Source organism: Rhinoraja longicauda, chromosome 17, assembly GCF_053455715.1.
Source record: "Rhinoraja longicauda isolate Sanriku21f chromosome 17, sRhiLon1.1, whole genome shotgun sequence".
NCBI lineage: Eukaryota > Metazoa > Chordata > Chondrichthyes > Rajiformes > Arhynchobatidae > Rhinoraja > Rhinoraja longicauda.
Window position 1 is genome coordinate 687,298 of NC_135969.1, and position 65,445 is coordinate 752,742.

General features: G+C 47.4%; 1 protein-coding gene across 1 annotated transcript; it reads right to left on the reverse strand.

The window, feature by feature from the left end:
- Positions 1-28,884: 28,884 nt before the first annotated feature.
- On the reverse strand, positions 28,885-43,574 carry LOC144601994 (uncharacterized). The gene is made up of 6 exons (XM_078414679.1): positions 43,251-43,574; positions 39,505-39,587; positions 35,750-35,837; positions 33,929-34,109; positions 29,736-29,795; positions 28,885-28,967 (listed from the first exon to the last, which is right to left on the reverse strand). Exons 2-6 carry the CDS (start codon positions 39,561-39,563, stop codon positions 28,885-28,887), a joined length of 471 nt encoding a protein of 156 aa, XP_078270805.1. The 5' UTR covers positions 39,564-39,587; positions 43,251-43,574.
- Between the last annotated feature and the right edge of the window lie 21,871 nt (positions 43,575-65,445).

Genomic DNA, 65,445 nt, shown 5'->3' on the forward strand with positions numbered 1-65,445 from the left:
TATCTCTCCTTCCTTTTCCCGACTCTCACTCTGAACTAGGATCTCGACCCGAATCGCCACCTATTCCTTTTCTCCAGAGATGCTGCCTGATTTGCTGGGGGGTCTCTCTTCCTACATGGTTAATCATTCACGTTGCATAAATTGTACATGTAATGTACATAAAACACACACATTCATCAAGGGAGAACAAACTTGCTCTGAACACCTGACTTTAATGTAAATTGGTGTAAAAACAGTGAAAAGGCCGCACATGTATTGTGCAGACATTGGACATAAACTACGCAAACTGTACAAGAGCACGAGTAGAGAGAGACTGCAGGAGGACTGAGCTTGCTGTGAGTCAGTGACCGATATGGTCGGTGAGCGACACAGTTAGTGAGTGATGCCATCTGTGGTGGTGCAGGAGGGCGGCCACTCAGCCAGTGGGGCAGGAGCCTGATTCTTGCAGGATGGTCTGGTCCTGAACGGCACGGTGGCGCAGCGGTAGAGTTGCTGCCTCACAGCGAATGCAGCGCCGGAGACTCAGGTTCGATCCTGACTACGGGTGCTGTCTGTACGGAGTTTGTACGTTCTCCCCGTGACCTGCGTGGGTTTTCTCCGAGATCTTCGGTTTCCTCCCACACTCCAAAGACGTGCAGGTATGTAGGTTAATTGGCTGGGTAAATGTAAAAATTGTCCCTAGTGGGTGTAGGATAGTGTTAATGTGCAGGGATCGCTGGGCGGCACGGACTTGGAGGGCCGAAAAGGCCTGTTTCCGGCTGTATATATATGATATGATATGAACCTGGCGGTGTGGGCATTCAGGCCCGGCGGCAGCAGGACCCGGGCACGGCATGGATGCTGAAGACCCCTGACCCCGACCTCTCACCCCTGACCGCGACCTCTGACCTGACCTCTCACCCCTGACCCCGACCTCTCACCCCTGATCCCAACCTCTCACCCCTGCCCCGACTTCTCACCCCTGCCCTGACCTCTCACCCCTGACCCAACCTCTCACCCCAGACCTCGACCTCTCACCCCCGACCCCAACCTCTCACCCCTGCCCGACCTCACACCTGCCCTGACCTCTCACCCCTGATCCCTAGCTCTCACCCCTGACCCCTACCTCTCACCCTAGACCCCGACCTCTCACCCCTGACCCCAAACTCTCATCCCTGCCCTGATCTCTCACCCCTGACCCCTCACCCCTGCCCGACTTCACACCCCTGACCTATAATCCTAACCTGTGCCCATTGCCCATGTGACCCCAATCTCTGCTCAGCTCCAAACCTGACGTCCTGCCCAGGGGGCTCATCGTGGACTCTGCCCTCTCACCACTCATGATCCTTCACCATTGCCCTCGTGCCCGTGACATTTGTCTCTGTCACCCTCCTTAACCCTCTGACCCTCAGTGCCCATCACCACCTGCAACCTTCAACCCCGTGACATTCCAGCCCCAATCACCCCAGCCCTGGCCCACCCCTTGCCCACCCTCACCCACCCCACCCCACCCTCACCCACCCCACCCTCACCCACCACACCCCACCATCACCCACCCCACCCTCACCCACCACACCCCACCCTCACCCACCCCACCCTCACCCACCCCACCCTCACCCACCCCACACTCACCCACCCCACGCTCACCCACCACACCCCACCCTCACCCACCCTCACCCTCCACACCCCACCCCACCCTCACCCACCCCACCCTCACCCTCACCCACCACCCCACCCTCACCCACCCCACCCACCACACCTCACCCCACCCTCACCCACCCCACCCTCACCCACCACACCCCACCCTCACCCACCCCACACTCACCCACCCCACCCTCACCCACCCACCCTCACCCACCACACCCCACCCCACCCTCACCCACCACACCCCACCCCACCCTCACCCACCCCACCCTCACCCACCACACCCCACCCCACCCTCACCCACCACACCCCACCTTCACCCACCCCACCCTCACCCACCACACCCCACCTTCACCCACCCCACCCTCACCCACCACACCCCACCCGACCCTCACCCACCCTCACCCACCACACCCCACCTTCACCCACCCCACACTCACCCACCCCACCCTCACCCACCACACCCCACCCTCACCCACCCCACCCTCACCCACCACACCCCACCCTCACCCACCACACCCCACTGCCCTGGCCCACCCTGCCAGACACCACAGATCACCCTCCCCCCAGTGCTGGCAACTCCAGCTACGCCCTCCTCAACCCCTCACTCCCCACCCCCTGATTCCCCAGAGGGGGGAGAGGGATTGAGGGAGGTAGGGGAGTGAGGCGGGGGAGGGGGTAGAGAGGGGAGGGGGAGGCAGGGAGGCCATGCCGGTGATGTGTGTGTGGGGTGTGTGTGTGTGGGGGGTGTGTGTGTGTGTGTGTGGGGTGTGTGTGTGTGGGGGGTGTGTGCGTGTATGCATGCGTGTGCGTGTGTGTGCATGCGTGTGCGTGTGTGCATGCGTGTGCGTGTGTGTGTGCGTGCATGCATGGGCGTGTGTGTGTGTGCGTGTGTGTGTGGGGGGTGTGTGCGTGCATGCATGGGCGTGTGTGTGTGCGTGAATGCGTGGGCGTGTGTGTGCATGCATGCGTGGGCGTGTGTGTGTGCGTGCGTGCGTGTGTGTGTGGGGCGTGTGTGTGTGGGGCGTGTGGTGTGTGTGCGTGTGCGTGTGCGTGTGCGTGAATGCGTGGGCGTGTGTGTGTGTGGGGCGTGCGTGCGTGGGCGTGCGTGCGTGGGCGTGTGTGTGTGGGGTGTGTGTGCGTGTGCGTGTGGGACGGTGCGGAGTGACCTTCACTGACCTCTGGTCCAGGTGATGCAGGAACTGCTCTGTCAGCAGGTGGCCGAGGGTTGCCAGGACGACGCTGGTGGGACTGGACATCAGAGCGATGCACTGGGACGGGGCGGCCGTGAAAACGTGTGTGGCGATGGTGAGGAAGGCCAGGAGCCCTGTCCCAGTGAGAGAGGGGTGAGAACGAGAGTGTCGGGGGGGAGCGAGGGGTGGGGGTGAGGGGGTCAGTGGGGCAGGGTGGTGGGCGGTGGGGGGGGGTTGGTCAGTGGGGCAGGGTGGTGGGGTGGGGGGTCAGTGGGGCAGGGTGGTGGGGGTGGGGGTGAGGGGGTCAGTGGGGCAGGGTGGTGGGGGTGGGGTGGACAGTGGGGCAGGGTGGTGGGGGTGGGGGTGGGGGTGGGGGAAGGTGGTCAGTGGGGCAGGGTGGTGGTGTGGAGATGAGGAACGCAGAGCCAGATCTATCTGATTTGTTTGGTTGGGCCACTGGACTTTGCATGGGCTTTGCAACATTGTGTGCGAGGCTCATCTACCTCCATCCTAACTCTGGCCAATCCCTTTCATTGCGTGCTGTGCTTGCTGGGTGAATGGCATGGGCTCTCAGGTCAGCAATACCTCGCTGTTACCTTTTGTGCCTCTGGTTTGTGGAGACCCAACCTGTCCAACTTGTCTGATGTTTTCAGTTCTATCACATGAGAAACCTGAGATACAAAAGGATCTTTTTGAAAAAAGACTTCTTCAGACAGTCTGAGATACACAAAATCATGCAAAGTTCTGGAGCAAATCAGTGGGCCAGGCAGCATCTGTGGAGAACATGGATAGGCAATGTGTTTGGACAAGACTCTGGTGAACACTCTGAAGAAGGGTCTCGACTTGAAATGTCACCTGTCCATGTTCTCCAGAGATGCTACCTGACCTGCTGAGTTAGTCCAGCACTTTGTTTCCTCTTGGGTATTGGGCAGCACCTGCAGTTCATTGTTTCTACAATAGAAACATAGAAAATAGGTGCAGGAGGAGGCCATTCAGCCCTTCGAGCCAGCACCGCCATTCATTGTGATCATGGCTGATCGTCCCCAATCAATAACCCGTGCCTGCCTTCTCCCCATACGCCTTGATTCCACTAGCCCCGAGAGCTCTATCTAACTCTCTCTTAAATCCATCCAGTGATTTGGCTTCCACTGCCCTCTGTGACAGAGAATTCCACAAATTCACAACTCTCTGGGTGAAAAAGATTTTTCTCACATCAGTTTAAAATGGCCTCCCCTTTATTCTGAGATAGATTTGCTCTTCTAATTCTGACCTCGACCATTGGTGGTGATCCTAACCTCTGGAATCTCATCTCTACACTGTTATTAAACAAGGAAGGAGACATTATTGCACCATTTCAGAGCACAGGTATTAGTAACCAACTGCCGTTGTGGGCAGTCTAATGTGGCTTGTTACATGGCTCAGAGCCTTTCTGTAGTCTTGCAAAGTTTATGTGTTGTGGACATGACATAATAAAGTTTATGTCGTGGCAATGAAAGTTTTAGTAAACAGACGGATCAAAATTGTTATACACTGCTCATTATCAATCCCCCCGATGCAGGAGCTTGATCGCCCCGACGAGGAAGGCCCACCGCCGGCTACAGGAGTACGGTCGTCCCGTCAACAGAATGATCGAGGCCCTCGACCGCTGGACGACAAAGAAGGGAGAGATTGAACTTGTTTTTTCGCCCTCCATCACAGTGAGGAATGTGGAGGCGTCACTGTGGGGGATGTTCATGTTAAATGTATTTTGTGTTTCCTGTTGCTTTTTATTGGTTTGAATGTATGGCAAATGAAATTCCTCTTATGTTGCTAAACATACTTGGCCAATAAAGTATGATTATGATTGTGATAATTTAGAATAATTGAAAAGTTGCGTGGAATATTTACAGTAATAGCACCAAAGAGGGAGGTTTCAGGTATCTGGATTTCCGGACTCACGAACACAGCCCTGTGTGATTTCTCGGCACTTGCCTACGCCTCCATCTCGTGCCCCGTGCTTCCATCTCGGTTCCAGAACTTTCCGTGATGGGACCCAACCTGGATTACACGTACCGAACGTCAATCCACGGCCGCTCACGGTTCCATCCTGACCTTCCTGTCCTTATAGAGGGAGATAGAGGGAGATAGAGGGAGAGAGGAGATAGAGAGGGAGATAGACGGAGAGAGAGGGCCTTTTGAAAGCCCTCCCTCCGTCTCCCTCTTTCTCTGTCTCCCTCTTTCTCTCCCTCCCTCGCTCTCTCCCTCTCTCAGTCTCTTCCTCCTCTCTCTCCTCCCCACTCCCCCCTCCCTCCCTCCCTCCTTCCTCCCTCCCTCCCCTCTCTCCCTCCCTCCCCCTCTCTCCCTCCCTCCCCTTCCCCCCTCTCTCCCTCCCTCCCTCTCACTCCCTCCCCCTCCCTCCCTCCCCCTCCCTCCCTCGCCTCTCTCAATCCCTCCCCACTCTCCTTCCCCATTCCCTCCCCCCTCCCTCCCTCCCTCCCTCTCTCAATCCCTCCCTCCCCACTCCCTCCCCCCTCCCTCTCTCAATCCCTCCCCACTCACTCCCTCCCTCCCTCCCTCCCCCCCTCCCTCTCTCAATCCCTCCCCTCCCTCCCTCCCCCCTCTCTCCCTCCCCCCCCTCTCTCCCACTCTCCCTCCCTCCTTCCCTCCCTCCCTCCCTCTCTCCCTCTCTCCCTCCCTCCCTCCCTCTCTCCTTCCCTCCCTCCCCCATCACCACCCCTCTCCAGAATCAGCCACGTTTCTTCACCGTTGGTCTCTTCGGTTTGTTGACGTTTAACCTGGATTTCTAGAAGTAGACGTGCCTGATTATCTTTCTGAACCTTTAGTTTCAGGAAGGTCGTCTTCTTTCTTCTTTCGTACGTCAACTACAACAATCAAAAGTGGCAATTGGTGCTTCAGGATGGTAGTTGACGCTTTGCTGCGAATGTTTCCAGTTGTGGACGACGAGCACAGAAAGCAGCTCCCACCCCAGCAGAAAGGTGACGGCATTAAACAGAGAGAGGAGAGAGGGAGAGGGTGAGGGAGAGAGGGAATGAGGCAGGGAAAGGGGAGGGATGCAGGGAGAGAGAGGGAGAGGGTGAGGGAGGGAAGGAGGGAAGGAGGGAGAGGGATGAGTGTATCAGTGTTACAGTGAATAATGAAAGAGACTGGTGAGAGGGCAGAGAGAGGGGATTGAGAGAGAGGGAGGGAGCGAGAGAGAAGGAGGAAGAGAGGGGGAGGGAGTGGGAGAGTGAGAGAGGGAGGGAGAGAGGGGGAGAGAGGGAGGGAGTGGAGAGGGGAGAGAGGGTGGGAGAGAGAGGGGGTAGAGGAGAGAGGGAAGAGAGATAGTGGGAAGAGAGAGAGGGAGAGGAGAAGGGGAGAGAGAGGGGTGGAGATAGTGGGGAGAGAGAGTGGGGAGAGGAGGGGGTGAGAGGGAGGGAGAGAGGGGATAGAGATGGGGGGGGAGGGTGTGAGTGTGGGAGGGAGAGGGAGAGAAGAGGGGGGAGGGTGTGAGTGGGAAGGGAGAGGGGGGAGAGAGAGGGAGAGGAGAGGGGGGAGAGAGAGGGAGAGGAGAGGGGGGAGGGTGTGAGTGGGGAGGGAGAGGGGGGAGGGAGAGGGAGAGGAGAGGGGGGAGGGTGTGAGGGGGAGAGAGAGGGGGAGGGAGAGGGAGAGGAGAGGGGGGAGGGTGTGAGTGGGGAGGGAGAGGGGGAGGGAGAGGGAGAGGAGAGGGGGGAGGGTGTGAGTGGGGAGGGAGAGGGGGGCGGGAGAGGGAGAGGAGAAGGGGGAGGGTGTGAGGCGGGAGAGAGAGGGGGGAGGGAGAGGGAGAGGAGAGGGGGGAGGGTGTGAGGGGGGAGAGAGAGGGGGGAGGGTGTGAGGGGGGAGAGAGAGGGAGAGGAGAGGGGGGAGGGTGTGAGTGGGGAGGGAGAGGGAGAGGAGAGGGGGAGGGTGTGAGTGGGGAGGGAGAGGGAGAGGAGAGGGGGGAGGGTGTGAGTGGGGAGGGAGAGGAGAGGGGGGAGGGTGTGAGTGGGGAGGGAGAGGGGGAGGGAGAGGGAGAGGAGAGGGGGGAGGGTGTGAGTGGGGAGGGAGAGGGAGAGGAGAGGGGGGAGGGTGTGAGTGGGGAGGGAGAGGGAGAGGAGAGGGGGGAGGGTGTGAGTGGGGAGGGAGAGGGAGAGGAGAGGGGGGAGGGTGTGAGTGGGGAGGGAGAGGGAGAGGAGAGGGGGGAGGGTGTGAGTGGGGAGGGAGAGGGGGGAGGGTGTGAGTGGGGAGGGAGAGGGAGAGGGGGGAGGGTGTGAGGGGGGAGAGAGAGGGAGAGGAGAGGGGGGAGGGTGTGAGTGGGGAGGGAGAGGGAGAGGAGAGGGGGGAGGGTGTGAGTGGGGAGGGAGAGGGGGGAGGGTGTGAGTGGGGAGGGAGAGGAGAGGGGGGAGGGTGTGAGTGGGGAGGGAGAGGGGGAGGAGAGGGGGGAGGGTGTGAGTGGGGAGGGAGAGGGAGAGGAGAGGGGGGAGGGTGTGAGGGGGGAGGGAGAGGGAGAGGAGAGGGGGGAGGGTGTGAGTGGGGAGGGAGAGGGGGAGGAGAGGGGGGAGGGTGTGAGTGGGGAGGGAGAGGGAGAGGAGAGGGGGGAGGGTGTGAGGGGGGAGGGAGAGGGAGAGGAGAGGGGGGAGGGTGTGAGTGGGGAGGGAGAGGGAGAGGAGAGGGGGGAGGGTGTGAGTGGGGAGGGAGAGGGGGAGGAGAGGGGGGAGGGTGTGAGTGGGGAGGGAGAGGGAGAGGAGAGGGGGGAGGGTGTGAGTGGGGAGGGAGAGGGGGTGAGAGTGGGAAACAGATTAGACAATTGTGAAGCTTGTGACGGGCCGATCCACTTTGGTTGTGAACCATGGTTGGTCGAGCTGGAACACTCGTGTGGACCGGGCGTGATCTGTGCGACCAATTATCGCTGACCTGAGTGGGCCGCGCGCGGTGTTTGTGCGTGAACGATGGAGCTGTATTAGTTACATATTTAAACTGAGTGTTTATACAACAGGTGAACCTTTAGAGTGGTGACCCCCAACCATCCACAACGGCCTCTTTTGGATTTCATCATGTGTGGAGAAGACAACCCAGATCAGCAGAACGCAGCTTGACACAAACTGCCCCTCCTGCCGTCACCCCCCCAGATGTGGTTTGAACAAGCTGAAGCCCAGTTCCACATCCGCCACACAACTGGCGCCACCACCAAGTACTGTACGTGGTCAGTGCGCTGGGCCAGTACATCGCCGGGCACCTGATCCATTACCTTCACCAGCCACCAGCCCACAACAAGTACCAATGCATCAGTCGTCACCTGAGACCCCCGAGCAGAAACACAGCACTTTCGACCGGGACCTCCTTGCGTTCCACCTGGCTATCCGGCATTTCCGCTACTTCCTCCAGGGCAGGGATTTCACAGCTTTCACCGACCACAAGCCACTCACGTTTGCCTTTGCCAAAGTGTCTGATCCTTGGCCAGCCGGACAGCAGCATCACGTGACCTACATCTCCGAGTACACAACTTGTGTCCAGCACATCACAGGCAAGAGCAACCGGGTGGCAGATGCGTTGTCCCACACGGCCATCAATGCCATCCACGCTCTGGCCCCGGGTGCCGAGTACACGGCCATGGTGGCCGCTCAGCGAGAAGTTTAGGAGATGCTCGCCTCCCACACTGCCATCTCAGGCCTGCTGTTGGAGGATGTGTGATTCAGGTCCGCTGACACCACGCTCATTTGCAACGTGTCTGCCGGACAGCCAAGACCCACCATCCCCACGGCCTGGCGCCGCCGGATTGTCCACATGGTTCATGGTTTGGCTCACCCTTCCATCCAGGCAACAACGGCACTGGTAGTAGCCAGGTTCATGTGGCATGGGTTGTGCAAACAGGTTGGCAACTGGGCCAGGGCTGCATCCCCTGTCAAACCTCAGAGATTCAGCGACACATCAAGGCTCCGCTGCAGAATGTCGCCCTGCCACACCGGCGTTTGTACCACATCCACGTCGACATCATTGGACCGCTGCCTCCATCCAGAGGTGCCACCCACCTCCTCACCATCGTGGACCGTGACACGAGATGGCCGGAAGCCGCCGCGCTCTCGGGTACCTCCACAGCGCCGTGTGCATGTGCCCTCACTGCCCACTGGATCGGCCGCTTTGGTGTGTCAGTGGACAACTCCTCTGACAGAGGTGTACTGTTCACCTCCGAGTTGTGGCCAGCAATGGCCCGGCTGCTTGGCACTAAGCTGATCCACACTACGGCCGACCACCCGCAAGCAAACGGCCGCGTGGAGCGTTTTCACCGGCACCTGAAGGCATCCCTAAAGGCAAGGCTCACGGGCCCGGACTGGATGGACCAGTTGCCCTAGGGTCTGCTGGGCAAACGCACTGCCCCGAAGCAGGACCTGGCAACTTCCTCGGCCAACCTGGTGTACGGCGCCAGGCTTACGGTCCCAGGGGACTTCACCCGGCAGCACGTGGACATCAGGAACCGCCCACGACCATGCTGACACGCCTCTGTGAGAAGATGGGCACGCTCTCTGCAGTCCCAACGTCCCGCCATGGACACACCACCACGTACGTCCCACCTGCCCTCCAGGACTGCCAGTACGTTTCCTGCACCGCGATTCCCACCGTATGCCACTGCAAAGGCCTTACGAGGGACTCTTCCAGGTGCTGCAACACGGCACCACGGCTTTTGCCATCGACATGGGCCAGCAGACTGTCTCCGTGGACCGCCTTAAGCCGGCACACTTGGACTTTGACCGACCAGTGCAGGTGGCACAACCCCGCCACAGTGGTGTGCACCGTCACCACCGCGCCCGCCCTCAACTCTGCCAGCTGCGGCCCTGAACACAGGAGACGTGTACACCAGATCAGGCCGCCGCACTCGTAAGCCTCACCGCCTCCATTACTCCTGTTCTGTGGCGGTCATGTGGCGGGCTGAGCCATTCTGGTATCCAACCGTCGTTTGTCGGGCTGGAACTCTCGCCTGGACCGGGCGTGATCGGGGCCGACTAATCACGGGGTCAGGGGGCGCGGCAACAAAGGAATTGCGGTCGGCGTTGCACTCGGGTGTGAGCACGGGCAACGGCACGGTAGTGGTTAAATATTAACTTGATGCGCACGTGAGTGACGAGCTGTATCGGTAATCATTAACGGAGTGTTCACACAACGCCTGGACCTCTACAATGTGACGTTTGCACCCATAAACACAAAGGCAATGAACAGCAGAGATTACCAAGCCACACATGCTTTCAGCAGCATTAACATTGCTGAGACTCACATCATCATCGTTCTGGGCAAAACCATTATCCAGAAACAGCTGGGCCAAACACATGAATGTTATGGTCATAAGAACGGTTCAGAGGCTGGGAAAATCTGCAGTGAATAAATCACCTCCGTTCATACAAAACCCTTCCATCTTATAAAAAGCACTTGTCACCAGCATGATGTATTGCCTCAAAGAGAGTAGCCCCAACACAAACAACTAGATATCACCCAGGATAAAACACCCCACTTGCCTGCCTGCCTGCCGAGCCGCTCCATCCACCACACCAAACTCTCATTCTCTCTGCCTATTTCACATCATGGCTCAAGTGTGCACCATTTACAAAATGCACCACATCATTTGCTGTTTTCCTATTTATTAATTTCTTGGATTAATAGGAGCCAGCACTGCTCTCGCAGCTGCGGCTTGCCTGCAATCCGTTTGTCTTTGGTGTTTTTTGTTGTTTGTGTCTTAATTGTAGTTTAAATATGATGTAGTGTTTGCGGTTGTGTGTTATGTGGGGGGGGGGGGGGTGGGAACTGTAACATTGTCTCTCCCGAGTGGAGACCCGGCCTTTGTTTTGTGTGTCGTGTCTCCGTTCCCGCTGAGGCCTACCACCGGCCATGCACCTGGAGCTGGCGGGCTCCGGCTGGGACCACCTGGGCTCTGGTTTACAGAGCCCACGGCCCGGACTCACCACCTGCGGCGCTGGCTGCCTTCGGATGCTGCGGGAGCGGCTGCGACTCATCTCCGGAGGCTTCGGCACGGGCTGCTGGACGTCGGAAGCCCGCAGGCCCCTGGGTGGGGGCCGACATCGGGAGCTCCGGCATCGGCAGCGTCTTCGCCCGCCCCGAATCGTGGGGCTTGGGTCGGCCCACCACGGACCCTTCACCGTCTGGCGCGGCACTTCAATGTCGGGAGCCCCGACCGCCCCGATATGGCAACTCCAACAGCCTGACCGCGGGAGAAGACGGCAGGGGAAGAGAAAAGACATTGTGGCCTTCCATCACAGTGAGGAGGGGACTGGAGGAGACTCACTGTGTTTCTTTTGTTTGGTGTTGGTTTATGGTTGTATGTGTTATTGCATATTTTTATTGCTTATTTTTATTGGTCTTATTGTTGAACTGCAGGTAATTTTTCATTTCACTGCACATTTATGTGTATGTGACAAATAAATGGACTATTGACTATTGATGAAGGTGGTGCACATTTGCTACACATCCCTAATGCCCTCAGGAAGACAATGGCAACTCACCTGCTTGAACTGCAGCAGTCCCTCTGATGGAGCTCACGAGAACAAGTTCCAGGATCTGCAGACCCTGCAACGATGAAGGAACGGCAATATATTTCATCAGGAAGGTCGGCAACTTGCAGGGCAGCATGTAATCCCATGTCTGCTGCACTTGGCATTCTTAGTGTTTGTGATTGCAAGGTGCTGTTTGAATAAACTGGGTAACTGCAGAGTATTTTGGAGGTGGTACATATTGCAGCCTCTGTGAGCCAGTGAATAAAATGATGAATGTTTAGAATGGTGAATGGTTGAATAGTGCATTATATGTCACATGTGCAGCTGCACAGTGAAATTATCATTGCATATTGACACATGCAGCCACCACCATGTTTTAGCCCCATTTCCACAGTTTGGCCAGCCCGCACTCTCTGTCTACTGGAGCAGTTCCTGATCCAGGTCAGCCCCAGGCTCCTGCTGTGCCTTCCTCTGTCACCTTCAACCCGCTTGGCCCGTGAACTGATATACCTCTCCTTGCCTGCCCATCTTTTGAGTCACAGGGTGCTTCCCACAGCCGACCTTGAAGGCGTTGGAGGCATTACCCCGGATCCCCCTCCTATCTACCATTGTCAATATTTTCAGAGTCCTGCACCTATCCTGGGAATCATCACTGACCAGAAACTTAACTAGATCAGCAAAATATAGAGCACACTTACAAGTCCAGGCAGAAGGCTGGGCATGTGGCAGCAAGTGTGTCATTTGCCAAAGCGCTCTGTCTGCAGGGCACGGCCAGAGCATCACTCAATACTCTTCATTTGTGGAACTGAGTGCAGCACCAATAACTCTTTGCTCAATGCCATTCCAGGACAAAGCAGCGCACTTAAATGGTGTCCCATGGACCACAATAAATATTCATCCCCTCCACTGTATGCACACAGTGACAGCAGTGTGTCCCATCTACAAAATGCACCGCAGTTACTCACCCTGGTTACACTCAAAGCACCTCATGGAGGTATGGTGGCGCAGAGGTAGAGTTGCTACCTCACAGCGCCAGAGACCCGGCTTTGATCCTGTCTATGGGTGTTGTCTGTGCGAGTTTGTACTTTCTCCCAGTGACCGTGTGGGTTTTCCCTGGGTGCTCTGGTTTCCTCCCACACTCCAAAGATGTACAGGTTTGGGTTAATTGGCTTCGGTAAAAATTGTAAATTGTTCCTAGTGTGTAGGATTGTGCTAGTATATGGGGATCGCCGGTCAGCTAGGACTCGGTGGGCCAAAGGGCCTGTTTCCACACTATCTTTAAACTAAACTCATGACCTCTCTCATAGGAACACCATCACTTGCAGTTCCCCATCACGTAACACACCATACTGTGTTAGAAATATTTGCCAGTCCTTCACTATCACTGAGTCTAAGTCCTGGAGTTCCCTCGGCAAAAGCACAATGTTAGGACCTTGACAATACTGCAGCATTGCAAGATGACTGCCCAGCACCACCTTCTCCAGGACAGTTAGGGGTGGGTAAGAACTGCTGGCTTTACCAACCACATGCACAACATGAATTTATAGGAAACAACCAGCATGTGGTCTAAATTTTAGCATGTGAGCAGAGCCATAACACAGGTTTTAATAATCTGTCTGCAAATCTTCCTTCAACATCAAGGTAGTTCGTTTGTCGACCACAATCCTTTCAGTTAAATAATTATAAACCCAAGAACCGTTCTAGGTATTTCACCGTGTAACATATGCCAACATTTTAATGCAGTATTGTAGCGACCATAGAGAATGGTCCAGGTCGTCGAACCCTCGGATTGGCCAGCGAGGTCACGTGTGAACGCGACCATGGGGATTGGTCCAGGGAGCGACATCGCTGATTGGCCAGCGATGTCATGTGCGCGTTTGGCGCCCGAAATAGCAGTTCGGCGAAGTCTTCGAAGAAGACAGTAAGTTTTTGATGGTTGTCCTTTACCTTGTTGTTTAACTCTGTATTCGAATATTGCGGCTGCAATAAACTTCCTTTACAACCAACAAGTTTTCGGACTCGCCATATTGGTGACCCCGACGTGATCTGCACGATCACCGACTAAGCAGGAACCCGACGCCTCGTTGACGACGACCGCGCCGGGCACACCGGAGTTAAGCGCGGTAAGCGTTCACCTTCCGTTGTTTTGGACGCACGCACCGCAAGCTTGGTTTATCCACACCGAAGCTCAATTTCACATAAAGAAGATATCGGACGACTCCACGATGTACTACTACCTCGTCAGCGCTCTATCGCCGGACACAACCAAGCGCGTGATGCGGTTCATCGTGAATCCACCTGCGGAAAGCAAGTATGAGGCCATGAAGAAAGTATTACTGCGAATCTTCGGGTTTAATAAGCATGGTGGTGCGGCAAGACTTCTGCACCTACCGGATCTTGGAGACCAACTGCCTTCCGTCCTCATGTCCGAAATGATGATGCTAGCCGGTGAGCATACGGATTGCCCTATGTTCGAACAGGCATTCCGCGAGACTTCCTGAGGATGTCCGACTGCTGCTCACGGATTGTTCTTTTAAGGACCCCGAAGCATATGCAGCGAGAGCGGACGCGCTCATAGCGGCTAAAAACAAGGCAAGCGGTTCGATCAACAAGGTCTCGACATCAGTGACCACGCCACAGCGATGGCAAGATGGCGCAACGTCTCCCGCCAATTCTCCGAAAGCCCGCCAAAAAGATCCGCACAAACGCGGCTGGTGCTATTATCACCTACGATGGGGTAGCGAATCCCGCAACTGCCGCTTGCCTTGTACCTTCGCGGGAAATGCCTCGGCCGATCGTACATAGGGGCAGTTACGATTGGCCAGAACGGGCGCCTCTATGTCCATGATCGATTCACGGACACAGCATTTTTGGTGGACACGGGAGCCATCGTCAGCATAGTGCCGCCGACCGACCTCGAAACCAGATCGGGTAAGACAGGTCCCACCCTCATCGCGGTTAATGGCAGCCCAATTCGCACTTTCGGTATACGGAAGATGTCCCTTGTGTTAGGCCTCCGCACGTACGAATGGCCATTCATCATAGCCGACGTCAAACAAGCGATCCTGGGCGCAGATTTTCTCTGGGCTTTTTCACTGGTTCCTGATGTCCGCGATAACGACCTCCGACCCTCCGCCGAAGATGAGCACGTCGCTCCGACAATCGCCTCCTCGCCCAGCCCTACTGTCCAGGCCGTCGTCGCGGCCCCCGACTCGTATGCTGAGATTCTGGCAGAGTTTCCAGAGCTGCTCATTCAACGTTTTGACACGCCTTCGGCCAAGCACGGCGTGGTCCATCAAATCCGCACCGAAGGCCCTCCCGTTTTCGCTCGGGCCAGGAGACTACCGCCAGACAAACTGGTGGTGGCACGGGCGGAGTTCAGGAAGATGGAGGAAATGGGAATTGTCCGTCAGTCTGACAGCCCGTGGGCCTCGCCGTTACATATGGTCTCCAAGGCATCTGGGGGGTGGAGACCATGTGGCGATTATCGGCATCTCAATGCTGTCACCACGGCTGATCGCTACCCCATACCGCACCTACAGGACTTTTCATCTGGGCTGGAAGGAGCGGTGGTTTTCCAAAATCGATTTGGTGCGAGGATACCACCAGATCCCGGTGCGACCGGAGGACATACAGAAAACTGCCACGATTACTCCGTTCGGGTTGTTTGAATGGTTGCGTATGCCTTTCGGTTTAAAGAACGCGGCACAGGCTTTCCAACGACTGATGGACCGCGTGGGCCGGGGTTTACCCTTTTTGTTTATTTATTTAGACGACATCCTGGTCGCCAGCCCCTCAGTGCAGGAACACCAGGCCCATTTGCGGACCGTGTTCCAGCGGCTCCAAGACCACGGGCTCATTATCCAACCCTCCAAGTGTCAATTCGGCCTTCCTGCTCTTGATTTTCTAGGGCACAGAATTACCCCTGCCGGCGCCTCCCCTTTGCCCGAGAAGGTGGAGGCTATCCGGGCATTTCCCAGGCCCACCACAGTAAAAGGGCTACAGGAGTTCGTAGGCATGGTTAATTTCTACCATAGGTTCGTTCCGGCAGCTGCGCGAGTCATGCGCCCACTCTTCCAATGCCTGGCAGGGAATCCGGTAGAGTTGATATGGTCCCCGACCGCAGAGGCGGCTTTTACAGCAGCTAAGGCAGCCTTGGCAGACGCCACCATGTTGGTCCATCCGAGCCCCTCTGCCCCCACGGCCCTGACGGTTGACGCCTCTGACGTGGCGGTGGGCGGGGTTCTGGAGCAGCAGGTCGGTGGCAGCCTTTAGCGTTTTTCAGCCGGCAACTAAATTCGGCCGAGCTGAAGTATAGCGCATTTGACCGAGAGCTTCTGGCTCTCTATTTAGCTGTTCGTCATTTCAGGTACTTCCTCGAGGGCCGCCCATTTGTGGCCTTTACGGACCACAAACCATTAACATTTGCTTTTTTGAAATTGTCTGACCCATGGTCGGCCCGCCAGCAGCGGCACCTGACTGCTATCTCCGAATTTACCACCGATGTCCGTCATGTCGCGGGTAAGCTTAATGCCGTTGCTGACGCCCTGTCTAGACCCGCTTTTCCCCCTATTTCGGCGGTGAACTGCGAAGTGGATCCCCAGGAGCTTGCGAAGGCACAGCTTCTAGCGGATACCGTTTCGGCATACCGGTCCACCACTTCGGGATTGAAGTTGGCCCAGGTAGCTTGTGGGTCGGAAGGCACAAAAGTCTGGTGCGATGTTTCTCTTCCCCGTCCCAGGCCGGTAGTACCGCCCTCCCTTCAACGCCGGGTTTTCGATGCCATTCATGGGCTGGCGCACCCGTCCATCCGCTCCACCTCTGCCTTGGTAGCAGCTCGGTTTGTCTGGCATGGCCTACGGAAACAGGTAGCGGGTTGGGCACGTTCCTGCGTTCCCTGTCAGACCGCGAAAGTCCAGCGCCACGTCCAGCCCCCCGTACAGGATTTCGAGGTCCCGGCTGTTCGTTTTTTCCACATCCACGTGGATTTGGTCGGTCCTTTGCCTTCCTCCCGGGGCTACACCCACCTCCTCACGGTGGTGGATCGGTTCACCCGGTGGCCAGAGGCTTTCCCATTGTCTGATATTTCGTCAGCGTCTTGTGCTAGGACTTTGGCCCTTCATTGGGTAGCTTGTTTCGGGGTCCCGGCAGTTATTACCACTGACAGAGGCCCACAATTCACTTCATCCCTCTGGGCCGCACTCGCAGAACTGTACGGGTCCAAGTTACAACCAACTACTGCATATCACCCCCAGGCAAATGGACTCGTAGAAAGGTTCCACCGCCAACTTAAGGCGTCCCTCAGTGCAAGGCTTGAAGGCCCGGACTGGGTAGACCAGCTCCCTTGGGTTCTTTTGGGCATCCGGACTGCTCCTAAGCTAGATCTCGGTGCGTCGTCCGCAGAGCTAGTATATGGCTCGACACTTCGAGTACCCGGAGATCTGTTTCCGGACCCTTCAGACCAGCTGCCTACAGTCCCATCAGTGTTAGCATCTCTCCGGGAACGGGTGGGCTCCCTGGCTCCAGTTCCGACTTCACATCATGGGTGTCCCATGGTACATGAACCGCCTTCCCTGAAGGACTGTGAGTTCGTTTTTCTGCGAAAAGATTCCCATCGCGCCCCGTTGCAGAGGGTCTATCAAGGGCCGTTCCGGGTTTTGCGTAAGGGAACAGCTATCTTCACCTTAGACATGTGCGGCAAGAGTGAGCTCGTCTCGGTGTCCCGGCTCAAACCTGCACATTTGGATCCGGATCAACCAGTCCTGGTCGGTCAAACCCCTAGGAGAGGCCGACCTCCGTTAGTTCCGCTCAGTCCAGGACCCCCCGTTCCGACAGTTCCTCCAGGACCCCCCGTTCCGGCAGTTCCTCCAGGACCCCCCGTTCCGGTAGTTCCTCCAGGACCTCCCGTTCCGGCTGTTCCGCCAAGTCCGGAACCCCCGGCTCCTGTGGTTCAGGCTGTCCCTCTCCGTACTCGTTATGGTCGCGAAATCCGGCTCCCTGCTAGGTTCCGCACCTCGGGTTCTGGGGGGGGGTCATGTAGCGACCATAGAGAATGGTCCAGGTCGTCGAACCCTCGGATTGGCCAGCGAGGTCACGTGTGAACGCGACCATGGGGATTGGTCCAGGGAGCGACATCGCTGATTGGCCAGCGATGTCATTTGCGCGTTTGGCGCCCGAAATAGCAGTTCGGCGAAGTCTTCAAAGAAGACAGTAAGTTTTTGATGGTTGTCCTTTACCTTGTTGTTTAACTCTGTATTCGAATATTGCGGCTGCAATAAACTTCCTTTACAACCAACAAGTTTTCGGACTCGCCATAGTATCAAACTGATACTATTTTAAAGAATCGAGACCAGGATCACTGATTTTGCATGCAATCAGAACACTGATGGGCATTCTGATAGTTTTACCTTATTTCACTATTTACTGAGAAGGCCATAATCTCTATTATCACCTTACTTTCTCCCACAACTCTCCATGTTCTTGTCTATATTTTACGGAAAGACATTTGATAAATTCCAGCTCATCTCAGGCCTTGGTGCTTTGGTAGTGCCAGTCAATATTGGGAAATTAAAATGCCCTCCTATTATAGCTGCCTGCAATCTCCCAGCATTTTTATTCCAAAGGGGGACACCTACGACAACCTTTAACCACACAGGCAACCAATGTCCACCCACGTCCACCTGCGCGCGACAAGCTACGACCCTGAAAGACAACTGAAGACAATTCACATCATTGTGTCCTCCAAAGCAATAGAATCACTCAGTATCCCTATTAAAGGGGTGTACGGTCAGCTTTCCATTCATTCTGCATCTGGACTATTTGAAAGTGATGCCATGAGAAACTACTCTGAAATACAATAACATCATACATCAATCTTTCGTCAAAATGTCAAAAATTTCCTTTATTGAAACAAAGTTTTTTAAAAAGGTTGATAGGAACATACAACAGTAACATACAACATACAAACTATAAACCTCAATAAATTTGAATAAACTTCCAACTTCAAACTTTAAATAAAAAACTTCAAACAGGATTGAAGTACAAAAACATGCAAAACCTAACGTCATTTATGTGTACACATTACAGTGATGGGTGATCAGATTAAATATCCAAACTAAAGTCCACACTTGGGTCCTGGGTCTCTGTTCTGGGGGTAATCCCTGGTGTCACTGGTGCAAGTGTGGGTGTGTCAAGGCAGGGCTCGTCTGTTATTGCCGGCTGCAATACAGTGTATGCCTGCTGTGATGGTAATGTTGTTGCCTGCCAACAATATGGCATCACTGGTGGTGGCATCAGTGGTGGTCCCATCAGTGACTGTGGCTGCAACACAAAAACATATCAATATTAAGTGAAAGGCAAAGAAATCAAAGCTTTTCACAAGCTGTGTGTGACAAAGAATTCCACGTACAATTCACAAAAAGCATTATAAAATTAGATACCTGGTGAGCCTGCTGCTGTGGTGGTCCCATCAGTGGCATCTGCTGTGGTGGTCCCATCAGTGCCCGTCCCATCTGCTGTGGTGGTCCCATCAGAGCCTGTCCCATCTGCTGTGGTGGTCCCATCAGTGCCCGTCCCATCTGCTGTGGTGGTCCCATCAGAGCCCGTCCCATCTGCTGTGGTGGTCCCATCAGAGCCTGTCCCATCTGCTGTGGTGGTCCCATCTGTGGCATCTGCTGTGGTGGTCCCATCAGAGCCTGTCCCATCTGCTGTGGTGGTCCCATCATGGCATCTGCTGTGGTGGTCCCATCAGAGCCCGTCCCATCTGCTGTTGTGGTCCCATCAGAGCCTGTCCCATCTGCTGTGGTGGTCCCATCAGAGCCTGTCCCATCTGCTGTGGTGGTCCCATCATGGCATCTGCTGTGGTGGTCCCATCAGAGCCTGTCCCATCTGCTGTGGTGGTCCCATCAGAGCCTGTCCCATCTGCTGTGGTGGTCCCATCAGAGCCCGTCCCATCTGCTGTGGTGGTCCCACCAGTGCCCGTCCCATCAGAGCCCGTCCCATCTGCTGCTGTCCCATGTTTCCCATCTGCAGCAGATTCTGCAACACACATGAATTAATTGTGAACCTTTCATACATAACTATGAATTTTAAGGTCAAATATTTAAGTCAAATGTCCCCAAAATCCCACAGAAATCACTGAAAGTATTTACTGGCTGGGAGAAGTTATGGGCCATCGTCATGGCAGCGATGGTGTAGTTAAACCACACGTTATCTGGGATCTTGAGCAGCTCATTCTTCAAGAATCCCAGGAAGGTGTCACGTGGTGCTGGGGCTGTGCCACGGCCTCTCTGGTCTCTGGTGCCTGTTGCATGAGCTGCAACACCAATGAGTAAGATACAGGTCAATAATTTGGGGGGAAACGGAGAAGTGGATGGATGGATAAGACGAGTTCTCTGCCAAAAATTCCCCAAAAGTACTTAGGGCCTTGATCTGCTCCTGCGGACTGGCCTCTCTCTCCTGCACTTGCTTTTCCGTTGTGGTGGAGCATGCAGTGGGGCTGGCAGTGGTGCTGCTCTTTTTGCTGTGCTGCTGACTGCTGCAGGTGGTGGATCCAGAGGTTCCCTCAGGAGCATCAGACTCCTCCTCACTCGAGCTTCTGGGAAGTGGTCTCCTCTTGTCAAACTGGAAGGAAATAAATGTGTTTTTTTTTTTGTTTTTTTTTTAGATAAATTTTTTATTGGAGATAGGTACATCTTTACAGTCATACATTTTTAAATTGATAATATTGTCAATTATTATTATATTGTCTCCAATACCTTTTGCCCCCTTTTTTTTTTTAAACTAGATAGAACTAAAGAAATAGATGAAGTAAAGAAAGAAAAGAGAGAGAAGCAAAATAAAAACAAAAACAAAAACAAATTATAAAGATAAGGAAAAAGTTAGTTAAAGAAGAATGGAAAAATTTATTAAAATAACAAAAACTTCATTCGAGATATATACGTACATTTCAAAGTATATCATTTCATCCATTCTTTAGTCCGAGTGCTAGTCAGGTTCCTGTGCTGAACCATTCTGACCCTTTAAGTAATCAATAAAAGGAGACCATATTCCAATGAATAATTCCTGTTTGTCCAACAGGGAAAATCTGATTCTTTCCACGTTTAAGGTCTCCGTCATTTCTATAATCCACATTTTGATTGTGGGGACCGTAGGGCCTTTCCAAAATTTTAGAATTAATTTTTTTCCCGTTATTAAACTATAATCCATAAAGTTTCTTTGTATTGTTCTTAATGTTTGATTTAATTCTAATATTCCGAGTATAATTAATTTTGGATCTGGGTCCAATTGTGTGCTGGTTACTTTAGATATTATGCTAAAAATATTTACCCAGAATTTTTTAATTTTTATACAGTTTGCGAACATATGAAATAATGTAGCTTCTAAATGTTGACATTTATCACATTTAGGTGAGATAAGTTGGAAAATTTTATGTAGTTTTGTTTTTGAATAGTGTAACCTATGTATTACTTTAAATTGTATTAGAGAATGTCTGGCGTTTAGTGAACACTGATGTATATGTTGCAAACTTTCTTCCCAAGTATCTTTCGTAATTACTTGGTTTAATTCTTTTTCCCATTTTTGTCTGTATAAGTCCGTGGAGGGAATGTCACTGTCTAATAAGATATTATATATATAAGATATTAATTTTTCTGTATTAGGATGTTTGTTCCAACATTCATCAAGAATTTCTGAATTTCTAATTCGAAAATTTTGGGAGTTCGATTTTACATAATCTCTAAGTTGAAGATATCTGAAATAATCATTTCCACGAAGACCATAAGTCTGTTGCAACTCCTGAAATGTCAGAAAGGTGCCTTCCTTATAAAGTTGTCCCATATTTTTAATTCCATAATCCTTCCATTGTGTAAAACCCCTGTCTACCCATGAAGGCTTAAACAAAGGATTATTCACAATTGGAAGAAAAAGTGATAAATTATCTAATTTTAATGTCTTTTTTAATTGTTTCCAAATTCGTGTAGCACTAAATATTATAGGGTTTTCCCTATAAATTTTTTTGTTTAATTTAGACGTAGCAAATAATATCGAACCAATATCAAAAGGTAAACAATCTTCCTTTTCCATTTTTAACCAGTCTGGTTGATGATCTATTTCTTCCAACCAGAAATTCATATTTTTAATATTAACTGCCCAGAAATAAAACAAAAAATTGGGTAAAGCCAGGCCTCCATTTATTTTTGATTTACACAAGTGTCTTTTGTTTATCCTATGATTCTTATAATCCCAGATAAAATCATTAACAATAGAGTCCAATTTTTTAAAAAAGTTTTTTGTCAGATATATCGGAATTGTCTGAAAAAGGTATAATATTTGCGGTAAAAAAATCATTTTTATGGCATTAATTTTGCCAACCATTGAGATAGGGAGTGTTTTCCAATATTGAATATTCTTATGTAGTTTGTTCAATAATGGGGGGAAATTTGCTTTAAATAATGATGTATATATCTTAGTTACATAGATACCTAGATATTTAAATTTTTCATTTACTATTTTAAATGGAAATTGTTGTATTATCTGTTTATTATGTTCCCTTATTGGCATAATTTCGCTTTTATTCCAATTTATTCTGTATCCTGAAAATGAACCAAATTGGGTTATTAACTTTAATAGGTTTGGAATACTAATTTCTGGTTTTGTGATGTAAATTAATACGTCATCTGCGTATAGAGAAATTTTATTCACTGTATCCTTTGTGTTATATCCATGTATTTCCGGATGCCCCCTAACTCTTTCTGCCAGTGGCTCAATAGCAAGCGCAAATAATAATGGGGATAACGGGCATCCTTGTCTACAACCTCTAGATAGGCTAAATTTCGATGACAACCTTTGGTTTGTAAATATTCTGGCCGTGGGATTTGTATATAACAGTTTTATCCATGTACAGAATTTCTCCCCTAGCTGCATATTTTCCATCACCGAAAATAAATAAGACCATTCAACCTGATCAAATGCTTTTTCAGCATCAAGTGAGATTATTGCTAGATCTTCATTAATAATTCTCTTGGAATATATAATATTAAATAATCTTCTTAGATTATAGTATGAGTATCGTTTCTGAATGAAGCCTGTTTGGTCAGGGTGTATTAATTTATTCATCACTGTACTTAATCTATACGCTAGTATTTTAGTTAAAATTTTTTGATCTGTATTTAAAAGTGCAATTGCTCTGTATGATCCCGGATCTTCCGGATCTTTATCAGCTTTAGGAATGAGTGTTATTATAGATTCATTTAGAGTGTCTGGAAGTTTCTGTTGAGTATATATATACTCATACAGTCTATGTAAACGTGGGCTAAGCAAATCATAAAATTTTTTATAAAATTCGGAGCCTAAACCATCTGGTCCTACTGCTTTACCATTTTTTAAAGAACCAATAGACTCCTCAATATCCTTTGTCGTAATCTCCCTTTCTAATACTTCTCTATCGTTTGAATCTAAACCTTTTAAATTACATTTTTTTTTAAAGTCTGCTATTCCTTCTGATTGTGCTACGGTTTTAGTTGAATAAAGGCTCTGATAATATTGGAGAAATCTATCATTTATGTCCTTGGGCATTTTTAATAATTCTCCTGTCTCTGTTCTAATTTTATGAATTATTTTTTCCCCTTCCATTTTTCGTAACTGACGTGCTAATAGTTTTTGTGGTTTGTCTCCAAATTCAAAATGTAATTGTTTTGTTTTTTGATAGTTTTATTACTTGTTCTGAATACATTTTATTTAATTTATATTTCAATACCGCAATTTTATTATGTTTTAGAGTAGATGGCATTCTCGCATTTTCTATATCTAGTTGTTTGATTTCACTTTCCAATGTTTGTTGCTTAATCCTGTTCTCTTTATTGTAAAAAGCTTGAGCAGAAATTAATGTACCTCGAACATACGCTTTAAACGTTTCCCACATAAGAGAAATAGGTGTGTCAGGGTTGTCATTTGCCTCAAAAAATATTTGAATCTGTTTAATAATATATTCCTGGCATGACTTTTCGTTCACAATTTGTGGGTTAAATCTCCAATATGCTTGTTTCTCGGACATTCCATTTAATTTAATCATGAATGTTAAAGGTGCATGATCTGAGATTATAATATTATGGTATTTTGAATTATAAGTAAGTGAAATAAGTTTAGCGTCGACCAAAAAATAATCTATTCTTGAATAGGTTTTATGTACAGGTGAATAAAATGAGTATTCTCGTCCAGTTGGGTTTTCCACTCTCCAAACATCTTTAATATTACTAGTGTCCATATATGCATTTAATAAGTCACTGGAATGTGATTTGGTTTTCCTTTGTCTTGTTGATCTGTCTAAATAGGAATCTAAAGTACAATTTAAATCTCCTCCAATTACTAAATTATGTTGTGCCATTTCCGGAATGCAGTTAAATATTTTCTTAAAGAACAGTGGACTATCAAAGTTTGGTCCATATACATTAACAAAAATCATTTTTTGTGCATTTAATTCTCCTATTACAATAATGTATCTGCCATCCTTATCGGTTATAGTTGATGTATGTTTGAATAAAGTACCTTTCCGAAATAATATTGCTACGCCTCTTGATTTATGTGTAAAAGAAGAATGATATGTTTTATCTATCCATTTAGCTTTCAGCCTATGCTCAGCATCTTTTTTTAAATGTGTTTCTTGGATGAAAATCACGTCAGCTTTAATTGCTTTTAAATGTGCTAATACTTTACCTCTCTTAATTGGTTCATTAATACCTTTAACGTTCCAACTGCAAAACGTTATTCCTTCGTTCCCCGTATTCATTTTTAAATCTTGCATTTTTTTGTCTATGGGGGTCTATAATAGAGCCAATGGTTCAGTTCAACAGACCCGACCCCGCCCCCGAACACTGAATAGATGAATTTTAAGACTCTTAAATGCCTCTCACATATATATCTCCTTTGCTCCAATTTATAACTCCGTTCAAACTGAAAATAATAATGATAGTTTGTAATAGAAAAAAAAAGAGAATAGATTAAGAAATTAGTATTGTGCACAAAGAAGGAAAAAACTACATCTAATGTTAGTGCAGTTAGTGCTAGCCATACTAGCATGGCTACCCATCTACCGACTTCCGTAGTTGATGTTTCGAACTTATCCAGCCCCTTTGTTTCTTGGAACTTGTGTTCCATAGCAATATTTTACCGGGGGTATATCTAGTTCCAATAGTCGGAAGAGTTATGATACAAATAATAAAACCCAGAGTTAAAGGAACAATAAAAGTAAAAATGATAATGAAAATTACTAGCAGGAAAGGAAAGAGAGCAGATTTCCAAACATAACATATAAGATCCAGCTCTGTATTTACCTCTAATCATTCCATTATAAGTAACTTTATAAGTAAGTATTAGTCATTAGTAATAATTATTGATTCTAATTGTTAAAAATACCGCGGTATCATTTTAGTATTCATTAGTTAATTATATTAGTAGCGCAGTTATTAGTATCCATGGCAGAATTTCCGATCCACTTCTTTCTCAGCTTCTTTAGTCATCAATTCAATTCCATGCAGTCCTGCAAAGTCATTTATTCATGATGAGGGATCAGGCATCTTCTCATGACATAAACTTCTTGGCAAAGTCCAATGCTTTCACAGGGTCGGAGAAAAAGTATTCCTTCTTGTCATAAGTAACTCTTAAGGTAGCAGGATAACTCACACCATATTTCAAATCCTCCACTTCCCTCAGAATACTTTTGGTCTCGTTGAATGCTTTTCGTTTCCTTGCAACCTCTGCTGGATAATCTCGGTAAATGCTGATACTGTGACCCTTAAAATCAAGCTTTCTGTTTCTTGATGCTTTTTGCATTATCTCCTCCACAACATAGTCGTTTTGTAATTTTATTATCATTTGTCTTGGGGGTGTGTTTTTACAAACTTTCAAGACCATCAGGACATGGCAAGCAAGATGACAATCAAATGATCAATTTCACAATGTCTATGTTGTAATAATTACTTTCTTGGTGCTGCGTCGAGTCTCAACTCGTACTATGTGTGACATGTTGAAGGACCATTTGTCCAGGATCCACTCCTGCCTCTGGGTCAATATCTTGCCACCAGACCCCCCTGACTTGTTAACCTTCTGGGACAGCTTCCCATACCTTGTCCTCTGGCTTTTGAAAAACACACATAGTTGGTTATCTGTAAAAAAAGATCAGTGTGAATTGCCTGCATGCAAGAGAATGGAGACAACCACTGTCACCTGGCGATACCCTATGACAGCACCTACGTCAGGAGACGTCAAGCTACCATCATCGGTCAAACCCACTGTGGCCAAAAAGTTTGCAACATCTCAAAATCCAGCGGCGACCAGAAAAATGCTACGACTCTTTGGAGATGACTCACGACATTACAGGTGACACCCTGGTGACCGTGTGGCCACAGCCTTGTCTCCTAAACAATCGCCTAAGTGGGACAGGCCCTTAACTCCCATCTATGACCTATTCAGTCTCCTGGATGACCCAGAGGTCACTCAGGTCCTGCTGCAGTTCCATAACACGGTCTGGAAGTGGCTGCAGCTGGAAGCACCTCTTACACCTGTAGTCCTCAAGGACACTGGAAGTCTTGTTGACTTTCCACATCCTGCAGGAGAAACATACTGCTGCCCTAACTGCCCTCTTCACTGCACCAGACCAGGGAAGATTTATGAAAGAAAAACAGACTGTAGCTGATCCTGCTGCACCCCTTTATGCCAAAGCCTCGCACTTACCCTCCACGTGGCCTCACCCCACACGGCCGCTCCACTAGTGTCTGCCTTCCTTTTAATGCACCCATTAGGAGCTGTCACTCCAGGATGCTGCCGCTTTCAGCTGCACAACTGAATCTGCCATCATATACTTGCTGACATTGAGCCCTGCTTTTCTGTTCCCGTTTTCAGTTGCTCACTGAATAGGATACTGATTAAATAATCACAATTAATCACAATCACAATCATATTTATTAGCCAAATAACTAGATCATTATATTGCTATAAAAAGTATTCAAAATATTTGGAACAATTAATAAATAAAGTTTATTAATAAAGTTTACACATAGTAATGAATCATATTTAATTTGTAATAATTGAATAGGATACTGATTAAATAACTAGACAAATAAATATAAAAATCTCAACCAATGGCTGGGTGAAGATCCATCAAGCCCCCTGTGTTCAACACCAGCCACGCTTAAGCACATCCTCACTGGGTGTAAAGTGAGCCTCTCCCAAGGACGGTACACCTGGAGACATAATCAAGTGCTCACATGCCTGGCAGCGACTCTGGAAAGCAGGAGAACAACCAACAATGCCCTGCCACCCAGAACAACTGACCCAGTTATGGCAATTACCTTTGTTCGGGAGGGAGACCAAAGACAACGGAAAACTCCACCAAGGACCAGGTTTGGACAGCTGGAGGCAGCTCGGGACTGGCAGATGCTGGTGGACGTAGACCAACGGCTTACGGTTCCATCAGAGATAGCCATCATCAACTTGAGGCCTGATCTTGTCCTCTGGTCTAACTCTCAGCACATGGTGTATTTTGTGGAGCCTTCGAAAGAAAGAAACTGTGATATACAAAGCTTGCAGCGAAGGCAGAACAGCGGGGAGCAAAGATCTGCCCGGTAGAAGTTGGATGTCGGGGCTTCATGGCAACATCAACAGTCAGACTGATGAAGGACCTGGGGATCAGTGGACAAGCCCTACGCCAGGCCATCAAGGAAACATCAGGGGTGGTAGAGCGGAGTAGCCAGTGGCTCTGGCTGAAGAGGAAAGACCGCATCGGTCTCCCAAATAAGCCGGCTAGGCAGATGCAGAGGGGGATGGCTCTGGGACGCCAGAACACACTGCTGAGCCTACTGGAGACATCGTGGCCCCATCAGTGAAACGTTGATGACAGCAGGAGCCCACTTGATAACCCCAATGACGTGTCTGCCCAGCCTTTCTCAACATCGGAGAAGCGTAGGTGAGTATTTGAAAACACTGCTATTAAAAAAATATTCAAAATATTTGGTACAATTATCTTTAATAAAGTTTGCACAGATTAATAAATCATATTTTACTTGTAATAATTGAATAGGATACTGATTAAATAACTGAATATATTGCTATAAAAATATTCAAATATTGGAAACAATTACCTTTAATATAATTTACACAGTAATAAATCATATTTAATTTGTAATAATAATTTTTTTGAAAGATTGGACCATAAAGTTTTCATTTTATAAGAACTGATGGAAACAAATGAATGCACTTTTCTTTTTTAAAAAGTACAATTGTTAAAAATGAATAAATTAATTGCATTCTGTATCAGGAAGTCATAGATTTTGCCCGACATCAAGAGATTTGGCTCGTTCTAGGCTGTGACAAATATTTGGGTGTCTATAAATCTAAAGATTTGTAGACCCAGTGGTCTATGAATCTAAATCCCTGCACCAGCCCCACAGCCATACATTCATATCCACTATCTCCCTGTTCCTGCCCTCACTAGCACGAGATACAGAAAACAATCCAGAAATAACCACCCTAGAAGTCCTGCTTTTCAGTCTTCTTCCTAACTCTCTAAACTCACTTTGCAGAACCTCCTTCCTCTTCTTCCCGACGTCGTTCATGCCCACATGCACAACTACTTCTGGCTGTTCACCTTCCCTCTTGAGGATGTTCTGAAGTTGGTCCGAGTCATCTTGAACCCTGGTACCAGGGAGGCCACAGACCATCCTCAGCTAATTGCTCAGCTAATCCCCGCACTCACTCTTAACCTGCCTTCCCCTGATGAGATTGAAGGCATGTGCTTCTCCCGACCTTCACTGAAAGACTACAAACTTGCCTTTGGCGCTCTTTTTAACTCTGGGTACTTGGGGAATTCCTCATTCTTCACCGGCTCACCACAAAAGGACACAGAGCTTTGCATTGGCCAGCCGATTGCTGAGGTGAAAGGCAGTGACAGTTGTCTCAGATGGGTTGGGGCGAAGTCGCCAGAAGGTGAAGAACTTCAGAGCGCATTGAAGATGGGACATGTCGACGTTCTGTCTTTGACCACAGAAAAGGTCGGGTCTAAAGGTAGATCTTTGTAAGTGGAAACAAATGGAAAGGGAGAAATGTGTGCACATCCACATGGGCAGGTGTTAGCTGAAACATTCATGCTATTAGGATACAAGGTACCCAAGCGAAACACAAGGTGCTGTCCCACCTCAATGCGTGTGGCCCCACTTCAGTATAGAAGGCAGCTTCGGACTGGAGGACAAATGTAGGAAGGAGGGGCTGAATTGGCCAGCAACCGGAAGACCCAATGCCCCCGGCAAATCGAGCACAGGTGCTCAGCGAAACAGCCACCCAATCCACCCCTGCTCTCACCGATGTTGTACGCCACATCGGTAAACTGCGTGTAGCAGACAAGGAAGGAGGAAGAGCCTGCGAACCTCTGTCTCACCCAGAATGCCACCTCCATCAATATGAGCGAGAACACCTTATATTCCACTTGAGTATTTTACAATCCAAACAGCATGAACATTGAATCCTCCCACTTAGCTCAATGTGGATGCACACATATCGAAATGGCAGGAACAAAGTCGAAGTTGCGTTCAGATCATGTACCAGACGTCGGGGCTTAAACTCGATCCTGAATACCATGGCGGATATCGCAGCCATTGTTGTTTAAAGATTTCTGCAAAATAAGATAAATGAGAAATATACTCAGTTAAAAGTAGAAGAATAACATTTTCTGATCAGCACCAAAAGTACAAACTAATTGTACAAATCTAAATTCTTCTGTAAACAAGCCATTGAGTTTTTCCAAACAAGTTACATCCTCGTGCAGGATGTAAGTCAGTTTGCAAAATATCTTTTGTAAGGGAGCACAGTGACACAGATGGTAGAGTTGCTGCCCCACAATGCCAGAGACCCAGGTTCGATCCTTGACTCCATTCAGTCTACCTAAACCTACCTGATCTCCAAAATGCTGAACACTTTAATTCCCCCTCCCATTCCCATACTGACCTTTCTGTCCTGAGCCTCCTCCACTGTCAAATGGTGCAAATTGTTGGAACAGCACCACATATGTTCCTTGGGCAGCTTACTCCCCAGCGGTGTGAATATTGACTTCAAATAACCCTTGCTTTCCCTCTCTCCCCATCCCTCCCCCTCCAAATTCTCTGACCAGTCTGATTATCCTCCCTGATTACATTTTCTCTGTGTGCTTCGTTGTCACCTTCTCCTAGCTAACAATATCTGTTCTCTATTTTCCGTGATGTCGTATTCACACCTTACACTTCCTTTTCACTGTGTTCCCCTCTCCCCGACTCTCAGTCTGAAGAGTAATTGCTTTAAGATATTTATGCTGTAAGCTTTACAAGTGAAAGCTGAAGCTGTAAAAAATAAACAGTGTTCAAACTAAGTATATATAAACAACACCAAACATCGGGATTTTTTTTACCAAGATCGAATTCAGTCCAACGGCCTAGTATTCTGGCACCCTTGGACGCAACTTGTCTACCTAAACGAAGACAGGCAAAATAACCATTAAACACGTAAGTCTGGCTTAAGACATCATTGCTACAATTTTGATGGTAAACCTCGATAAAGTGAGAAATGAAATATCTGCGAGCAAAAATAATCCATGCACTCACCCCATGTATTTACATTGAGAAACTATGTTTAGTTTCAAATGGCTACAGGCAGTATTTCAAAGCAAAAGACAGCAAAGTTATCCAGAATATTTTATAGTTTCATTTAAGAAAAGACTGAAGTTGCAAGATCACTTTAACTGATAAATTGTCCATTTGGTAGTCAAATAAATCTGGATTCAGCAATGCGGTTTCAATCCATGACCAAAACTGGATTCAAGAAATCTTCAACAGAAGATCAGCCCTAATAGAAATACTGGTCCTTAATTTCTAACTGGAATTCTCAATGTAATGGTAATCTCTGCACCAACTATCAACAGACTGGATATCCCTTAATGTTATATTAAAAGACAACACTTATCATAAATCTATCATACATGTTGTATTAACAAATAATTTTACACCCTGCAGTTTCAACAAATCAACTGATGAAGACTTTTTTTTCAACAGTTTTACAGTTTTACATTTATCAATGGGCGGCACGGTGGCGCAACGGTAGAGTTGCTGCCTTACAGCGAATGCAGCGCCAGAGACTCAGGTTCGATCCTGACTACGGGTGCTGTACTGTAAGGAGTTTGTACGTTCTCCCCGTGACCTGCGTGGGTTTTCTCCGAGATCTTCGGTTTCCTCCCACATTCCAAAGACGTACAGGTATGTAGGTTAATTGACTGGGTAAATGTAAAAATTGTCCCTAGTGTGTGTCGGATAATGTTAATGTGCGGGGATCGCTGGGTGGCGCGGACTTGGTGGGCCGAAAAGGCCTGTTTCCGCGCTGTATCTGAAATATGAAATAAAATAAAATATGAAATGAAATGTACATTTATTCATGGTTCGAGCGTATAGGAATAGTTCATTGATTGTTTGTTATTACTGAGTTACAGAAACTAGACACCTCGAAGGTAACTTAGGAGAATAGAAGCTTGGGAAACATATTCCATAAATAAGTGGCCATTGGTAAGGCTGCTTCTTTGATTTTCCAGCTGACTTCATAGGCACAAATATTTTAATTAATTTAATTCAATTAATGTTCACACTGTCTCTTTGCTGTAGCTCATGGAAGACAATTCCCCGCATATCTATTTCAAAATATATTGAGCAACAATTATCCACCTTCAATAAATTTAGCATGCATTGATAATTCTATAAGAGGGTAATAGAGTAAAAAAGTGAATATGAAGAGATAATATAAATAGACTAGACCAAGTGGACCCGTTGGGCCCAAACCTCTCCTGCATTGGTGCAGCACCCTCTCCTCCCCCACTTCCCCCCTTCCTCTCTCCCTAACCCTCCCTTCCCCCTCCCCACCTACTTCCTCTGCACTCCCTCACGTCCCCTCCCACCCTCCTCCCCTCCCCCTCCCTCCAACCCCTCCCTCTTCCCACCCCCCCCTTCTCCTCCCCACTTCCCTTCCGCACCACTCTATCCCCCCCCCTATCCTCCCCCTATCCTCCCCTCCCTCTCCCTCCCTCCCTCTCCCCCCCCTCCCCCCTCCCTCCCTAGGAGATAGATTTAAACTTTAAAAATATAACACCGATTTCAATGAAACTTCTTCCATTAGCACCAAAGGGATGACGGTGAGTAAGGTGGGCCTAAAATTGTCGCGCTCTTGCGTACCGTTTTGGCTGTAGTTCAGGAACAAACAAACAAACAAACGAGAGTTTTAGTATGTAGATGATACTGACGTTTGATTCCCCTTTATTTACTCTGCAGTAGCAGTTCCTGGTACTCTTCCTAATCAAAATAATTGTCCCCATTTTACAAAAAGCAAGTGAAAATACAATGTAAACCAGTGCCAAAAGTGCGGGTGATGTGCTGGGGTCTTACCTTGGAGGGGCTCCGGGTGTTCCAAGGTCAGATGCCAAGGAGGTGCCGTGGTGTGTGAGGCGAGGGATGGCGTGTTCGCGGGTCGACGTGTTCCAGATCCACATGGCGGCAAGAGTGGGCCGCTGGAGGCCTTGCAACAGCCTGGGGCTCAATTAGATCAGGTGCCGCATGTGGATCAGATGCAGCCTGCAGCGGCATGGAGCGGCATGGAGCAGCGGAGCAACAGTGGAGGGCATCGACACATCGCCTGGTCAGGTTGACCCCTGCAACCCCAACCCACTGCCACCGTCTGGACAATGGGCCTTTATGGCCAAGTTAAGACTCTCACATTTTTAATATCTCTGAACTTGAAGGGCACAAGATGTCGCTGGAAAAATGGCAACTCTCGTGTAGTGCCTCACTGTTATCTACTAATCTCACACTCCTGTACTTAAGTATGATTGTGCCCCATTTACAACAAAACTGTATACAAAATATGAATTTCACTCCACCTAGGTACATGAGACAATACAGGATCATTGAAGTGGCTGTCAAAATGATGCTCTCAATATTAAAAGCTCTTGAGCTTCATTTCATAGGTTATAGGAGCAGAATTAGGCCATTCGGCCCAACAAGCCTACTCCGCCATTCAATCATGGTTGATCTATCTTTCTCCTCTCAGCTCCATTCTCCTGCCTTCTCCACATAACCCCTGACACATGTACTAATCAAAATTCTTAGTGTGTAGGAAAGAACTGCAGATGCTGGTTCAATTCGAAGACAGACACAAAATGCTGGAGTAAATCAGTAACACAGGCAGCATCTCTGGAGAGAAGGAATGGGTGATGTTTTGGGTCGAGGCCCTTCTTCAGACTGAATCAAAATTCTTACTTGTAGCAGCACAACAGATATGTAAGCATTGTACTTTTAGCTTGTAGTTTAGTTTAGTTGTACAGCACGGAAACAGGTCCTTCGGCCCACCAAGTCCGCACCGACCAGCGATCCCTTCACATTAACACTATCCAACACACACAATGGACAATTTATATTTTTACACCAAACCAATTAACCTACAAATCTGTACGCCTTTAGAGTGTGGCAGGGAACCAAAGATCTAGGAGAAAACCCATCACACGGCACTGGGAGAACAGATAAACTCCACACAGACAAGTCAGGATGGAACCCGGGCCACTGGCGCTGTAAAGCAGCCCCTCTACCGCTGCGCCACCGTGCTGCCCTCCTTTGTAAAACCCATTGAATTATTTTGTGATCATTCTCCATTACCAAATACAATCTTGCAGCATTCCCCGATGCAGCGCCACCTACTGGACACTAGGGTGCTACATTCCTTCTTTACCCCTACCCCAGCACAAATTCGCTTCTTAAAATACAAAGTTCTGCTAAGCTACAGATATTTAGGTCTTTGCAAACACATAAATCACCCGCATACTAATTCTTCCTATTGTATCGGTAGAGAATGTATTGATGACGCACACTTTCTGATATAGATCATTAAATAGGATTGAGAAATCGCACCCTGTCTGAATTTCCCCCTCCCTATCTAATCACCCTTATTATTTGGTCCAAAGACACAAAGCAACTGGAGTTCTTCATGCTCTGCATGAATTTCAACCACCCAACATTACTCAATAGACACAAACAGAAGCCAGGTTCATGTATTTTTTAAAGAGGGGGATGGGGAAAGGAAGAGGGAAAGATGGATTGACCAATCTTATTAATACATAAAACTATAACTTTAATCACCAATTGCAAGGTATTATCTCATTTACACTGAGCACACAATTCATATCCATTTGTTCTTTTTGGTGACTACTTCATTTCAAGTATTATGTTCAGTTCCTAATAAATTGCTGTTTCCTTATGGATATGTCAGAGCAAAAGGATTTTTGTTGACCATGCACAATGCGTGGAATTGGTTTGCCAGGTTCATCATTTCCTTCCACTGGTTCTACCCTATTCTTTCTCCTCGAGTGCTTGTTCTTCGATTTCTTTAAACAGTGCATGTCCCACATTTCAACAGTCATTGCAAAGGGATTCTAAACAGTATTCATACTTTGTAAGCAACACACTTTGCTTACTTACCACGGTGGTTTAGATTTGGTTGATTCATCTTGTGACCGAGCATCAGATTTCACCTGCTTAAGGTTTTGAATACCATCCCAAGTATGCAATTCCTTACCTGCTTTATTGTCTGATGATCCTTCAGCAGGCTTGACTTTGTTCCTCCATCTCTTTGTTTTCTCCCCTTCCATCTGAACCATTTCACGCGGTTCTTGTTGCGTGACAGGCCTCACGTAGATCAACCTTGGCCCCGGGATTACAGGGTCTATTTTATTCTGACCCTTTACCTTCCCTTTAATCTGACATCAAGAACAAGAAAGAAAATTATTTTAAATACACAAAAACCCAACAAAAAAAAGTGACAAAAAAAATTGCTGACATGAGGAATTAAAGGGAGTGTTAAAAAGCTCATAAGTCATATCATATCATATCATATATATACAGCCGGAAACAGGCCTTTTCGGCCCTCCAAGTCCGTGCCGCCCAGTGATCCCCGCACATTAACACTATCCTACACCCACTAGGGACAATTTTCACATTTACCCAGCCAATTAACCTACATACCTGTACGTCTTTGGAGTGTGGGAGGAAACCGAAGCTCTCGGAGAAAACCCACGCAGGTCACGGGGAGAACGTACAAACTCCTTACAGTGCAGCACCCGTAGTCAGGATCGAACCTGAGTCTCCGGCGCTGCATTCGCTGTAAAGCAGCAACTCTACCGCTGCGCTACCGTGCAGTCATCAGAAATAATTTTAGACCGGAAGAATGGGAGCATTTAGAACTCAGAGGAGCCAAAAAATGGATAAAGAAATGCCAGATGGAATAAAGTCAAGGTGTGCAAAATCATGAGGGGAATAGATCAGATGGATGCACAGCCTTTTACCCAGAGTCGGGGAAATTAAGAATCAGACGACATAGATTTCAGGCGAGAGGGGAAATATTCAAGAAAAACCAGAGGGTCAACTTTTTCCACACACAGGGTGGTACTTATATAGAAGGAGCTGCCAGAGGATATAGTTAAAACAGGTACTATAACAGCATTTAAAAAGCACTTGGACAGGTACATGTGGATAGGAAAGTTTTGAAGAGATATGGGCCAAATGTCAGCCAATGGGACTAGAATAAATCTCAGTTGGTATGGATAAGGTGGGCCGAAAGGCCTGTTTCCATACTGTGTGCCTCGAATGGTGTGAACATAAAATGGACTGCAGGAGGAAAATACTGAAAATGCGCAAGACATATAATGCTGAGACTGTATAAGGTTCTATAAGGAGAGATGCAATGTGCTGGCTCTGAAGACGGTCCAGAGGAGGTTTACAAGAATGATTCAGGAATGAGCGGGTTAGCACATGATGGGGGTTTGACAGCACTGGGGCTCTATTCGCTGGAGTTTAGAAGGTTGAGGCGGATCACATTGAAACTTACAGAATAATGAAAGGCATGGAGAGAGTGAATGTGGAAAGGATGTTTCCACTGGTGGGAGAGGCTTGGACCAGAGGTCATTGCCTCAAAATTAAAGAGTGCTCTTTTAGCAAGGAAGTAGAAGTGAGGAGAAACTTTGTTAGTCAAATGGTATTTAATCTGTGGAACTCATTGCCACAGAAGGCTGTAAAAGTCAGTGGATATTTTGAAGGCAGAAATAAACAAATTCTTGATTAGAACAGGTGTGAAGGGTTATGGAGAGAAGACAGGAAAATGGGATTAGGAGGCGGAGATCAGCCATGATTGAATGGCAGTGGACTCGATGGGCCGAATGGCCCGATTCTACTCCTATAACTTGTGAACATTACATGCGTTATATTATTGATACCATTAGTTTAGAATTAATAAATTACATTAACATTAACTGAAAACTTTAGTTTAGAAATTGATATGAATGTTACTCCAATGGCATGATGTTAAAACATTTTGTGCATATATATATATATCACTACCCACCGCATTAATAAGGTCAGACAATAGCTGACAGGGAAGACAGCTCTGGCTCTGATCACCTTCCTGGGATAAAGACCTTTCATCCTGTTCTCTGCGTTTACAAAGACAAAAATATGCACATTTTTAGTCATTTTAACATTTTACATCATTAATTCCCAGTCAATATTTCTGCTGGCAATGCCATCACTGATTGCCCATACTTCACTTCAGCAATTGATACAGCTGTACCTCTTGGAAGTTGGTGGGTCTCAGAAGAAAGGCACCTGAGAATGCACTTGTAGACCTTCCACCAACTACATCTTGTGCACACTTCCAAATTCTCAAAACACTATGGTGTTAAGATTCAAACAGCAAACTCATAACAACCCGAACTCTTGCTCTCAGGATTATTGGCGCAGTGGTTCCAGCCCTAGTGCTCACACACGGTCAAAATGGTGCCTTATATAATGACAAAGTCATGTAGGAGAAGCATTAAAATGAGGATTGACTAATATAAAAATCTGAAGTGGTGTGTGAATGTGACCCAGATTTGGTTTTAACCAATTCAATGCTTCCACTAATAAATGTTGTTACTATATCTTTAAATATTACTCAAGACATATCATTTATGCATACTACTGGAATTAGAAGTAACACTAGCAAGTTTGCAGGTGACAAAGCTGGGGGGCAGTATGAACTGTGAAGTGGACGTTAGGAGGTTGCAGGGTGACTTGGACAGGTTGAGTGAGTGGGCAGATGCATGCCAGATGCAATATAATACAGATAAATGTGAGCTTATCCACTTTGGCAGTAAAAATAAGTAGGCTGATTATTATCTCAATGGTGTCGGATTAGGTAAAGGGGAAGTGCAATGAGACCTTGGTGTCCTTGTACACCAGTCACTGAAAGTAAGCGTGCAGGTACAGCAGGCAGTGAAGAAAGTTAATGGCATGTTGGCCTTCATAATGAGAGGATTTGAGTATAGGAGCGATGAGGTCCTTCTGCAGTTGTATAGGGCCCTGGTGAGACCACATCTGGAGTATTGTGGGCAGTTTTGGTCTCCTAATTTGAGAAAGAACGTCCTTGCTATTGAGGTAGTGCAGCGTAGGTTCACAAGGTTAATCCCTGGGATGGAGGGACTGTCATATGAGGAAAGATTGGAAAGACTGGGCTTGTATTCACTGGAATTTAGAAGGATGAGAGGGGATCTTATAGAGACGTAAAAAGTTATAAAAGGACTGGACAAGCTAGATACAGGAACAATGTTCCCAATGTTGGGGGAGTCCGGAACCAGGGGCCATAGTCTAAGAATAAAGGGGAGGTCATTTAAAACTGAGGTGAGAAGAAACTTTTTCACCCATCCAGAGAGTTGTGAATTTGTGGAATTCTCTGCCACAGAGGGCAGTGGAAGCCAAATCACAAGATGGATTTAAGAGAGAGTTAGACAGAGTCTAAGGGCTAGTGGAATCAAGGGATATGGGGAGAAGGGAGGCACAGGGTTACTGATTGTGGACGATCAGCCATGATCACAATGAATGGTGGTGCTGGCTCGAAGGGCAAAATGGCCTCTTCCTGCACATACTTTCTATGTTTCTATGTTTCTATGTAACCTCTCGATTAAAAAAAAATGTAAAGGTTGAATTTTAACTTCTTAATGGTCTTGGAGTAAAGGAGGGTACTGTCAGTGAGCAGTACACCCAAAATATGCTGCAGGGTGATTGGTAGAGCAGCTTTTAAGGTACCCACAACAGACCCTTTTTGTCCCATTTTCCTGCCAAATCAGAATGAATGGGTGCAGTGGCAACACGCACGGCTCAGTTATTTTGGAAAATAGCTTTACAGGGAAAGTATTTACGATGTAGAAGCCCAGTTATTATTAATATATTTGGTGAACTTTTGTGATGGAACTTCAGCAATAAATTACAAATCCTGAATATCAGCTGAGCCAACAAAAAGATATTGGGTAGAAGTTTATATTTAATTATAAACAAATATTAGAGGCAGTGGCAAATTGGACTGAAATTCGCCAACACAGCTCGGGGGAACAAAATCAACCAGAACAGGTGTAAATAGGAAATCCCCAATAATTGAACACAGATTCCTATCCTGGAAATAAAATATAACATTTGTTTTCTTTACTTTGTTCATGCTGTTTTTTTTCTATTTTTAATAACTTCTTTGAATTAAAATAATTCAAATAGGCTGTAAAGAGTTTTGATAACCAGACAAATGTAAACATTCTTACTAACTTGACAGCAGGGGAAACCGATGGGAGTTTAGCTTCCTGAAAGGTTGTTAGAAACATGCCAAGGCTGGGTCTCAGCCAGCTCAACCCTGGACGAGGCCACATTGGCAAAAATGTATTGCTATACATTTCAGGGGCAAAGCAACACAGGACAATTGGAGCTTATATCTGTACCAGATTAGTACTTAAGATTGTTTGGAGGGAGGGAAGGAAAGAAGGAAAGGAGGAAGATAAACTTGGCATCTGATCCACAGAACATGTTTCTCACTGCACTGACAAATTTAATGCAAAAAAACCCCGTGATTTTAAGGGTTACAAATATAATGAAGACAATAGAACACATATATTATTCATTGTCACCATTCAAAATACTTTGTTAAAATATCTTGGCTGCCAGATGTTAATATCATTTGCCAAGACATAAATACTTTTCTTCATTGATATCCACTTGCCTTTAGCACAGACATTTAAGCAATGTTAACAGATCATGCTGAAACAAATGTACATGGATATTACATAAATTAAAGCAGTGAAAATATTGAAGTACACAAATGCATTATTAAACATTTAACGTTAGAAGTGGTTGAATTCTTTTGATTTGACTGTACAATTTATGTTGCTGGCTAACATATAGATAGGGATCATTGTTGTACAAAGTTTTGAAAAACTGTCCATGCCTTTGAGGGAAGTTAGTTTTGAAAACATCCTTTCCTTTATTACATTTAAATTGTCATACAAGGGGAATTTTCAAACCCAGTTGAAATTCATATATTTTCTTTTCATCCAGTCAAACCCCTGTCCCGTCTCCATTAATGGTGTGGATGTGCAGTTTACCGGGGAGTACAAATACCTTGGAGTGTACCTGGACAGTAAAATGGACTGGTCCAGGTACGCTGAGGCCCTGTACAAGGGACAGAGCCGGCTGTACATTTTGAGAAGGCTCGTCTCCTTCAAAGTCTGCAGTAAGATGCTGCAGATGTTCTACCAATCGGTGGTAGACAGTGCCATCTTCTTCGCGGTTGTGTTGGGGTAGCAGGGCGAAGGCCGCGGAAGCCAATAGGATTAAAAAACTCATCAGGAAGGCTGGCTCCGTTCTAGGGGTGGAGTTGGATTTATGGGAGGTGATCTTGGAGGGGAGGATGCTCCTCAAACTGCGGAGCATCTTGGACAATACAGCTCCACCCCCTCCATGACACACTAGTCAACCTGATGAATTAATTCAGCAACAGACTGGATCCACCAAGAGGCAGGACAGAACGCCACAGGACATCCTTCTTCCTTGTGGCTATCGAACTGTACAACTCCTCCCCCTTCTGTCATGGGATAGACTGAGACTGACTCGACCCCCCCCCCCCCCAAGCCTGCACATCCCCATTCCTTTCCACTCATCACTTTAATTTATTGTTTCATGTATTTTGTGTTTTTATGACTGTTGGCAGATCAATTTCCCTCCTGGGATAAATAAAGTTCTTTCATATCGTATTGTATAATGGAAAAATTAATTGCTAACAGGAATCATATGTTTAAATCATACCCGTCAGATTGCGGTTGACACTTGACCCATCTGTTGGCCTGCCTGATGACATCCAACATGCTTGCCCTCAATGAGATAATTCTCTGCAACAAAATGAAGAAAACTTATATCAACCAGCATTCATTAGAAAATAATTGCAAAGTTAGAAATAACAAACATATTGTTATTCCATGCAAACGAAAAAGGATTAATGGCTTGAAATGTAAAGGAGATATAAATCATAACAGTATTATTGATATTGAAAGCCAGGTGTGTTCTAACAAGGCTGACAGATGTTGAACATAGAAAATGTTGGATGGATACATTCAGAATGTCAGTGGAGAGTCCACTGATGCTAATTGATCTGCTGAGCATTTTGAAGCAGTCATCGTTTCTCATCAGGCAGTGAAGAAAGCCAATGGAATGTTGGCCTTCGTAACAAGAGGAGTTGAGTATAGGAGCAAAGAGGTCCTTCTACAGTTGTACCGGGCCCTGGTGAGACCGCACCTGGAGTACTGTGTGCAGTTTTGGTCTCCAAATTTGAGGAAGGATATTCTTGCTATGGAGGGCGTGCAGCGTAGGTTCACTAGGTTAATTCCCGGAATGGCGGGACTGTCGTATGTTGAAAGGCTGGAGCAATTAGGCTTGTATACACTGGAATTTAGAAGGATGAGGGGGGATCTTATTGAAACATATAAGATAATTAGGGGATTGGACACATTAGAGGCAGGAAACATGTTCCCAATGTTGGGGGAGTCCAGAACAAGGGGCCACAGTTTAAGAATAAGGGGTAGGCCATTTAGAATGGAGATGAGGAGGAACTTTTTCAGTCAGAGAGTGGTGAAGGTGTGGAATTCTCTGCCTCAGAGGGCAGTGGAGGCCAGTTCGTTGGATGCTTTCAAGAGAGAGCTGGATAGAGCTCTTAAGGATAGTGGAGTGAGGGGGTATGGGGAGAAGGCAGAAACGGGGTACTGATTGAGAGTGATCAGCCATGATCGCATTGAATGGCGGTGCTGGCTCGAAGGGCTGAATGGCCTCCTCCTGCACCTATTGTCTATTGTCTATTGTTTTGTTTCAGATTTATAGCACCTGTTTTTCTTTAACATTTCCATTTCTAGTTTTTCCAACTTAGACGTTTAATGATCATTTTGCATCTCAAGCATGTTTCTTCACCCTGACTTTCTAGAACAACTAATTCAGCATCAAAAAGAATTGTACAGAAGCCTGATGGCAAAGTAGAAAGAGGCTATTCCAGAGTCTGGTGATGTGCACATTCAAGCTTCTGAATCTTTTTGTCCGCTGAGAGCACATAGGAGGAATGTCCAGGGTGGGACAAGTCTTTGATTAAGGTGGCAGCTTTTCTGACACATCATGAAGTGTAAATGGTGGAGAGTTTGATCTGTGTGATGGACGAGACTACATTGTCACAAAATGGAGATGGGATCACAACACCAAGCGTGTTGGAAAATGTTATGAAAAATATTGCCTCTACGAACCTAAACTGTACAAACTTCCACAGACCAATGCTTCAGACCAAGAAAATGTTATTCATGGAAATTGTTTGAAAGAAGTTTACATTCATTTTGATCAGGGAATATTTTGGAATTCTATGAAGGAAAATGAGAATAGAAAAAATTCTAAGGTTAAATGATTCTTGTCATTAACGTTTTGAAATATAGAGTGTGATTACACAAGATCGTACTCCAGACTTGGAAATAGTATTACAAAGAAAACTATGGGCACATGATGTGGACAGTGGTGCTCCACAGTCATTGGTGCTGGGACGCTCGATGGTGATTATAAACAACAATGGAGATGGATTGGCTCGTCAGTTTGCAAATGGCACGAAATTTGGAGTTGCAAAGTGAAGACTTGTGCTCTGCGATATAGTTATATTTAACTTTCCTGCCCATGACTGATATGGATTTAATTAGTCAAAGCAAAAAGTTGACTGTATACTGGAAATTTGGAATCAAAACAGAAAATGCAGGGAACACTCAGTGGACTGTTTTTGAGGCTCTTTACAATACTTGGTTTTAAAGGTACTTTTTAGACTTTGGTCTTATTGTGTTGGTAAATGTTTCAATATCAATCAATTGAATGTAAAGCAATCATTAGTCCTACATGAATTCAATTAGAAAATGATATTGTATATCTCAAATGTTTATGTGATTTGTGAATTCAGTAAAGACTGATTTCCATTACCTGAATGGCCAAACTGCAGGTACTGTTTGTACAATAAAGTGCTCTGGCTGGATATTAATATTTTGCATTTCTAGTGCTGGTTTCCCTTTGCTACATGCTTTTCATGCTCTGTATTATTATCATATTTTCTCACCTAATCCTCTACCAATCATCTTTCTCTTGACAGCAATTATGGTTACTATACATTCAGTGCCTACTTACTGGGAGTACAGAGCAAGTCAAATAGTTTGAGTGAGAAAAAATATTGATATCAAGTCAATGATCTGTCAAAAACCAGGAAAGTTATGGGGAAAGTGTCAACAGGAAATATCGTTGACAATCAAAACAAGTTGAAGTTTTTAATGTGGAAGGAAGCTATTTATGAATTTGTGCAGACCGTGTAAGGGCCATCATGGTTACTGACCTCCCCACCACGAAGGGATCTATAAGAGTCATTGCCTCAAAAAGGCAGCCAGCATCATCAGAGCGCCACGCCACCCTTGTCAAGCTCTTACTTAACTCCTGATATCGGGAAGAAGGTAAAGCAGCCTGAAAACTGTAATGTCCAGGTTCAGGAGCAACTTCCTCCCTACAACCATCTGGCTATTAAACACTACAACCTCGAAATAGGCTCCAAACTATACAGACTTGGGGCATTATTTTTAATTTTGCACCATTATTGTTTGTCTGTCTGTCTGTCTATATGTGTGTGTGCACATGGAAATACTGAACACTGAGGTTTGTCTGTCTGTCTATATGTGTGTGTGCACATGGAAATACTGAACACTGAGGTTTGTCTGTCTGTCTATATGTGTGTGTGCACATGGAAATACTGAACACTGAGGTTTGTCTGTCTGTCTATATGTGTGTGTGCACATGGAAATACTGAACACTGAGGTTTGTCTGTCTGTCTATATGTGTGTGTGCACATGGAAATACTGAACACTGAGGTTTGTCTGTCTGTCTATATGTGTGTGTGCACATGGAAATACTGAACACTGAGGTTTGTCTGTCTGTCTATATGTGTGTGTGCACATGGAAATACTGAACACTGAGGTTTGTCTGTCTGTCTATATGTGTGTGTGCACATGGAAATACTGAACACTGAGGTTTGTCTGTCTGTCTATATGTGTGTGTGCACATGGAAATACTGAACACTGAGGTTTGTCTGTCTGTCTATATGTGTGTGTGCACATGGAAATACTGAACACTGAGGTTTGTCTGTCTGTCTATATGTGTGTGTGCACATGGAAATACTGAACACTGAGGTTTGTCTGTCTGTCTATATGTGTGTGTGCACATGGAAATACTGAACACTGAGGTTTGTTTTGTTATGCATTATAATAGTATTTTTTTAAACCATAATAACCAAAAATAATAGTATTTTAAAAACCATAATAAACAAAAAAGTCCTCTTATATATATATATATATATTAGAGAGAGAGAGAACTTTGATGCTTATTATAAACACCAAAAATGTAAATCGAAAATATATATATATATACTTGCAAAATGGAGAGAGGGGAGGAGGGAGGTAGAGGGAGGAAAGGGTGCTGCATCAATGCAGGAGAGTCCTACATACCTGGCTAATAAATTCTTTGTATCTTGTATCTTATATATATATGTTTTTTCTCGCTCTCTCTCTATCTCTCTCTCCCCCTCTCTCTCTCTCTCTCTCTCTCTCCTTCTCCCTCTCGCTCTCTCCCTCTGTATATATATATCTATCTATGTATATCTATATCTCTCTATATATATCTATCTATATATATCTATATCTCTGTATATATATCTATCTCTCTATATCGCTCTATTTCTATCTCTCTCTCTATCTCCAAATATATATATATTTATATTTATATATATATCTCTATCTCTCGCTCTCTATTGCTATCTCTATCTCTATTTCTCTCTATCTCTATCTCTATCTATCTATATCTATCTCTATCTATCTCTCTATCTATCTCTCACTATCTATCTCTCTCTGTGTCTGTCTCTATCTCTCTTTATCTATCTATCTAACTCTCTCTATCTCTATCTATATCCCTATCTCTATCTCTCTATCTCTCTCTATCTATCTATCTATCTCTCTATCTATCTATCTCTCTATCGATTATCTCTCTCTCTCTCTCTCTCTCTCTCTCTCTCTCTCTCTCTCTCTCTCTCTCTCTCTCTCTCTCTCTCTCTCTCTCTCTCTCTCTCTCTCTCTCTATCTATCTATTTCTCTCTCTATCTCTCTCTCTCTCTATCTCTCTCCCTCTCTATTATCTCTCTCTATCTCTCTCAATCGCTATGTCTCTGCCTACCACCAGCTGTCGCACGGAGAGGCAAGAGCCCTTGGCAACCGCTCGCCATTTATAGTCCCCGGTAACCATGGCGCCGGTTGCCATGGACGGCTTTGTGACTTCACCCCCCCCCCCCGATGTCATGACAATGAGTCATGGTAATGAGATGCAAATATCTTGCCCTTGTATCAGCTGACGTGGGGGTCAGATGTTGTGTGTGCCGTGTCAGCCAAGGCAGGACACCATGTTTGGCACAGACAATAAACATAGACACCAAGCAATGTAACCTGTAAATATTGTGTCAATATCATTATTCCACATCAGAGGCGAAGATTTGACACCTCCCTCCCCCCAGCGGCGCTCGCTCTGTCCCAGGTCCTTTTCAGAATGGCAGGCAGTGGAGAGTGGAGTGGAGTGCCGCAAGGCTCAGTGTTGGGGCCTCAAAGATTTACAATATATATTAATGATTTGGATGATGCAATTAGAAGTAACACTAGCAAGATTGCGGATGACATAAAGCTGGGTGACAATGTGAACTGCAAAGATGATGTTAGGAGGTTGTAGGGTGACACACAGGTTGTGTGAGTGAGCAGATGCATGGCAGGTGCAGTATAATGTGGATAAATGTGAGGTTTATCTACTTTGGCAGCAAAAGTAAGGAGGCAGATTATTATCTCAATCGTGTCAGATTATGTAAAGGGGAACTGCAATGAGACCTTGGTGTCCTTGTACACCAGTCACTGAAAGTAAGTGCAGGTACAACAGACAGTGAAGAAAGCTAATGGCATATTGACCTTCATAATGAGAGGATTTGAGTACAGGAGCAAAGATGTCTTTCTGCAGTTGTATAGGGCCATGGTGAGACCACATCTGGAGTATTGAATAAATGAATAAGTTTATTGGCCAAGTATGCATATACAAGGAATGTGCCTTGGTGCTCCGCTCACAAATGACAACACAAACACACAGTTAACAATTAAGAATAAAGCATAAACACATCAAAACAATAAGGATACACCATTACGGTCTAAACATGTGGGTGAAAATAAACCAGAGCAAAAATGAAACTACAGACTTTGGTTATTGAGTAGAACAATCACTCGTGGGAAAAAGCTGTTTTTATGTCCGGCTGTGGCTGCTTTGACAGTCTGGAGTCGCCTTCCAGAGGGAAGAGCTTCAAAGAGTTTATGGCTAAGGTGAGAGGGGTCAGAGATGATCTTGCCCGCTCGCTTCCTGGCCCTTGCATTGTACAGTTTGTCAATGGGGGGAAGGTTGCAGCCAACAAGAAGAGTGGGAAGCCAGAGGATTGGGACTCTTTTAAAGTCCAACAGAAGATGACTAAGAAAGCAATACGAGGAGAAAAGATGATGTACGAGGGTAAACTAGCCAATAATATAAAGGAGGATAGTAAAAGCTTTTTTAGGTATGTAAAGAGGAAAAAAATAGTTAAGGCAAATGTGGGTCCCTTGAAGACAGAAGCGGGGGAATTTATTATGGGGAACAAGGAAATGGCAGACGAGTTGAACCTGTACTTTGGATCTGTCTTCACTAAGGAAGATACAAGCAATCTCCCAGATGTTCTAGTGGACAGAGATCCTAGGGTGATGGAGGAACGGAAGGAAATACACATTAGGCAGGAAATGGTGTTGGGTAGACTGATGGGACTGAAGGCTGATAAATCCCCAGGGCCTGATGGTCTGCATCCCAGAGTACTTAAGGAGGTGGCGCTAGAAATTGTGGACGCATTGGTGATCATTTTCCAATGTTCTATAGATTCAGGATCAGTTCCTGTGGATTGGAGGGTAGCTAATGTTGTCCCACTTATTAAGAAAGGAGGAAGAGAGAAAACGGGAAATTATAGACCAGTTAGTCTGACATCAGTAGTGGGGAAGATGCTGGAGTCAATTATAAAAGACGAAATTGCGGAGCATTTGGATAGTAGTAACAGGATTGTTCCGAGTCAGCATGGATTGACGAAGGGGAAATCATGACTAATCTTCTGGAATTCTTTGAGGATGTAACTAGGAAAATTGACAGGGAAGAGCCCGTGGATGTGGTGTACCTTGACTTTCAGAAAGCCTTTGACAAGGTTCCACATAGGAGATTAGTGGGCAAAATTAGAGCACATGGTATTGGAGGTAGGGTACTGACATGGATAGAAAATTGGTTGACAGACAGAAAGCAAAGAGTGGGGATAAATGGGTCCTTTTCAGAATGGCTGGCAGTAACTATTGGGGTACCGCAAGGCTCGGTGCTGGGACCGCAGCTATTTACAATATACATTAATGACTTGGATGAAGGGATTAAAAGTACCATTAGCAAATTTGCAGATGATATAAAGCTGGGTGGTAGTGTGAACTGTGAGGAAGATGCTATGAGGTTGCAGGGTGACTTGGACAGGTTGTGTGAGTGGGCGGATGCATGGCAGTTGCAGTTTAATGTGGATGTGTGAGGTTATCCACTTTGGTGGTAAGAATAGGAAGGCAGAGTATTATCTGAATGGTGTCAAGTTAGGAAAAGGGGACGTACAATGAGATCTGGGTGTCCTAGTGCATCAGTCACGGAAAGGAAGCATGCAGGTACAGCAGGCAGTGAAGAATGCCAATGGAATGTTGGCCTTCATAACAAGAGGAGTTGAGTATAGGATCAAAGAGGTCCTTCTGCAGTTGTACAGGGCCCTAGTGAGACCGCACCTGGAGTACTGTGTGCAGTTTTGGTCTCCAAATTTGAGGAAGGATATTCTTGCTATTGAGGACGTGCAGCGTCGGTTTACCAGGTTAATTCCCGGAATGGCGGGACTGTCGTATGTTGAAAGACTGGAGCGACTAGGCTTGTATACACTGGAATTTAGAAGGATGAGAGGAGATCTTATAGAAACGTATAAGATTATTAAGGGGTTGGACACGTTAGAGGTAGGAAACATGTTCCCAATGTTGGGGGAGTCCAGAACAAGGGGCCACAGTTTAAGAATAAGGGGTAGGCCTTTTAGAACTGAGATGAGGAAAAACTTTTTCAGTCAGAGAGTTGTGAATCTGTGGAATTCTCTGCCTCAGAAGGCAGTGGAGGCCAATTCTCTGAATGCATTCAAGAGAGAGCTAGATAGAGCTCTTAAGGATAGCGGAGTCAGGGGTATGGGGAGAAGGCAGGAACGGGGTACTGATTGAGAATGATCAGCCATGATCACATTGAATGGCGGTGCTGGCTCGAAGGGCCGAATGGCCTCCTCCTGCACCTATTGTCTATTGTCTAACGACCTTCTCAGCTGTGCAAACAATCCGTTGCAGCCTCCGGATGTCGTGCTTGGTGGCTGAGCCAAACCAGACCACTATTTATTTCCTAATTTAAGGAAGGACGTCCTTGCTATTGAGGCAGTGCAGCGTAGGTTCACAAGGTTAATCACTGGGTGGAGGGACTGTCATACGAGGAAAGATTGGAAAGACTGGGCTTGTATTCACTGGAGTTTAGATGGATGAGAGGGGATCTTACAGAGACGTATAAAATTATAAAAGGACTAGACAAGCTAGATGCAGGAAAAAGGTTCCCAATGTTGGAGGAGTCCAGAACCAGGGGCCACAATCTAAGAATAAAGGGGAGTCCATTTAAAACTGAGGTGAGAAGGAACTTTTTCACCCAGAGAGTTGTGAATTTGTGGAATTCTCTGCCATAGAGGGCAGTGGAGGGCAATTCACGATGAATTTAATAGAGAGTGAGATAGAGCTGTAGGGGCTAATGGTATCAAGGGATATGGGGAAAAGGCAGGCACAGGGTTACTGATTGTAGATTGATCAGCCATGATCACAATGAATGGTGGTGTTGGCTCGAAGGGACAAATGGCCTCCTCCTGCACCTATTTCCTATGTTTCTCTGTATGTAAAAACGTCATAATGGCAGTCGCAGGAGCTGATTTCTTAGCACCACGGAGTTCCACACTTCAGTCCGACGGGTGATGCGGTACCGTCAGCGATTAGTGGAACGCTGGGCTGCAGGAATTCGCGGCCTACGCCGACAGTCACGGGCTCTTTCTTGATGGCGCAGTGGAGAACGTTGCTTCTCTTCACCGCGGGGCCAGCGGTTCAAGAAATGTTTAAAAAACTCCCTGACACCGGAATGAAGGTAGACTATAAGAAAGCCGTTGATACATTGAACAGTCATTATGTGGTGATGCCGAATGCTACATTTCAACGCCATTTATTCCGCAAAACAAAACAGGGAGAAGGCGAGACTGTTGATCAATTTGTGACGAGACTCAGACAGGTGTCTGTAGGATGCAAGTATGTGGCTGCTGATGTGGAAAACCAGATATTGGATCAGGTTGTCCAGCATTGCAGGTCAGACAAGCTCAGGAGAAGGCTGCTGGGAAAAAGGAGGTGAGTTAAACCTTAATGATGCTTTGTCGATTGCAGCAGCACTGGAAGCTGTTGAGGGACAATTTCACAGCATGAAATTGAAAGATTCCAAGACTGGGCAAGCTAACTTGCTGTCCTAAGGTAGGCCAAGAAGTAAGCCTGAACGTGATTGAGTGTTACAGGTGTGGCAACAAGGGTCACATAGGGAAAGATGCATGTTGTCCACCAAAAGGTAGAACATGTACGAAGTGTGGAGACAAAGATCATTTTGCAAAGAAATGTAAAAGTAAGGCCAAGGACAAGACTTGCAACAAGAGTGCATCTTCCAAGGCAAGGGAGAAAGGGAAGCCCAGTGACAAGAGAGGCAGACCTTGGCAGAAAAAGAAGTCTGTCACGTAGAAGGTGGTTTCAGAAGTGATGAGGGCAGTGATGAACCTGGTGAGCATGCTGTTAAAAGGAATTATCAGTTTGCATTGAATGATCGTCACCTGGAGAAGGTTGCAGTGACCATCGGAGGTGTTACAGTGCCAGTGATTGTAGATTCTGGTAGCGACAGCCACATCATTGACAGATCACTTTGGGAATGGTTGAAACAGCAGAAAATCAAGTGCACGTCAAGGAGGTGTAGTAGGAAGTTATATCCATACACTGCAACTGAACCATTGCAGACTATTGGATGGTTCACGGCTAAAGTAGAAGTCGGAGATAGAAAAACTGATGCAGAATTCATGGTGGTAGAGGAGAAGGGAGACACCCTGCTCAGTACAAGTACAACTTGAGAGCTGGGAGTGCTTCACATCGGAGTGCATGTCAATTCAGTGCAGTCGTATGATGACATGAGGCAGAACTTTCACTCAGTATTCCATGAGGTTGGAGAATTGAAAGGCTGGCAAGTGAATTAGCCATTGATGAACCTGTCAAGCCAAAAGCACAACTAGTGCGGAGAACGCCATTTGGACTTTGTGGAAAAGAAGAAGCTAAAATCATTAGTGTAAGAAAATAACTGCAGATGCTGGTACAAATCGAAGGTATTTATTCACAAAATGCTGGAGTAACTCAGCAGGTCAGGCAGCATCTCAGGAGAGAAGGAATGGGTGACGTTTCGGGTCGAGACTCTTCTTCAGACTGAAACGTCACCCATTCCTTCTCTCCTGAGATGCTGCCTGACCTGCTGAGTTACTCCAGCATTTTGTGAATAAAGCTAGAATCATTGATCAGGACATTATTGAGCCAGTTGAACTTTCGACACCATGCGTGAGTCCAGTGGTGAGAGTGCCGAAACCCAATGATGACATCAGACTGTGCGTTGACATGAGGAGACCCAATAAGGCAATAATCAGAGAAAGAAACCCAATTCCCACGACCAATGAGGTGCTACAAGAGTTATCAACCAGTCAACCAGGGTGGTCTGCAGCACTGGGGTTCTGCAGGGAACAGTTCACCCAGTACACTTCAGGCACAGCTCCACAGACTCCTGTCTACAGAAGTTCTCTGACGACTCTGCCATCGTCGGCCTCATCACGGGCGACGAGGACAGGGCGTACAGAGAACTGATCAAGGAGTTTGTGGACTGGTGCCAGCGGAACTGCCCCCGGATCAACGCGGGGGAAACCAGGGAGATGGTGGTAGATTTCCGCAGGCGCAGCCAGGTCCCCCCGACACCGGTGAACATCCAGGGAATGGACATCGAGAGGGTGGATTCTTCTAAGTACCTGGGTGTCTACCTCAACAATAAACTGGATTGGACTGAAAACACCGATGCGCTATACAGAAAGGGCCAGAGCAGACTTTATCTGCTAAGGAGACTCAGGTCCTTTGGAGTGCAGGGGGCACTCCTAACGACCTTCTACAACACGGTGGTTGCATCGGCCATCTTCTATGGAGTGGTCTGCTGGAGCAGCAGCATCTCAGGGCGGAGGGGAAGAGACTCGACCAGCTGGTCAGGAAGGCCAGCTCTGTCCTGGGTTGCCCCCTCGGCTCAGTGCAGGCGGTGGGAGAGAGGAGGATGATGGCAAAGCTAACATCGCTGCTGGACAACGACTCCCACCCCATGCAGGACACTATCACTGCACTGAGCAGCTCCTTCAGTGACAGACTCCTTCACCCCAAGTGCGTGAAGGAGAGATAGAGGAGGTCCTTCCTTCCCGCTGCTGTGAGACTGCACAACCAGCACTGCTCCCAGCAGAAGAGTCAACAATAACAGCTAAGAACACACAGAAAACTGATGACAATTTATGTATCTTTTGTTTATAATGAATGATCTCTTACTCTCTTGCTATCCACTTTGCTGCTGTAACACTGTAAATTTCCTGGTGTGGGATGAATAAAGGAATATATTATTGTTCTCCAAAATTGATCTCAAGTGGGGATATCACCATTGGAATTACATCCAGAGTCAAGAGAGGTGACAACATTTGTCATTCACTGCGGATTTTACTGGTACAAAAGACTGATGTTTGGAATCAATGCCGCCCCTGAGATCTATCAGTATGAAATCCACAGAGTGATTCAGGGTGTACCAGGAGCAGCAAACATAACAGATGACATCATCGTCCATGCATCAATTGGTGAAGAGCATGACAGGAGGTTGAAGCTAGTGTTGACGAAACTTCAAGAAGCAGGTCTCACTGTGAATGAAGACAAGTGCAAGTTTGGCTTCTCTGAGATGGATTTCATGGGAAAAATACTCACAGGTGAAGGGCTGAACCCGGCAAAGGCTAAAGTGAAAGCTGTTGCAGATGTACCTGAACGTCAGAATGCAACCCAGATGAGGAGCTTTCTAGGAATGGTCAATTACTGTGCAAAATTGATTCCAAATTTTGCAACACTGGCAGATCTGCTGAGAAAGTTGACCAGGAAAGACATATCGTTCCAGTTTGGCAGTGAACAGAGACAGGCATTCAAAGCACTGATGAGCCTAATGAGTGCAGAAATCCTTGGATATCATGATCCAGCTGCACCAACAAAAGTCATAGCAGATGCTGGTCCAGTCGGCTTGGGAGCAGTGCTGGTACAGACACATGCAGATGGATCCAGAATCATAGCATATGCCAGTCGATCTTTAACCAGCTTGGAGAGAAGGAATTCTCAAACAGAGAAAGAACCACTGGGACTAGTGTGGCATGTGAAAGGTTCCATGCTTACTTGTACGGCATTGACCTGTTACAGATCACAAGCCGCTGGAAGTGATCTATTCAACAAGGTCCAAGCCCTGTGCCAGAACACAACGCTGGGTGCTGAGACTCCAACAGTACAAGTACAAAGTAGTCCACATTGCTGGGAAAGCAAACATCGTGGACCCGCTGTCGAGACTGTAGAAGGATGAACAGCTGAGAGTAACATCCACGCTAGAGGTGGAAGCAGAGAACTTTGTGCGCTCCTTCACAATTCAGTCAACGCCAAGAGCCGTGACAACGAAGGAAGTCGAAAGGGAATCAGAACATGATTGTGAACTTAAAGATATCAGAGAGCGTATTCACAGTGGGCAATGGGATCAATGCCCTTACAAAGCATATGTTCCATAAAAGATGAAGTTGGTGTAATTGGTCAGTGTGTGCTGAGAGGCACCAGATTGGTGATCCCGCAGGCACTACGACCAAGGATCATGTCATTGGCTCATGAAGGATATTTAGGCAAAGTTGGCACCAAACAGAATTTGCGGAGCAAAGTGTGGTGGCCAGGTTGTGAGAGAGGTGCCGAAAAAATCGTCAACACCTGCCACGGATGCCAAATCACAAGCAGGAGCAACCCACCAGAACCAACTAGAAGTACAAAGTTGCCAACAGGACCATAGGTTGACGTAGTGATGACTTTCTTGGACCACTTCCAACTGGTGAATCAATTATGGTATTGGTAGACTCCTACAGCAGATACTATGAGTATGCAGTGATGAAGTCAACTGCGGCAGAAAAGACTGTACAGGCATTGGCAGAGATTTTCACCAGACACGGGTTGCCTGTTACATTGTACTCTGACAATGGGCCACAGTTTGTTTCCGAGACGTTTGCTGAGTACATGAGGACCACAGGCATCCATCATCACAAGGTGACTCCTAAATGGCCACAAGCTAACGGAGAAGTAGAGAGACAAAACCAGTCCATAGAGAAGAGGATACGAATCGGCCATGCCGAAGGGAAATACTAGAAGGAGGCGCTAGTAGCATATGTAGCTGTATATTAAGTGACACTCGCTCAACGACAGGGAAAAGCCCAGCAGATGCCTTGTTTGGAAGGACAGTTTGCACTAAAATGCCAGAAGTGCGAGAGATCACGGAAGACCAGCAGCTGAGAGAGCATGATGCTGAAAAGAAAGGTGCGGCAAAATGGTATGAAACGGGGAGCCAGGCACTCAGAAATAATGCCTGGTGATGACATGCTTGTGAGGCGAGATGATGGCGGTAAGTTAGACACTCCTTACCATTGCCAGCCACACAATGTTGTATCAGCAGCAGGGTGACAATCAAGTCTCCAGAAGGTTGTTATCTGCAAGAGGAATGTATCGAGTGTCAAAAGTACATGTTGAGAGACACTCGAATTGAGAATCTATGCTATTAGTTGATATAGTTAATTAGAGATATTGATATTTTGTTGTAGTTGAGATGGTTTCTTTTGTTGTTTTAGCTAATATAAAATGAATGCTTATTTTCAGTGGAAAGCAGTAAGATGGATGCTTGTGGCAGAAATGTTATCCTTGGGAACAGAATGTGTTTGTCCCTTTATGAATGATAAGGAGTATACAGAAGAGTAGGGGCTCTTGTTCTTAAATTACTCCCCCTGTCTAACTGTGTGAGTGCTGTGTATTAAAACAGTAAAGCAAGGTCGTGCAGCTGTGAGATTGCTCGTGTACAGAGATAAAGAACTTTCTTAGTAACAACTCCTTATATGGGTGCGTGTGAAAGTAGGAAACGTTTTGAATCCACTCTAGGTAAATTGATGCGTTTCCCCCAAAAGCATGTGACTTATAAGTAAACAATCGTGGAAAAGTGGTTCTTCCCCTCTCCTGAGTTGAGATCTTTTCAGACACTAGTATTGTGTCTGGAGATCCTCATGGGAAGAACCCCATGGTGGAATAAATCTGATGTGCTCATCCAGTATTACGTGTGATTATTCCGACTGAAGGTAAAGAACTTGATTTATCAGAATCAAGGGGGCCCAAAGTCCACCGAGAGCTACAGAGGGACCAGACGACATCCCTGAGGTGGTGACTGATGTTCCTGAGACTGCCAGCATTTCTGAGGTGGTGACCAGAGTTCCAGAGGCAGCACGCTGTAACGCAGGTGGGGAGCACAGATGGCGTCCGGATGATAGGGTAAATGGTAGGGAATTGAGGAATGCAGTGGAACAGAGGGATCTGGGAATAACTGTGCATTGTTCCCTGAAGGTGGAATCTCATGTGGATAGGGTGGTGAAGAAGGCGTTTGGTATGCTTGCCTTTATAAATCAGAGCATCGAGTATAGAAGTTGGGATGTAATGTTGAAATTGTACAGGGCATTGGTGAGGCCAAATCTGGAGTATGGTGTGCAGTTCTGGTCGCCAAATTATAGGAAGGATGTCGACAAAATGGAGAGGGTACAGAGGAGATTTACTAGAATGTTGCCTGGGTTTCAGCACTTAGGCTACAGAGAGAGGTTGAACAGGTTGGGTCTTTATTCTTTGGAGCGTAGAAGGTTGAGGGGGGACTTGATAGAGGTTTTTAAAATTTTGAGAGGGACGGACAGAGTTGACGTGGGTAGGCTTTTCCCTTTGAGAGTGGGGAAGATTCCAACAAGGGGACATAGCTTCAGAATTGAGGGACAAAGGTTTAGGGGTAACATGAGGGGGAACTTCTTTACTCAGAGGGTTGTGGCTGTATGGAATGGGCTTCCGGTGGAAGTGGTGGAGGCTGGCTCGATTTTATTATTTAAGAGTAAATTGGATTGGTATATGGATAGGAGGGGATTGGAGGGTTATGGTCTGAGTGCAGGTAGATGAGACTAGGTCAGGGAGAATGGTTGGCGTGGACTGGTAGGGCCGGACAGGCCTGTTTCCATGCTGTAGTTGTTATATGTTATATATATATGTTATATATGATAACACCTTGGCAGATCAACAGGCTTGGATGCTCCTGTGCCGGCTGGTCGACCAAAACGTGAAAGGAGAGTTCCTAAACAACACTGCGATTTTGTGCTGTAGGTTCTAGTTTGCTTAGTAATTATACAGTTGAATACGACATTTGTTTAGAGGCAAAGGAAGCTTACAAGTTATTATTTGTATTAAGGAAAAAAAGATAATTAGTGTTGTATTTGTACATATTTAGTTAGCTTTTCAGAGACCATGTTGTATTTGGCTAATAAAGCCAACATAATAACTTTTAAGGGTAAAGAATTGTTTAATTGTGGGAGACCACGTTCGGCATAGACAATAAACATAAAGACAATAAACAATAGTAGGCCATTCGTCCCTTCGAGCCAGCACCGCCATTCAATGTGATCGTGGCTGATCATTAAGAGCTCTATCTAACGCTCTCTTGAAAGCATCCCGAGAATTGGCCTCCATTGCCTTCTGCTGCAGAGAATTCCACAGATTTACAACTCTCTGAGTGAAAAGGTTTTTTTCTCATCTCCGTTCTAAATGGCCTACCCCTTATTCTTAAACTGTGGCCCCTGGTTCCGGACTCCCCCAACATTGGGAACATGTTTCCTGCCTCTAATGTGTCCAATCCCTTAATAATCTTATATGTTTCAATAAGATTCCCTCTCATCCTTCTAAATTCCAGTGTATACAAGCCCAGTTGCTCCAGTCTTTCAACATACGACAGTCCCGCCATTCCGGGAATTAACCTAGTGAACCTACGCTGCACTCCCTCAATAGCAAGAATGTCCTTACTCAAATTTGGAGACCAAAACTGCACACAGTACTCCAGCTGTGGTGTTACTAAGGCCCTGTACAACCGCAGAAGGACCTCATTGCTTCTATACTCAACTCCTCTTGTCATGAAGGCCAACATTCCATTGGCTTTCTTCACTGCCTGCTGTACCTGCATGCTTACTTTCAGTGACTGATGCACGAGGACACCCAGATCTCATTGTACGTCTCCTTTTCCTAACTTGACACCATTCAGATAATAATCTGCCTTCCTTTTTTCCCACCAAAGTGGATAACCTCACACTTATCCACATTAAACTGCATCTGTTATGCATCTGCCCACTCACACAACCTGTCCAAGTCACCCTGCAACCTCATAGCATCTTCTTCACAGTTCACACTGCCACCCAGCTTTGTGCCATCCGCAAATTTGCTAATGTTACTTTTAATCCCTTCATCTGTCATTAATGTATATTGTAAATAGCTGCGGTCCCAGCACCTAGCCTTGCGGTACCCCACTAGTCACTGCCTGCCATTTTGGAAGGGACCCATTAATCCCTACTCTTTCTTTCCTGTCTGCCAACCAATTTTCTATCCATGTCAGTATCCTACCCCCAATACCATCTGCTCTAATTTTGCCCACTAATTTCCTATGTGGGACCTTATCAAAGGCTTTCTGAAAGTCCAGGTACGCCACATCCACTGCCTCTCCCTTGTCCATTTTCCTCGTTACATCCTCATAAAATTCCAGAAGATTAGTCAAGCATGATTTCCCCTTTGTAAATCCATGCTGACTCAGAACAATCCTGTTACTGTTATCCAAATATTCTGCAATTTCGTCTTTTATAATTGACTCCAGCATCTTTCCCACCACCGATGTCAGACTAACTGGTCTATAATTTCCCAGTTTCTCTTTCTCTCCTTTCTTAGGCAAAGGAATGCAAGGGAATGGTCTGTAAGACAAGGGAATGGAAGGCTAGGGGATGAAAGGGAATGCAATGCAAGGGAGTGGAAGGCAAGGGGATAGGAGGGAATGGAAAGGAAGACAGGGCGTGAATGAAAGGCAAGTCGAGGCAAGGGAATAGTACGCAAGAGAATAGGAGGTAGGGGAATGCAAAGCAAGGCAAATCCAGGAAAGGTAAGGCTAGGCTAGGGAATGGAAGACAAGGGAATGAAAGGCAAATAAATGGAAGGCAAGGGGATGCAAGGCAAAACAAGGGAACAGAAGTGAAGGGAATGGAAGGGAAGGCAAGGGGATGGAAGGCAAGGAAGGGATTCATGGCAAGGGAATGGAAGTGAAATGAAAGGACGACAAGGGAATGGAAGACAGGGGAATTGAAGTCGACATAGCAAGAGAAAATAAGGAAAGAGAAGGGAAGGCAAGTAAATGGAAGACTGGCCAGTGGAGTCAAAGCAAGGAAATTGAAGGGAATGAAATGGACGGAAAGGTAAATTAATGCTCAGAAATGGAAGGCAAGGCAAGGGAATGACAGGCTAGGAAATAGAAGGCAAGGCAAGGTAAGGCAAGAGAATGGAAGACAAGGCAAAGCAAGCACGGTAATGGACAGCAAGGGAACACAAGGCAAGGCTAGGGAATGGGAGGTGCGGGAATGGAAGGCATTGCAATGGAATGTAAGGCAGGGGAATGCAAGGCATGACATAGCAAGGTAATTGAAGGCAAGGAAATGGAGGGCCAGGGGAACGGAACAGAAGGCAAGACAAGGCAAGAGAATGGAAGGCAAGGGAATAGAAGGGAAGACACAGCAAATGAATACAAGGCAAGGGAATGGAGACAGGGGAATGTGTGACAAGGAAAAGTCAAAGAAATCGAATGTAAGGCAAGGAAAGGGAAATGGAAGGTAGGGGAATGGAGGGCATTGTAAGGAAATGGAAGATAGGGGAATGGAAGACAAGACACAGGAAGGGAGTAGAAGGCAAGAGAAGGGAAGGAAAAGCAATGGAAGGCTAGTGAACAGAGGGCAAGGCAGGAGAATGGAAGGCAAGGTAATGGAAGACAAGGTAATGGAAGGCAAGGGGATGGAAGGCAAGGGGATGGAAGGGAAGGTAATGGAAGACAAGGCAAAGTAATGTAATGGAAGGCGAGGGAATAAAAGGCAAGGTAATGGACAAGGTAATGGAAGACAAGGTCATGGAAGGCAAGGGGAAGGAAGTCAATAACTCTTTTGCATCAGTCTTCACAGTGAAAGACAACAGTAACATGCCTGAAATTCAGTGCCAGAGGGTGGAAAGTGAAGTGGCTATCACGAGGGAGAAGGTGCTTAGGAAGCTGAAAGAGCTGAAGGTGGATAAGTGACCTGGACCAGCTGGACTTCACCCTAGAGTTCTGAAAGAGGTGGCTTTAGAGATTGTGGAAGCATTGGCAGTGATATTTCAAGAATCACTAGAGACAGGAAAGGTTCCATTTGTTTGGAAAATTGCCAATATTACCCTGCTGCACAAAAAGAGAGCAAAGCAGAATAGTGGGAACTGTAGGCGGTTAGTGTGACTTCGGTGGTTGGTACGATTTTAGAGTCCATTATAAAGGATGAGGTTATGGAGTATTTAGAAGTTCACGATAAAATAGGCCAAAGTCAGCATGGCTTTGTGAAAGGGAGGTCTTGCTTGACAAATTTACTGGAATTCTTTGAAGAAGTAAAGAGCAGGACAGACAAAGGAGAGTAAGTAGATGTTACGTATTTAGATTTTCAGAAAGCCTTTGATAAGGTGCCACACGTGAGGCTGCTAAGGAAGATGAGAGCCCACGGTATCAAAGAGCAGATACTAGCATGGATAGCAGGCTGGCTGGATGGCAGAAGGCAAAGAGTGACAACAAAGGGGGCTTTTCTGGTTGGCTGCCAGTGACTAGCAGAGTTCTGCAGGGCTCGGTGCCGGGGCCACTACTCTTCACGTTGTATATTAATGATTTGGACGAGGGGATTGAAGGCTCTGTGGCTAGGTTTGCGGATGATACAAAAATAGGTGGAAGAGCAGTTAGTGCAGAGAAAGCAGGGACTTTGCAGAAGGACTTGAACAGGTTGGGAGCGTGGGCAGAAAAGTGGCAGATGGAATATAATGTAGCAAAGTGTGGAGTCATGCGTTTTGGTAGTAGGAATAAAGGCGTAGACTCTTTTCTAAATTGGGAGAGAATCCAGAAATCGGAGGTACTTGGGAGTGCTGGTGTGGGATTCCCAAAAAAGGGGAAGTCGAGAGGGCTTGTATGCAAAAATAGGGATGTAATGCTGAGGTTATACAGAAACATAGAAAATAGGTGCAGCAGGAGGCCATTCGGCCCTTCGAGCCTGCACCGCCATTCAATATGATCATGGCTGATCATCCAAATTCAGTAGTCCTTTCAGCTTTTTCCCCATATCCCTTGATTCCATTAGCCCTAAGAGCTAAATCTAACTCTCTCTTGAAAACATCCAGTGAATTGGCCTCCACTCTCTTCTGTGGCAGAAAATTCCACAGATTCACAACTCTCTGGGTGAATATGTTTTTCCTCATCTCAGTCGTAAATGGCCTTCCCCTTATTTTTAAACTGTGACCCCTTGTTCTGGACTTCTTCTTCAACGGGAACATTTTTCCTGCATCTACCCTGCCTAATCTTCTAAGAATTTAAAATGTTTCTATAAGATCCCCTCTCATCCTTCTAAATTTCAGCGAATATAAGCCCAGTCGACCCATTCTTTCGTCATATGTCAGTCCCGCCATTCCGGGAATTAACCTGGCGAACCTACGCTGCACTCACTCAATAGAAATAATGTCCTTCCTCAAATTAGGAGACCAAAATTGCTCCAGGTGCGTTCCCTCCAGTGCCCTGTACAACTGCAATAGGACCTCCTTGCTCCTAAACTCAAATCCTCTCGCAATGAAGGCCAACATGCCATTGGCTTTCTTCACTGCCTGCTGTACCTGCTTGCTTACTTTCAGTGACTGATGTAAAAGCACACCCAGGTCTCATTGCACCTCCCCTTCTCCTAATCTGACACCATTCAGATAATAATCTGCCTTCCTATTCCTGCCACCAACGTGGGTAACCTCCCATTTATCCACATTATACTACATCTGCCATGCAACTGCCCATTTACACAACCTGTCCAAGTCACCCTGCAGCTGCATAGCATCCTCATCGCAGCTCACACTGCCACCCAGGTTTGTGTCATCTGCAAACTTGGAGATGTTACATTTAATTACCTTGTCTAAATCGTTAATATATATTGTAAACAACTGGGGTCCCAGCACCAAGTGTTGCGACACCCCACTTGTCACTGCTTGCCATTCTGGAAAGGATCTATTAATTCCTTCTCTTTGCTTCCTGTCTGCCAACCAGTTCTCTATCCATGTCAATATGCCACAGTGGCACAATGGTAGAGTTGCTGCCTTACAGTGCTTGCAGCGCCGGAGACCCAGGTTCAATCCCGACTACGGGTGGTGTCTGTGCAGAGTTTGTACATTCTCCCCGCATGGGTTTTCTCCGATATCTTCGCTTTCCTCCCACACTCCAGAGACGTACTGGTATGTACAGTAGGTTAATTGGCTTGGTGTATGTGTATATTGTCCCTAGTGTGTTTAGGATAGTGTTAATGTGCAGGGTTAATGTGCAGGGATCACTGGTCGATGTGGCCTTGGTGGGATAAATGGCCTGTTTCCGCACTGTATCTCTCAAGTAAACTAAACTAATACCCTACCCCAATACCATGTGCTCTAATGTTGCACACTAATCTTTTGTGGGACCTTGTCAAAGGCTTTTTGAAAGCCCAGATACACCACATCCACTGGCTCCCCCTTATCCATTCTACTTCCTCATAAAATTACAGGAGTTTAGTCAAGCATGGTTTCCCTTTCATAAATCCATGCTGACTTTGACCGATCCTGTCACTGCTTTCCAACTGCGCTGCTATTACATCTCTGACGTTGAGTCCCATTGTCTGTACTCATTTTCACCTAATCTACAGCTAACAATGGCCTGTTTCCTTTATCATTGTCACTTTTTTGCATATCTTTCTTTCATTTGTTCTACATCTTGCGATATCACCGTCCACATCTCTCGTTTCAGTTCCCCCCCCGACTCTGTCTGAAGAAGGGTCTCGACCAGAAACGTGACCAGCTGCTGCCTGACCCACAGCTGCTGCCTGACCCACAGATGCTGCCTGACCCACAGATGCTGCCTGACCCACAGATGCTGCCTGACCCACAGCTGCTGCCTGACCCACAGCTGCTGCCTGACCCACAGCTGCTGCCTGACCCACAGCTGCTGCCTGACCCACAGCTGCTGCCTGACCCACAGCTGCTGCCTGACCCACAGCTGCTGCCTGACCCACAGATGCTGCCTGACCCACAGATGCCCCCTGACCCACAGATGCCCCCTGACCCACAGGTGCCGCCTGACCCACAGATGCCCCCTGACCCACAGATGCCCCCTGACCCACAGGTGCCGCCTGACCCACAGGTGCCGCCTGACCCACAGGTGCCGCCTGACCCACAGGTGCCGCCTGACCCACAGCTGCCCCCTGACCCACAGCTGCCCCCTGACCCACAGCTGCCCCCTGACCCACAGCTGCCCCCTGACCCACAGGTGCCCCCTGACCCACAGCTGCTCCAGCATTTTGTGTCCGTGATTCAGTTGTGATCGCTCTTCCCCAATGGGGAGCTCCCGCCCCTCACTGCTGGAGCAACCAATCAGGCGCAGTGACGCGCGACCACCCACTGCCTCTAAGGGTGGGGGAGAGGGTTCAATATAATAAATCTTCCAGGAGCTGGTTTAGGGCTCAAAACCTCAAGGAGACCTCGGAACATTACCATGTACTAGTCTCCGATGTGATGCATCCAGCCCAGGTCCTATAGGAGGCATTTAACTCAAGTTTAATGCGTTGGGGCAACACAACCACCCCTATGGAGGCGGCGAATGGACGCGTCCAGTCGGGTGGACGAGTTCACCGGCCGCTGGATGAGGGGGGGGCGCGGATAAATTTCTCCTCGTGAAAGCGGCGCGGGGAGAGTTGCTGCCCGGTGCAGTAGATGCAGACGACTTAGTAATAATTGATCAACAGGTTTGGCGCTACAGGTGGAGCTGCAACCAGGAGTGAGCGTGGATTGCGTGGAGTTGGAAGCTTCCGAATCCCCCCCGGTGCAGTTGGTGCGGTCCGGTGACGCGATCCGGTGACGTGCCCCGGGGCCGAGGCTTCAAAAAGGGGCGGCGCCGGGCGATCTGTCACTGCGGCCGCTTCGCAGCCATGGGCGAGAACGTGCTGCTGTTCGTGCCCAACATCATCGGTCAGAACCCTCTCACCCCCCTCCCCCTCCCTCTCCCTCTCCCTCTCCCCCTCCCTCCCTCTATCTCCCTCCCTCTCCCTCTCCCCCCCTCTCTCTCTCCCTCTCCCCCCCTCCCTATCTCCCCCTCCCTCCCTCCCCCTCCCTCTCTCTCTCTCTCTCTCTCTCCCCCTCTCTCCCTCTCTCCCCCCTCCCTCTCCCCCTCCCTCTCTCTCTCTCTCTCTCTCCCCCTCTCTCCCTCTCTCCCCCCTCCCTCTCCCCCCTCTCCCCCTCCCTCTCTCCCCCTCCCTCCCTCCCTCCCTCCCTCCCTCTATCTCCCCCCTCTCCCTCTCTCCCCCCTCCCTCTCCCCCCTCTCCCTCTCCCCCTCCCCCTCCCTCTCCCCCTCCCTCTCCCCCTCCCCCTCCCTCCCTCTCCCCCCTCTCCCTCTCTCCCCCTCCCTCTCCCTCCCTCCCCCTCCCTCCCTCCCCCTCCCTCTCTCCCCCTCCCTCTCTCCCCCTCCCTCCCTCCCTCCCTCCCTCCCTCTATCTCCCCCCTCTCCCTCTCTCCCCCTCCCTCTCCCTCCCTCCCCCTCCCTCCCTCCCCCTCCCTCTCTCTCTCTCTCTCCCCCTCCCTCTCTCCCCCTCCCTCCCTCTATCTCCCCCTCCCTCCCTCTATTTCCCCCTCTCTCTATCTCTCTCCCCCTCCCTCTCTCCCCCTCCCTCTCTCCCCCTCCCTCTCTCCCCCTCCCTCTCTCCCTCCCCCTCCCTCTCTCCCTCCCCCTCCCTCTCTCCCTCCCCCTCCCTCTCTCCCTCCCCCTCCCTCTCTCCCTCCCCCTCCCTCTCTCCCTCCCCCTCCCTCTCTCCCTCCCCCTCCCTCTCTCCCTCCCCCTCCCTCTCTCCCCCTCCCTCCCTCTCTCCCCCTCCCTCTCTATCTCCCCCCCTCTCTCTATCTCCCCCTCTCTCTATCTCCCCCTCTCTCTATCTCCCTCTCCCCCTCTCTCTCCCACGCCAGGACTCGATGGTTCAGCAACAGGGAGAGAGAGGTTGGACGAGCTTGGACCACTCCGTAGAGTGCAGGAGGATGATGAGTGATCTGATGGCGGTGTATAAAATGATGAGGGGAATAGATAGGGTGAATGCACAGATTCTCTTGCCCCCAGGGAAGGTGAATCAAGAACCAGATGACATAGGGTGAAGGTGAAAGGGGAAAGATTTAATCGTGGCGATCCCTCGAGGTCGAGGATGATGGTCTACGTTCCTTCACAGAACGAAGACCCCTGTGCGTGTGTTTGTTTAACATGTACTTGATGTTGCATTCCAAGAAGCACACGGTCCTTCACAAATCAATCAACTCATTCCAATGGCAAGGGAACCAAGATGATTGGAGCTGATAGATCCTTCATCTGCCTTCACAGCCGTTGAGTTCAAGATAACTCTGTCCGCCTGGTCCACCGTTGAGGTCTTGTAGGTTGGATGGTTCTTAGTCTGGACCCTCATCCTCGACCTTACCGCCATGAGTGGCACTACCAGAAGCCAGTGCTTCCCACGGCATCGCTCTCGGAATCATGGGGGCACGCAAGTCTCTTCACCACGACAAGGTGAACGATCCGAAGAGGACATGGATAGGACAGGTTTAGGATAAGGGCCAAACGCGGGCAGGTGGAACTAGTGTAGATGGGGCATGTTGGTCGGCATGGGCAAGTTGGGCTGAAGGGCCTGGTTTTGTGTTCTGTGACTGTCAACTGCCCAGTGGAGTTAATCTGTGCACTCCACATCCGTTGCATTACTTTTCCCCAAGTTGGGAATTTGACGTGAAACGTTCTCTCCCCAGGATATGTGCGGATACTGCTGGCATTACTCTCCCTCTGGCTGATGCCTCACGCACCAGTGGGGGCCATCACGTGTTACGGGATCAGCACTCTGTTAGACTCCGTCGATGGACACGTCGCCAGGATGCTGGATCAGTGTAAGAAGAGCCTCGACCCCTTGCTGCCCCATCACCCTGTAGTTTAGTTTGGAGATACAGCACGGAGACAGGACTTTCAGCCCATTGAGTACGCGCCAACAAGTGATCTCTGCACATTAACATTATCCTACACTAGAGACAATCGTTACTTTTCTCCTATTCACATACAAAGCCCTAAACGGGCTTGCCACCCCCCATATCAAGAATCTTCTAACCCACCACTCTATGTCCATATATATATATAATATAAGAAAATAACTGCAGATGCTGGTACAAATCGAAGGTATTTATTCACAAAATGCTGGAGTAACTCAGCAGGTCAGGCAGCATCTCGGGAGAGAAGGAATGGGTGACGTTTCGGGTCGAGACCCTTCTTCAGACTCTATGTCCAGGTCCCTCAGGTCGGCCGACTTGGGGCTACTGACTATCCCGCGGTCTAGGCTTAAGCTCAGGGGTGACCGCGCTTTTGCGGTTGCAGCTCCTAGACTGTGGAACAGCATCCCTCTCCCCATCAGAACTGCCCCCTCCATCCACTCCTTTAAGTCCAGGCTCAAAACCTATTTCTACTCCCTAGCGTTTGAAGCCCTCTGAGGGGGTGCTGTGAACTGTTTATGTATGTGCTGTTATGTTTGTGTGCCATTGTATGTTCGTTCTTCGTACCTGAACTGATGTACAGCACTTTGGTCAACGTGGGTTGTTTTTAAATGTGCTATACAAATAAAATTGACTTGACTTTTCTACCAAGCCAATTATTCTTCAGTCACGTACGTCTTTGGAGTGTGGGAGGAAGCCGGAGCACCCTGAAAAAACCCACCCGGTCACGGGGAGAACGTACAAACTCCGTACAGACAGTACCCTAGAAATCGCAGAGTTGTGGACACAGACCAGACCATCACACAAACCAATCCTCACTTCCATCGACTCCATCTGCACCTCACGCTGCCTCACAAGGCCAGCAGCATGATCAAGGACCAGTCTCACCCCAGTCACTCCCTCCTTCCCTCTCTTATCGGGCAAGAGGTACAGAAGTGTGAAAACGCACACCTCCAGATTCAGGGACAGTTTCTTCCCAGCTGTTATCAGTCAACTGAATCATCGTACCACAACCAGAGAGTGGTCCTTACCTCCATCTACCTCATTAGATCTCCACCTATATCCTTCCTTTGTCCCGCCCCCCTGACATCAGTCTGAAGAAGGGTCTCGACCCGAAACGTCTCCCATTCCTTCTCTCCTGAGATACTGCCTGACCCGCTGAGTTACTCCAGCATTTTGTGAAATAAAAACTTCATTGGAGACCCTGATTAGAGTTTTCTCCGGATGCTCTGGTTTCATCACAAACTCCAAAGACGTACAGGTTTGCACGAGATGCAACACCTGTCCCTTTACCTCCCCCCTCAACTCCATCAAAGGACCCAAACATTCTTTCCAGGTGAGACAGAGGTTCACCTGCACCTCCTCCAACCTCATCTATTGCATCCGCTGCTCTAGATGTCAACTCATCTATATCGGCGAAACCAAGCGCAGGCTCGGCGATCGCTTCGCTGAACACCTGCGCTCGGTCCGCATTAACGCAACTGATCTCCCGGTGGCCCAGCACTTTAACTCCCCCTCCCATTCCCAGTCTGACCTCTCTGTCATGGGCCTCCTCCAGTGCCATAGTGAGGCCCGCCGGAAATTGGAGGAGCAGCACCTCATATTTCGCCTGGGCAGTTTGCGGCCCGGTGGTATGAACGTCGACTTCTCCAACTTCAGATAGTTCCTCTGTCCCTCTCTTCCCCTCCTCCTTCCCAGATCTCCCTCTATCTTCCTGTCTCCACCTATATCCTTCCTTTGTCCCACCCCCGACATCAGTCTGAAGAAGGGTCTCGACCCGAAACGTCACCCATTCCTTCTCTCCCGAGATGCTGCCTGACCTGCTGAGTTACTCCAGCATTTTGTGAATAAACAGGTTTGTAGGTTAATTGGCTTCTATAAATTGTCCCTTGTGTGTAGGATAATGCTAGCGTACAGGGTGATTGCTGGCTGGCAGGGACTCGGTGGGCTGAAGGACCTGTTTCCGCATTGCAAGAATAAACTAAATAAATTGATATC

What these genes read in the sequence shown, in the direction of transcription:
- LOC144601994 (XM_078414679.1), bottom strand. Translation starts at nt 39,563, where the DNA reads ATGTTGGATGTCATCAGGCAGGCCAACAGATGGGTCAAGTGTCAACCG. An exon ending in TGTCAACCGCAATCTGACGG is followed by an intron (nt 35,838 to 39,504) that starts GTATGATTTAAA and finishes TTGTAAACGCAG; the next exon opens with AGAACAGGATGAAAGGTCTT. An exon ending in ATCATCAGACAATAAAGCAG is followed by an intron (nt 29,796 to 33,928) that starts GTAAGGAATTGC and finishes GTCTTCGTTTAG; the next exon opens with GTAGACAAGTTGCGTCCAAG.